Source organism: Mycetomoellerius zeteki, unplaced genomic scaffold, assembly GCF_001594055.1.
Source record: "Mycetomoellerius zeteki isolate Tzet28-1 unplaced genomic scaffold, Tzet1.0 scaffold377, whole genome shotgun sequence".
In the NCBI taxonomy this organism is placed as follows: domain Eukaryota; kingdom Metazoa; phylum Arthropoda; class Insecta; order Hymenoptera; family Formicidae; genus Mycetomoellerius; species Mycetomoellerius zeteki.
Window position 1 is genome coordinate 6,583 of NW_017257368.1, and position 72,089 is coordinate 78,671.

Below are 72,089 nucleotides of genomic sequence, written 5' to 3' on the forward strand. Positions count from 1 at the left end.
CAGACGAGACTGCGACAATCAGTGGATTATGTGCGTCAACCTTGACTGTCCAGCTATTATAAAGCAATAATCATTCGTACCATACGTTCACAAATACGTAATTAAAACGACAAGTTGGCGCTAATTATGTTTTATTAAACAGTTTACGCGATTCATACTGCATGACAACGAATAGGAGCGTATAGTTTTTTCCTCGTTTACATTCTTGTTCATTTCTATTTTTCCGTGTTTTTCTGTATATCCTTCAGACATAATTACATTTTAAACGTGTGCTCGTTGAGACTATTACCTACATAATTCATATTTTTACTTTACAATTGATATTAACTACATTTGTAAGAATTATTTTTTCTTATTTTAAATTCGTGATATTCATGTTATTTTATTTATATAATGTATAATTATTAATTTATATAAAATTTTAAAATTAAATAAAATATAATATATACATATAAATAGTAAATTTTAATCTTTCTAAGAATTTAAAATTATGTAGGTAATATTAATGCATTTATAACAAGAATTATATTTATAATTGAATATAAATTGTACGTCTTTTAACTTTTATCTTTTAACTTATCACTATAATTAAAATAACTATTAAAATTCTAATTCTCTCTCTCTCTCTCTCTCAGAATTATCAACGTCAAAAAATTGTCTGTTACATTTCAGCACATACCGTATCGCAATTTTCTTCTTTAGCAAACTTTATGCTCAATATGTCATGACGCCTACCATATATTTTATACTCGCCGATTTTCGTTGCACCGCTTCAATCGACTTCCGGGTGGGCGCAATACAGAGCCCGGTTCTGACCCGAATCGTCGATTGTTGTTCGGCCGCGAGCAATAAATTCGCGAGTGTGTAGAGGCGAAACGGGGACTGTCTCCTCGACCTAGTTCGAAGCAGAGCCGATTACACGCACGGGTTTTATAAGCGTTTTGCGTCCGAAGGCGCACTTTTCCGAACGCGTACTTTTTTTTTTTTACGATGCGAACGAGGAGACGACACGTCGACTTATGCCGAATTAGCAACGTTATCTTTTTTTAAGCCACTGTCGCTTAACAGTTTCGCTTAGGTAGAGGAACGTGAGGCACGCAATTGGATATGTAAGAACAATTAGAACTTCCTATTTACATGATAAAAATTACAAAATAACCAGAAAATTATCACCATTTTAAACATTATTGCAGTTCACCTTGGAGATGTTTATATTATTCTACACTTCTTTTAAGACATTTTTGCTACGTTTAATGTACAATACTATTATGATTACGTATATAGAATTATTAAACATTAAAATTAAGAACGTGAACAGCTTTGAAATATACTCTCAAGCGATTAATTGTATTCTAACTGTATTACTTTGCTTTTCTTCGAGCTTTTCCCCTGAGTTATCATTCCGAAGTAATCAACAAATTTTCATCTTTTTAAGCATTAATATAGTTCACCTTGGAGATGCTTGTTTAATTCTACACAGTTCTTTTAAGATATTTTTACTATGTTTAATGTACAATACTATTATAGTTACGAATCATTCAATAGAAAAATTAAGAACGTATGGTATTGAAATACATTCTCAAGCGATTAATTTGTATCCTAATTATGTTGCTTTGCTTTTCTCTTGAATTATCAAGTTCATAATAAGACAACGAATATCCGGACCTATTTTCTGTCGATGTACGTTTGAAATTAAGATTTGCAATATATCTTCTAATTAAAACGATTGCATCTTATTTTTGTTTATATTTATATAATTTTAACTCGATCTACAACGGTCTTTCAAAGATTCGAATAATTAAAGCCTATCTTCACGTTCGTCTCACGCTTATTACATGTAAAACTTTAATGCGATTATGGTTAAATGCTGCGGATTACTTACACGCGTTTGTAGATACCAGATGTTCCAATTGCGTACCATTCAGCTGCTGGTCTGTAAACAGAAAAAATAAATATACTGTTAATTAATTACTTACGGAGAAACATAGCATCTCTAATAAAAGCTACTAACAATCAATGTTGAATTTTAATTCCTGAATACTTTATCTCCTAAAGAAAAAGAAAACTTTTGGATTATTGTTTATCAATATTTCATCAATATATAACATTATTATTCGTTAGTTTTAGAAATTAATGCAAATTAATTATTGAGAGTATAGATATAATTTTTAACGGAAACATTCAATAGCATTCGAGATACGTTAATTTGTAATTATAATGTTCTGCTCTGACAGCTTCCCACACATGTACAAATATATATATTTCATTATTAATTACTGAATATATTATTATTATTATTATTAATGATATAATATCTTATAACTATATTTGTCAATGATGCGATATTACATCAAGTTTCTTTACGCCATGCATTTAGTAAATAACTATTCAACTTTAATCTTTATATTTAGAAATCAATGTGATTCCATTAATTTTCATGCCGGAAGAGAGTCACGATATGATTAATAAATTCAACGCTTCCCTCATCAATGATCTGACGTACCCCAACGTGGGGTATAAAATTCTTTTCAATTCAAGATGAATAAATTTTACCCGATGAGTAAATATAAAGAAAAATATAAAAAAATATCTTTTTTGTCAAATGTTTATTTTCGGATATAATTCAAAATTTTAATAAACTAAGTAATCCCACTGAAATATTTGTATTTGAGCTGCTACTGATGTCGAGTTTTATTTCCTCTTCCTAAATTAATTGTAAGTTTTTTTCACTTACGTCTATTTTTATTAAATTTAAGATAATACGACTAACATTTAAGTTAGTACGTTATCAATTTAACTCACTTCGCTAAAAATATTGTGTCTTCTTATATATCTTTCTATATCCCCTGATAAAAGACTAACACGAGAATCTGTGAAATATATATCGAGTCGATGACAACTTTCGGCTCGCCTTGACACTTCTCAAGAAAACATGAAACGGATGCAACTTTATTTTGACATTTTTCTTGTAACTCAGACGTTAAACTCAAATAAAAACATGTATGTTGATATTTTCGCGTCTTGCAAATTTAATTTGATAAATTATTTCCATATATGTATTCCGTGTATTTTTCCAAGAGAAATAATTTTGGCATCCTTTCGTAAAATCATATTTTATATTTATATTTACATTACTCTAAAAAAGAATGTATATATATATATATATAAGCTATTATTTCTAATAAATATATAAGAATTATTCATTCAATATATAATTCATCTAATTTGATTTATTTTAAGATGGATTTGTGTATTTAATAATACACATATAAGTTTCCTAACAAAACTTCTTGATGTCAAATTCTATTTCTCCTCTCTTTTTCTCTTTTTCAGAAACCTCAAAAAAATCATGCATTAACGCGTAAACCCGATTGTAAACACGGTTTACACTCGGCGGGTCGAAGAAGGTGAAGTTGAAATTGGATTATTCCGGCATCGGCAATGCCAATATTTATTTTTGCCATAGAACTCTGTAGGCAGAAATAGAGGATATGTAGCAGAATAGATTAGAGGATATTGGATGAGAGCAATGATTAAATGATACACAATAATGCACATGCAACACGATAAATATTTAGTTTGCGAATCACGTCGATATTCTGTTGTTGAAAACGTCTTTATTAATCGTATGATACAATAACTGCCGTTAATCGAATGACACAACAAAAATAATTTTTTCGCACAGTAACTATTATTATTCTTTTTATATGCATATAATAAGTTTAAAAAAAAATGTTTAATTGAAACATAAAAAGAAAAGAGTGAGATTTGAAATTCTTTTTACCAAGTTTTTCCAAGTTTACCGTCGAAAGACGAAGCGATAAGACCGCTTATTGCAATCCTGCCGCGTTTCTCGGAGCAGATGAAATCAGAGACGCGATGCAAATCCTTTCAACGCGCTTAATCCGCGAACAAGCTGCATCGCTCCGCAATGAAATCGAGCGTTTGATCCCACGAATTGGTTACATGCACCGACGCTTCTTGATGAACATAAAATGTCACGTGTAAAGTACAGCGTAAACAACGTGGGCAAACAACATCAGTCCTGTAATCTTGACAATCAAAGGGACCGGACGAATGATGTCCAGGATGGCTGCATCTTGCGGATGATCCTCACGAACGAAGGAACCTCCCGCTTCTTTCTCATAAATGAAGCGCCTTGTAATCTCGCTCACATCAAGGCCGAGGACTCACATATCGCACATGTGAGGGGATGCACAGGCATTGAAATTATTTTTTTAGAAAATATTATTCCTACCGAGCGCAAAATGCATCTACTGAAGCGAAAATATGTTCGAACGAGAACGATTTCTCGGAAAGCACTACTTCGCGAACAAAGTATCTTTAAAAATAATAGAAACTTATAAACTCTTAAACGTGTGTCGCATGCTCGGTCATACATTTTGCTGTATGTATCAATTGTAAATGTAGTTTCTCAAACGTTTTTTATAATCTGAAAGATTTTTAAATCTTGTAACAATATGTGTATTGTTATATACATTGAGAGAAAAGTATTTGGTATTCGTGATACTGCAATTGCATGGTAAAATAATTATGATGTTTTATCTTTTATAGTTATTAACATTTTATAGTTAATAATAACGTTAACACTATAAAATATTAAAAAATATTAAAAATAATTATATTTATAATTCTATATACAAAAAATATGTATAATTGTTGTAAAACCGAAAATGACTATAATTATTATAATAACTATATTATTCTTTATACTAACATTATAGTAGTAACAATTATAAAAATGAAGCTCCTAACTAAATAAGCTCCTACCGTAATTATTTTACCATGCAATTATAATCATAAATACTAAACAGTTTTTCCTCAATATAAGTATATTTATGCAAGTTTTCCTCGCTGTCTGATATAATATATTTCAACTATAATAAATTACATTTTATATCTTTCTTGCTGTTATGTTTAATGTAAGAGAGAAGAGAAGATAAGCCGTTAAATATATCTGTTTGTTCACCTAAATAGCGTATAAATATAAAATGCTTTAATATACATTTGTTTGTTAACAAATACATGCTCTCCCCGCCTATAGCCTGTTAAAGCGACATAATATAGCCAAGGGATGTGCGTTCTCTCAGAGCGGACGGATATAGACGACCATAATCGTGTCCGGTAAATGCAAGAGAGTGACAGAGCCGCCTACGATTAAAATATTTAATGTCAAAAGGCACTTACGTGTCGTTTCGCGGAATGATATCACGTGCGAGGACAGCGAAGAGGACAAAGTATTAAAGTCCAGCTTAAAAGCAAGCCGGTGGTGAATACGCGTGCGTTGCATAATACATTTCTATCGGAGATAGAGTTTAAGGTGGGGTTCACAGGGTTTCATCGACCGATCCCGAGCCACGGGGTGGAGCTTAAACCAGACGACAACGTCAGCACCTTCTTTTCGCGAAGGCCTTTGCTCCTCTTATCTATGTCCCATTTAAAAATGTTTCAATTATCGCTTATTCAATGCTTACTAGAAGTACGTCTCATATATTAGCCACCGAAGGCAAATTTTTCGATAAGAATCTGTCTTTTTTTTAAGAAAATTCCATTCGCGAGTCTTTCTTTCTTTTATTTTCAATAACCACGGGATATCTAATCTAAACTGAAATCGTACCAAGTTAAATGTAATCTACATGCAGAATATAACCGAGGTACGTAGAAAAATGTTATTTGCACCGAAGTGACCAAAGTTATTGATTTTTTATCCTGTGTACATATTATACAATTATGCTTTGACCTTCTTTATAAAAAATTTGCATTCTAGAAAAAAAAAGTGCACGGAATGATTTTCACCATAAATGAGAGACCACCCTGTATATAATGGCTAGCTTTTTCAAGGCCTTTGTTGATTGGAATCAGCGATACCAGAGCACTCTGCGCCCGATAAATCGCCGACACCGTATCGATTGTCGGAAGTCCGGAAAACCAGGACTGTTTCGAGTTTCGAATCAGCAAATTTTGACCTCCGAGAAACCCTAATATTACCGTTGTTCACTTCCGACATTTTATAATATTTTAATTAGTAATTACGTAAGTTGTCAATATCTTTTCGTTCGAAAAGCACACTGAGAAAAATGTCTTGTTGAATTAATTAAAATTCTGATTAAAAATGAATAAATCAGATTTTTCTAAATCCACTAGATTTTTAGTGATAATCGAAATTCTTATAATCAAAATTTTCTGGTTAGTCCATTTTCGATCAGACATTTTTCTTAGTGCAGGATATTAAAAAAGAAGTCAAATTATTGTTAGTAATTATTAGTCTCCATCCAAATAGCGTGATCTAGAATACGGTAAAATCATAATTAAAATGAAGAATATTAAGATTTCTGAGATAAAAAAAATCTACTAAAATAATAATAAATTCTCCTTTTAAAAAATTTAATAAATAGAAAATTGATCAAAAGATTAGACTCTTAGAATTCCTCGAACATCTCTGCATAAAAAAATTTTCTTAGCGATTTAATTTCGAAATTTTATACAACGATAAACTGCGATTGCATAAGACGCATGTCTCACGTCAATAAGGCTGACATCTTCCGCGTTTAAATGCACACAAAGACGCACACAGAGAGAAAGATGAAAGAGAGGCGGACAGACATACACGCGTGCAACTCCCAAGTCTAATGATTATTTTATTATTGGACCAATTACAGCGTTATTGTTTCCACACGCGCGACGACGAACCGGTTAAAGCTCTCATGTCGCTTTATAACTTCCCGACTACCAGTCATGTTTTCAGAATGATTCAATCGCTGGCTGGATTTTTTTATCTCCAATTCCGCCCGCCTGATATGCCAGATTACGGCGCTTTAACCCTTTAATCCCGACTGAATTCCTCATTGTCAGTCAGCCCTACTGTAATTGTTGAAAATTGGAATGTTACTCTAAGGATAGAAATTTTTATTTTTTACGTATTGATACGCTTGAATAGAGCTCCATAATACAAGAAGTAAAATTTCTATTTATTTCTTGTATACTTACATGTATTAATAGTCTTACGGTCAATTATCAATTAAGTTATAATGATAAGTTTCTTTTTAGTTCTATTTCTTCGTTCGTTTTTAACATCTATATCAATTTTGAAATTTGTTTAAATTAAAATATTCAAAAAAAGTTGTAACTATATGTGTACTCTAAAAAATATGGATGTGGATTTTTAATACCATGGTTAATATTAACATCAACATAGTGTATTTGCAACTAATAATGTTAAATCCACACCATATTAATATTAACACCAGTATAGTGAGAATTATAGACATTGCATGATGTTAAAATCCATATTAAACGCTTTCGAGGCTTCCACGGGTACTTTCTATACAGAACTATGTTCTGTATAGACTCTACACTTTCTATACAGAAGCTATGCGTTTCGGGAGTTATCTTCGTGTCCAAATCCATTATTAGAGTGCCAACTTTTCGTGAACACTGCAGTTCACTTCATCAAAGCGAGGAGGGATCTGATACCACACCCATACTAATCGACAAAGAATCGAGACAACGAGTTATAAATCCCCAGTTTCATTTAATTGCCGCATAACAATGGATGCACAGTCGTTAATTAAGCTTTCACGAAGTTCGTGGCACGAACTTGATGCCAAAACTCGTGCCGCGTTTAATGTGTTAACATTGTATTTTTAGAATACCGCAGAATAAATGCTGTTGATTTCTATCTCTTTTCTTCTCTCTTTCACCAGCCTCGCCTATTGTGCATTGTGATGGGAATTCATGACGTATCACCCGGAATAAATGTCAATTGACACGCGGGTTCTCGTTCTCTCTCACAGCCACTGCCGCAGCGCGGCATTCTTTGCGTCGAAATGCGCCTCGCATTCCATCAAAACGAGAAGACCCGTCTCATGAATGAAAGACCACCGCTTTTCGTGGGACGGGGATATGTCGCGGAATTGGCTGTGAGATCAAACCGGTATGATCCGCTTAAAGCTGTTCCGCGCGTTACGTAAAAGTCGCGCGTTACAATCGATGGCGAGATGAGCCTTCCTGCGCGATCCAATATTCGGATTTTGAGATCATTCTCACGTCTGAATCGCGGAAGGAAATATCGACATTCAATAAGGATAACATAGAAATTCTATGCGGAAAATATCCGGAATGCAGATTAGAGCTCTCGTATTCATGCGCCTGTTTTGCGGATGCTAGGGTTCCATTTGTGTTTTTCTCACACATGAGCGAACATGTCGCTTCCGTTGACGGAGGGAGCGAGTGTTTAGCATAATTTCGGTGAGTGTTTAGCAACGTCCCCCTCCTGGCAATGCGCCAAAATGGCGAAATGCCGGTATACACATAATATCGAGTTTCATCGGTGACATATCGTTTCCTATGTGGAAATACACGTCTTTTGTGGCACAAACCATCCTGACATTCTCGGTCTTACATTTCACGGTCTTATATTTCACGAAATAACGCTACTTGCAGAAAATATGACTATTTTCCGAACGCGTTGGTCGCATCTAGTTACTTTTTGGAGTTACTGTCGTCTTCTAGCAAAAAAATATTTTTGCTGCAACCAGTTTGTTATACTTGATTAGGTATATTGAGTTGCTAATTGAAATACCAGTTCAATTTTTACTTCCTTTAAAGCAACTGAAGAAGGACTTAATGCAATAATGAGCTAACCTATATTTTGTAAAAATAAAGAATAAATGTATTTTTCCAACTTTAATTGTAGAGTTTATTTTCTCCGTTTTTACAAAATGTGAGTTAGGTCGCTGTTGCAGTAAATCCTTCGATTTAATTAGCAAAAGGTAAATTTATTATACAGAGCGGCGTACGAAATATCATACCATTTAGTTTGTATAATACATTTATCTTTAACCAAATTGTGTGTGATGTAGAAATAATTTAAAATTAATTACTAAAGTGTGAAAATTAGATAATTAAATAACACTTCGCGCGACACTAATTATCAAAAAGAAAATTAGTAGATATTATTTCAACTCATACCATTTATAAAATATATTCTATATATATATATAGTTTTATTACTTCTTTACGGAAAAAAATCTATAAAATTTATTTCAAAAAAAATTAATAAAGGTTCTACAATTGGAACCCCGAAATTTATAGGATCGTATACACAATTGTACTACAATTAATTATAATATCAGTGCACTATTCTATTCTGCTGAGTACTAGCCATCTTCTACTGTCAACCTGGTTTTTTTTAAATAAAAACTCAAGAGTCACACGAGAATATACATGAATATATGTCATATTTATTGCTAACTAATTGTCAACAGTTTGCATTACTAAGAAAAAATAATTGAAAAAATAATATTTTCAGAAAAAGATAGAATTTAAAAATACAATTCCAAAAATTTCTCATCTCGATAAAATTATATAAAAATCTTTGATTTTCAAGAATAAAAAGAAATTTCCTAAAAATTCCATTTTTTCCAGGTAGTGAAAAATCCTGGAAACACCCTCCTGTTTTATAATATTTTCCACGTAAAAATCATCCCTTGGGTGAATGAGTAGGTAAGAAAGTTTCTAACTAGCAGTTGCATCCTCTAGCTATCATTGCTCGAGGGCGCCACGTACTTTGCATGACATCCACGTTGCAATTTTCCTTAGGTTTAGTTTTCTGTTCCTGCACGAGAATTGCACTAGAACTGACTGAATTGAACTAGTGCAAGCCAGAACTAACGAGTATAAACGTGCAGACAAGGAAAAAACGTTCTAATGCAAGATAAAAATGGCATCTCATATTGCTTGCGTATATATAGACGTGTACACGTGTGCACTGAAACTAACATATATGCACGTATTTTCATTTTACGCTAAATATGGCCAGCTGATTCAGAGTTTCATTAGCCTAGTATGAAGATCGATTTCAATGCCAACACGAGACGAGACGAGATCGGTCGTATTTAATGCCAAACAGAAAACTTCGGAACATTAAAAAATGTTGTAAGCAGAACTTTAAGCTTTCACGTTAGAAAGTACAAAATTTTTGCAAACTTTTTTGGTCATCTGACAAAGCCATAAAGTGAGAAGAAAATTTCCCATTTTGTCCAACTGTAGTTTTTTACATATATCTTGATCAAAAAGTTCCCGGAATTACCACCAAGTGATGCTCTGAGTCAGCTGATTTGAGTTCTGTTTTTTTGGTTAGGTTGCCACATCTATCATTGACATTTCCACCAAATTTTATCACCATAGCTTGACATTTGTAAAAGTTACACCAAACTCACAGAAACTAAAAAAAACATAACCTTTCAAAACTAAAAATTTTTTAATTTCTTTTTCTGAATTTAAATTTCATTCATTTTTAAGGCTGCAGCTGCTTGAATTTTGAATAATAAATTGGACACGAATTTTTGCACCAACTTCTAATATAATTTTTAGAGTCCGACTGAAACTTTTACCAAACTGAACCGAAAAACTCGTCTACATGTCAATTTCAACCGAAACCGAAACCAAAATTAAAAAATAGGAATCCTATAAAGGCCATACATATAGACACATCCATATATCATATGCTTTTTCTTCATAAATATCGTAATTTATTGAAACAATAAAATTTCGACCGAAATTGAAAACCGAAATTTTGGTTGTGTCAATTTTGGCCAAAGAATGTAAGTACTTCTTCTTCATAAATCATAATTTCATTTATTGAAACAATAATTACACATACTAAAATTAATATTTATTCTTGAAGAAGAACTATATGGTTTCAGTCCAAACTGACACGTAATGTGTGTTCGTTTTCAGTTTCAGTAAAAGTTTCGGTCGGACTCTAATAACTTTACCTTTTTTATTTCAAATATAAAGCAACGTTACTTTGTTTAATTAATTTTTCTTTATATATTTACGTATTCAAACAAACCTTGCAATTCCACGAACGATTTAACAAACTCGCGTTTAGTTTCGCAAAAATGAGCATTTCAAGGCCTGTCCTTTTTAGCTGATCTTCTTGCACGATTCATTCTTTTCTCTCCACGTTGGAGAAAAAAAGAGAAAAAATCAACCTAGCAAGCAGTTCAGCTAAAGGAACAGGTATCCAATAGAAGGAAAGAAACGAAAGCAAATAAAGACAGATAGAGAAAGGAGGATTACAAGAGCGACGACACGTGCAGGGTGGAGCCGCGCAATTATCGATCACTATCATTTCTGCTTTTGTAACGGAATAGAAATGCAGCTGCAAATTCTCCCCTTCGAGCCAACCCTGTCACACCCTGCCAGGACGAGGTTTTTCGTCGAAGTCCGGCCTTTCTGGCTTTTCGCAAGCGTTTCTCACGCGAAGGTTACGAGCCAAAGGTCAAACTTTTTTTTTAACGAATTCGTAACTTAATCGGTCGGATTAAATTCGTGAAATCAATTGAAGTTCGTCGCTATATGTATAGTACACATATACTTATTCAAGAAGACGCGCCACTGCGGCTGCAGCTGCAGTCACGGAATGTCGAACGACTCGCGGCGGCCTTCTTCCCGCAAATGTTTATCGCGTATCAAATTAAATGATCTTTACGGAGAATCAGCCGACTGACGCGCAGCGTAGGCGAAATGCAGATCACGTATTCTAATCCTGGATCATCGCGTTTCGACCTTCTGCATGAAGCTTCCATGGATTGGATGATTCACCCACTCATTTTTCGGCAATTTAATTTACAGATGTGTGCGAAATGTGTTAAAGAAACATATATATTTTAAAAAATCCAAAAATATCTCTTTTATATAGAATAATTGATAGAACAATTGAATTTATAAAACAATAAAGTAAAATCGTTTTATTAATTGTCTCAAAAATTTTTCAAAGTTTTCAATTTTCATAATTTTTATTAAGGAAATTGGAAAACTTGAAAAGATTATTATTATTATACTATTATTATTATTATTATCATCATACAACAACTATATAATTATAAATATTTTAAAGTTTCACATGAATCATCGTCGCTAGCAAACAGTGACAGCACACTAAATACTGATATCCGTCCCAACTGTGATCGTGTGTTAAATGATAAGATTTGCGCCAATCGCATGAGTGGAACACGTAAATTTAGATACGTCTTAACACACCCAAGTATGTTTCTAACATACGTAAATGTCTCATTGAATTATATATTTTTCACTAAAATACATATTTTTCTCTTACATATATTAAATAATAGAAAATAATAAAACGAGGAAGAAATAGATATTTCAATTATTCTTCTAAAATATTTTTAAGTTGTTATTAAATTATTTTTACTAAATTGTTGCATTATTTGGATATATGTATATGCAAAATTTCTTTAATATAAAATTGAATGAAACTTTCCATTCAAATATTGTCACCATATAATATTAAAGTCGATATAACATTGAAGGTAATATTGAGGGAATATTCAAAATTTTTATTGATTCTCCAAATGAAAGTTTGAATTATATGTCTTCGGACACTACAGCATGTAATAATCCTGGTTATTGTCGCGGCGATAATTACCGTCTGACATGCTGGTACATTAATTCGCGTTAAATGATTTCGCTCGCAACATGACATGGCGAGCGTTTATCTCATTGCAGTTCGCTGCGCTTCGCCACGTTGATTAATCTGCAAGAACGAGCGCAGTTTTCTCGATACAAATGATGTAACCGATACACCGATACCTCCTTTTGCGACTGTCGTGGTAGGAAAGACAATGTTTACATAATAAGAAAAACGTTTAGTATTTGTTGTATAATATTTGTAACATAAATATAATATATGTCATAAATATCAAATATCATCTTGAGCCTCCCATAATTAATGCAGCAATAGCTTACAGAATATCTTGTGTCGATCTAAATGGCAAAGTCATTTTCGAGATAATATCGCGGGATAAATGTAAATGATAATCAGATGCAATCAAAGGCAAGATCTCATAACGATTTCAATATCAAATGATGGAATCTGTCTCTTTGGTTAATTTAACTTTTAATTATTCATTGTCTCATATGTAACTGATATACCTACTGTTAAATTCATAATGTCAAATTATACTCAATTTAAATTATTTTTAATCATCTCTATAGGTCGCCACTGTTCCTACCCAATATATCGTTAATTTAACTAAACAATGGAGTTAAATAATTTAACTCAAGAAAATGCATTAAACGTGATTCAAATTTTTTATCAAATTTTTTATAAAGAGCTAAATTTATATTGAAAGTAAACACAAATTAAGCTGTGTCACTGCACACTTGATAAAAATAAATTTCGAGCCAACTTTCTCAGTTCATCGAGGAATATGTCTTCAAAGTCTGACGTGCAGGAACTGCTTATGAAGCATTCCGTATTGATCGCAGTTACTTCGAGCTTTTAACACGATCGGTCTTAATCTCCGTTGTGACAGTAATCGATCGATCGGCCTTGCAACACAAACCTCTCCCGTTAAGACATTACCCTTTAAGCACAGTTTATGTTATTTCGGCGAGAAAATAAATTAGGCTAATTCCGTTGGATGTATAATGTGCATGATGTATCACTTTATTTTTGTTTAACACTGTGAACAAGGATAAAATGATACCTCGTGCACATTATGCATGCAACGAAACGCAGCATTAGACACGAGTTCTCCTTAAAATGTGAGTCTCGATGAAAAATGCATACATGCATACGATAAATTGTCAAATGCATACGATAAACTATCGACTGGCGATAGAACACGTTACTTATTGCTCTACAGACAACACGCGTGTTTAAAAATTGTCTCAAAGGTATCGTTTTTGAGACTTTATTGGAAGAAGCTTTTTAATGTAGATACTCAAGACTTTCTGAGAAAATACATTCGAAAATTATCTTTTATAAAACATTCTTTGGAGCACGTCTAGCTACTTGTATTATCAACTGCAACATTTATTGATTGGATACATATGACGTGGTTAATCTGTATGCAAGATATGTCCACAACATGCATATCTAAAAGTCATTATAAAGACATTATAAAGACATCTTTCTAGATATTGCATATTATCTGAAATGGATCATAAAAATATTTACCATTTATTAAAAAAAAAAAAAGATCTCCAATGATTTTTATAATTTTTTTATTCTAAACTGTGTGTAGCATTGTGATAATTAAGGTAAAATTTTTCAGAAACGTGTTAACAAAGAAAGCGAAGGTAATCTAGAATTGCTTGGGAAATTGATACAGCATGATTCAAGACTTACATAAATTCTCTCAAAAAATGATCTATATATTATACAGGGTGTTTCAGAAATAGTTGGCCAAACTTTAAGAGCATATTACATTCATTGTAAGGATGAAAAAAAGTCATATAAACATAAGTACGGAAACGCTTCCTTTCCAAGTTATAAACATTTTTTATTTACTTATATCTATATTTTCATTACAGAAATTGCTGGAAATGATCGTCTTTGAGGAAAGATTTGTTGATAGAGACGTTGAGCTTCTTTGCAGTTTCCATTAGCCCATATGTAGTGGATATCTGCCAATTCGATGATATAGAATGAGCTGCTATGATGATGAATACTATCTTCACTCTTAAATGCTTAAATAAAAATTGATTCCAATTCCATACAGACCTATCTAATAATATTTTGTTTACTTTAGAAGGTGAATAGAAATACAATTCGTGAAGCGTCGAAGCGAGGCATGTCGTTCAACATAAATACGTACAATGTAAATAAGAAATGTTTATAACTTGGAAAGAAAGCGTTTCCGAACTTATGTTTATATGACTTTTTTCATCCTTACAATAAATGGAATATGCTCTTAGACTTTGGCCAACTATTTTTGAAACACCTTGGATATATAAAAAAGATAGATCATTTAACAAAGTTCTGCGAATACTAGATCGTTGATATGTTAATTTAAACAATATTCTAATTCCTCTTTCGTGTTTTTCCTTAACAGTTTTTGCATAATTGTGCTACAACATATCTAAAAATAAGACTCTCTTATTATACATGTATAAGACTTCGTAAAAACATCTTAAAACAGAATCTAAAAGCATCATGTAAATCAAAATGTAATAAAACACAATTATAAAACAAAATATAATAAACAAAATTATAAAATCCTAAATTTTATTTAAAATAAAAATAATGTTGTAACTCCATACCCAAATTTTAAAACGTCCTAAATTCTCTGAATTCTTATCGCGGAGAGACGTCTCGTATACATCACTCTCAGCGGTACGGAGTGAAAATAATTGAGCGTAATTGGCTGCGTTCAGCAGAGAAAACAGCTTTGCAACTGTTGTAAAATTCTTCAATATGATTGGTTTATACGTTTAGATCCGTAAGGAACCAAAAGCAAGAACCAATCGTATTGCAAAATTTTACAACAGTTGCAAAGCTGCTTTCTCTGCTGAACGCAGCCATTGTTTATGCAAATGAGTGTGAGTGATGTGGCAAGGTTAATGTTATTCATATCGCGAACGTTTGTGCGAGCATCCTTTATCAACTTGCGCTTGATCGGCTTCGCTATTATATCTATTGTCTAGCCAAGTGTTTCGTTCTGCAACAACGTGAAACGATTCTTCTCTACTTTGATTTTCTATGATTAATTCCCGCCGTCACGATGTATTTTTAACATTTCTCGGTAACGATATCTCCTTAACGCGACGATCGTCAACGACTATTAAAATCACTCGTTCATCGATTCGTTCTATTTCGCAAGAAATTACTCGTTATCTGAACATCGATACTCAAGTGGAATAAGAAGTCGTCATTAAAATGGCGTCAAAATGGTTTCAAAATGATTATCATTAACCATCTGGAGTAGACAGTAGGTCTATTAGGTCTACTACGCAATGATTGTTTGGAGTAAAGATTCTAAATAATAATAGATAAGAATAAGAATAATACAGCTTCTTTTGTGAATTAACGTTAAGATAAAAAATAAAAATTATTATATTTATGTGAATTTACTGTTAGTTTTGAATTCTATCTGTTACTGTAGTAACTACTATTTTATACAAATGTCAAACAATTTAATTTCCTTATATTGTATCTGCTTGGATTATTAAAGGAACTTGTATTTATTCTTTTTTTATATGAATTATGTCACTTTAGTTCTTTGAAATTAATTTAATCAACATGTATATTAAACGAGTCTCACAGATCCAATGCGACTCAAGTCTGCAATTGTGTTATGGATTTTGGAGCTCTAGCGTCAGCTCCTAATAGAGTTACCATACTGAATCATAAGAAAAGAATATACATATGTATATATACTTTACCACACAAGGAAAATCCCTCGGTGGAACAGTTCAGTATCAGGCTGCTTTTCGCCCTAATAAAAGTGTTCGAACTGGAGTTATCGAAATGTTGACATTCCAAAAATGAACATAAACACGGAAATAATCCACGAAACACAGCTTCTATATATGTATATTTTTTAAAGAAAGACGATGGACGGAGATTTTTTTACGTACGTATTAAATTTAGATATTTAATAAAATAAAATTTCTAATTTTTATTGATATTTATTATTAATATAATTTTAATTAAAAATTTTAATGACCAGAAGAGAGTTTTACGATCATATAAAGAGAATATATACTCTTGAAAGAGTATAGCGGGTAATTCTAGCTCCGGGGGATTAAAAGTAGGGCTGTTACTTTTGACAACTTCCAAGATTCAAAGCTTCAAAGCATTTTAAACTTCAAATATTCAATTAACTTTGAATATTCAACTCCTTTCAAAGCTTCGAATTGTTAAAATTGTCAAAAGTAACAGCTCTAATTAAAAGTCACTTTTTGATCGCGTGATCATTACTTTGATATTATCGCGACCTTATTCTGCTTGAATAATCTGATTCCAAAGTTCTTAAAAAAATATCCGATTATTGCCCGACAAACAGCTGTTCGTTTCGATCCTCGAAGGCTGTCTCTACAAAAATGTACGCCTATTTTCCATTCCAATCGTTCAGGGCACCTTCTATTATGGAACAAAATGGAAATGGATTCCGATCTGAATTATTCAATTATTCCCTAAATTTCTATTGTGTTTTTTGGGGAAAACGGAATAATTCCGATCGCGCGGAATTCATTTCGACATGTTCCATGATAAGTACCCTGAGCTTTTTCTAGGCTCACAAAGAGATCACGTGGCGCTAGGGTTTCGACTCGCGACAAACATGCGCCGACCGTGTCGTCGTCCGTCGACGCTCCGTGAAAACGACGCGAAGCTAGCTGCGAACGACGGTCGCGCGCAACATGGTGGGTTGTATTTCGCGTCTTTCTATGCAACGCGGGTGGCGTAAAAACACACATTACGCGCGCGCGCGCGCGCGTGTCTATGCTTCCCGCAGAGAGCACGTGGAGTATCTCTTTCTCTTTCCTTCGCGCACAGAAATGACAAATGCACGACGCCCGTATCCCTATTTATGCGGTACAACGTACGTTCTTTCATACCGGTAGACAAACGGAGCAAACAAACTCACCATAATCGCGTTGTCGACTGTAGCTCGCGGCGTTGCTCGCCGGCGTCACTCGAAACCTCTCCATGCCTCTCCTTCCGCTTGCTGCCCGCTGTCACTGCTCCGCCGCTGTTCTTCTCTTCGCTTCCTGGAGACGAGAGGCGGTGCGGATGGCGGGACGGGAGGCTAAATTCGCTGTTCGATCACTCGTGACGCGCGACACACAGTCAACGATGACACTCGATGCGAATGAATCGGCACATTCGCGCGCGACAACTCGCGTGCGCGCTTCCCATTCGCCAACGTGAAATTACGGAACGCTACTGTGCGCGTCGCCGGCTGAAGTCTGAACGCCGCGACCGGCAGACCGGCTCGGCGTTATCTTCACGCGGAATGGCGCGACGGAGTGGGGGTAAGGGCAGTGACTGGGGAGCAGCAGGAGCGACGCGACAGTTACGCGCGGGAGGGTGGAAGAGAGGGTAACGCGGAGTATCGAAGAGGGAGAATTGGAGTCCATTATCCTGGGAAAAGAATTAATGGACGGTTTTAAGACCGTTTTAAGCAATATCTTAAGATGCTACGGCCCTCTGATTGGCTTATGACATCTTAAGATTGTACTTCATCAAATATAAGAATTGATTACCGGCCAATAGGTCTGTTTTGGTCTGTTTGTTTACTTGCGATCCCTCCAAGAGTTGACATTTCTATCATCTTACAGGATACCTATCATATGGAACATGTCGGAATGAATTCCGATCGGAATTATTCCGTTTTTCCTAGAAAACACAATAGAAATCTAGGGAATAATTGAATAATTCCGATCGGAATTCATTCCAACTTTTTCCATGATAAGTGCCCAGAGCCTCTATCCTTGAAAAGAAATGTATACGAAAGTCTAGAGAAATACCACAGTATACGTTATGTTTCTTTTCAAGAATAGGGGCCCAAATATAAAAATCAAGATAACCAATCTCAAATTAGGAGGGTCTCAAATTTTAATTCTTCGTTCCATTTTATAAAACATTCCAATTTTTGTCCCAAATTAAAGACACGATTATGAATTGTCCCTCTTTTAAATGTGAAAATAATAAATGTGAAAATAATTCCAACACCGATTATTGCGGAAAATTTTCAGAAATGTTTCAATTTTTCACATCTCATATGTAACAATTCTAAAAGGATTCTGCAATATGTCATGTGAAATGTTTTTTAACAGAAATGTTTCTAAAATCTATCATATGCAATAAATTGAAAAACATATTCAAACAGAACAAAAAAATCCAACATGATATCCAAATGGCTCCAAAACGTTTACTAAAAATCATTTTTTTTTTTATCAATTACGATTCAGTTTAATGTCTTTTGGATGTTATTGTGACTTGTTCTGCTTTAATTGCGAAAAACTTTTGTATATGAATAATGATATTATGTGGAAACTGCAAGTGTGATTTTTTAATAGTAATTATGTGCTTATACATATAATGTGATTAATTAATCAAAGTAGTTGGCGATATAATTACTATTTTTTAGAAATACTTTCAGTTTATTTCAATATATGTTTTGTAATCTGTGTAAACAGATAACAATCTCTTGATAAATTTTAAGTACTTCAGAAATGATAAAATATATGTTATATCGACGTAATAAATAAATTTAAATATTATTTAAATATCAATGAAGTATATATTTAAATATCATTTTTGTACTATTAGAAATAGCTGAAACCTTTTTGGTAATATTTTAAAAAGATTGCAGATTTTTCCTGCAATATCTCATCAATCTTTCAACAAGGTTTCATGTGCAAAAATCGCGGACATTTGCTGTTCCAGAGCTGTTTCAGAAATGTTGCAGATATATTTCACAATTTTTATGAAATGTTTCACTTTCCAATTGAAATATTTCTAAGGTATTTTTGAAAACTTTCGGTGCTGTATGGGATAATAAATGTGAAATAAATTTTCAACTAACGTGTGAAGAATTTTATGACTTTTTATTTAAGCACCCAGATTATTCATAAAATACATTCAGTATAGAGAAGTTAAAAAATGAAATTGAATTTTATTTCTGGTTAAATTGAATTGAATTTTTGGCATGCTATAATAATTGCGAAATGAATAAATGGAGAAGTGGAATAAGAAAATCTTACCATAAAAAAGAGACAACGGACGTAAAAAGGACAATAAAGTCAAGAACGAAAACAAAAAGATAAAAAGCGACGAACGTGAAAAGTGCAAGGAGACGATAGGATGGGACTCACAATCAGCAATCAGGGAGTGGACATTAAATTGGCAACAAAGAGAATCGTCCGTGACTCGATATATTCCTACATACTCTTTTTTGCAATCGTTCATCCACGATATAGGGTGTGTCCAGTTCGCCCTCTCGCGGGTTTCACCACCACCCATCGCGGGTGTGGATGCGCAGTGACGTAACTAGCAAGATTCATGATTGCCACGCGTGGACTAAGAATTCGATGATTTCAGATGAAAGACACAATGTTTCTGACAAAACTAACCGACTTTTGTATGTGATTACTTCTAATAAATATTTATATCCATGGGCATATCTAGAATTTTTTCGGAGGATTTATTAATTCTATTATTAGATAAAACAATAATTTTTGCATTAATGAATTACTTTTTTGAATATTTTGAAGCTTGAAGTATCTCCTCTTCATTCGTATGTGAAATATTAGGTTTTTAAAAATCATAACTTTTTTCCCCCTGAAGATAGTATATAGGCAAAATGTAGTAGGATAAAAATTTTGGAAAGAGAAATATAGGGGTTCAATCCAAATCTCCCTTTATGGTTACATCCATGTTTGTACTCACTTATTATAGTGGATGCAAGAGTTTAGTAGAGGAGAGATTTTTTATTAAAAAAGCCTACGTAATATTTATATCGATATTAACAAGAAACAATTATTAGCTTTTACTTTTTTAGGAGTTTGCGTTGTAGCACATCTAAATGCGCAAATTAGACGGTACAATTTGCTATCTTTAAATCATAATTCAAAAATTATTATATAGCCTCGACATTTTGTGATTAGAATTTTCGTCTCAAAATGATTTTAGGAATATCTGCCATTAGCAGATGGTGCGTCTAGTCTGAAACACTCTGTATAATAAAAGATCATTAATCTCGAAACATAGATCTTCTATTCTACACTTTGGATAATAATTGAAGAAAACATGGACGTAACAAATTTTCGCTTTCCAACGAGTAAATAAGTTTACACATCAAATCGGTTAGAACTGTTGAAAGGCAGGTGTCGCTTTTGAAAAAAAAAGCGATAATTTCAGAGTTATGTGACGTGATGCGATATCACCATTACGCAGAATCGACGTGTAATCGTGGAGAAGCCTTCTTTCCCGCTCGTGTTTCTTTTTCAAGGTAGAGACCATGTAATTTATTCTCTAGGACGGAAACGCGAAAAATTTTCTATTATCTTCAATGATAAAAATTTTTACGGTTCTGCCCTAGAATAAAAGTTATATGATTGTTGCCTTGGGTAACGCCATCGTTCAGACGACAAGCCGCATAGATAAGCCGCTATTTTTTTATTTCCACCAGAAAATCATCGTTTTCCGTCTGCATCTCGTCTGAGATATAATGCATAAAACATTATCGATTATGCGCGAATACCATTTCGTTCTCGTCGTTTGTTCGCGAGTTGTTGCACGCAGAGATAAAAATTACAAAAAAAAACTGAAAACTGAATAAAAATTTCAGTAAAAAAAAACATTATTTTAAATTCAGTAGAAAATCGATCCAAATAATTTAATAATAAATGAATAATATAAAAGGACTACGAATCAAGCTGGATGTTTTATGCTAATAATTAAATTTTTATTCTACTCTGAAAGTCTTTTATTCGAATATGTATTTTCTGTAGACACTTGACAGTATATTTTATTGATTTATAACTCACATGGAATTTTTCCATTCTTTCTAAAGCCTTCTGTGTAAAAATAGTGGCAAACCAGAGGTGGTCAACTTTGTCTGGCGTGTCACAATAAAGGTTTAAAATCTTTAGTGTACCACTTTGCTACAGAATTAAGTAAAAAAGACTATAATCTTATACTTTTTTCTTTTGCATTGAGCAAAAGATTTATTCTGTTTAACAGAATGTGTTTCTTTTACTGTGTTTTGTTTTACATTCGTTTTAAAATAAATAATTTAACATAAAAACGAACAAAACAAATGCAATCAGAAAGCGCAAATGTAAAAAATAAATTTGGAGGTTGTTATTTTACTGTATCATTTTGGATGTTCTAAATTTTTCTCTGACAGCTGTGACAACTTCTTTAGAAACGTCACTGATAATGAGAATGCTTTGCGTGCTGTGAGTTGGTCACCCCTGCTGTAAACAATGAAATTGTAGTGCAATGACTCACAATAAGTGACGATGGCTATACTTATTCAGCTCCAGTTTCGAAAAGGCGTTATCAACCCATTAAACTTTGCAACAACGCAAAACGTTTCCTCGATATTTATGAAGTTATATAAAGATAAAAATAGCGAAATATTAAAAAATACCGAAATAATGTACATATTAAACATTTTTAACGATAAGTATGGAAAAGAATAATTTATATTATATATTTTCTTTATTACACTTTAAAAAAATATTTTTTTGTGTGGATTTAACATTGTGGAATTAATCATACGGTGTTTGTGTAATTCTTACACAGTGTTGATATTAATATTAACATGATGTAAATTTAACACCATAATGATGCTGTGATATTTAATTACGGGTTTCAAATTCACACCATAATGGTGTTGATATTAAACTATGGAATTTAACCCACACTATGATGGTATTAATACAACAATGGGTTTCAAATCTACACTATAATAGTGTTGATATAACACCAATATGGTGAGAATTATTTATCTAAATACCGTATGATGTTAAACCAATATTTTTAGAGTGTAGGATTTTGCTAAAAAATAGTTCTTTTTAACTGTAAAACCTCGATTTTCCACTCGGATTTCATTCCGAAGTAAAAAAAACCTGTTTTTCTCATCTCCAATTACGCGTGGACATCGACATGACTCTCTTTACTTTGTCTCTAAGAAACCGGTGAGTGACTTCGCGGAAGCGTTCGATATCAAATCCAGTGTCGTTTTACTTTACTCCATGATGCTGCGCGACACCCATCCGCGGAGATAATCTAAAATCACGCCGCGCCGAAGGTAGAGATCGGGGGGGAGGGCGAAATTTTATTTTTACCGACCCGTATCATCCCGCCTGGCGCGATCTGTTATCGTATATCCGTCTTTTATCATCTCGCGTTCCACGGACGGTGATTTCACGGAAGGGCGCGAGGCGCAATTGCGCGAGTTCAGTCGGGAACGGCGCGGGAGTGCGCGAGGTATTCCTCTCCTTTTGCGTTACTCTTTCCTTCTTTCCATTTTTTTTCTTGCCAGTCGCGACTCGCAACCCGCAGGAACGCGCGAGCGGCGTTTCCCCGTCTCTCTCATTTTCTCTCTCTCTCTCCCTTCCTCTCGCACCGTCTGGCGTTTCGAGCGCGAAACAGCTGATAGAGCCGTCCCTTTAATCGCGTCGCCGAGTCGTCGCTCGTCGCGCGAGGTGAGTCGCTGGCCGACCACCGGGAGGATCTTGTCGTCTACGTGCCGCACGATCAGCGCAGGTGAGTATCTTGTCGCGGCGTCCGATAGCGTCGATCGCCGGCAAGCGAGCCGCCTTTTGTAGGTTAGGGAAGATTTTCCGCTCGCCCGTCGAGCGTACGGCGTACGGACGGACGAACGCTCGTAAACTCCCAATGGTCGCCATCTTCGAAACGCAAAGTCCACTTTCGCGTGAGTAACTTAGCCGGGTGTACTTTTCTGACGCTTCCTCGGTCTCGACATCGAGAGTACGAGGCGACCTCGTCGCCGAGGCCGAGAGCGAAAATATCTCGTCGGAGTGAGGATTCCAGATGAAACGTACACATCGAGATCCTTTCTCTCCATCTTCCTTTGTCTGTTATTCTCTCTCGCTCTCTTCGCGATGGAACGTTCAAGTCGCCGGGAATCTCATCGACGTGAAGTATCCTTGGTAAAAAGCTGTAAATAATTTCTCATGTTTTTAAGAATGTGTATATTTTAGGTTTACGAAGATTTCTTAAAAAGTGTCTTAAACTTTTTCAGAGTTTGTAAGTTTTCTTTGGAAATTTATATAGAATGAGAATTCTTAGAATATTTTGGAATTTATATTGTATGAGAAAAGATCTTTAGACTCTCAGTGTTACAATTTATATAAAAAAATCAGCATTTTTTAAAAATTCTGAAAAATTATATGAAGAAAGAATTGTAAGAAAAATTTTTACCACCTTGAAAAAAAAAATTTATATTTCATGAGATATTTTCAAAATTATCATATTTTAGATTTATGAAGATTTCTAAACGAATACCTTCAACTTTTTCAGTTTACAAGTTTTTTTCAGAAATTACAGAATGAGAAAACTTAGAAACGTTAAAATATTTCAAAATTCATATATATGGAGAATTCTAGAAAAAAATTTAGAGAATAAACTTTTTCAACAATTCTGAAAAGTTTATTTCGTATACAAAATCTGAGAAGTTTTTAAAGTTATAAAATTGTACAAAAATTCTAAAAAAACTTCTGAAAGTTACGTAAAAATACTGAAACATATGAAGAGTTTTTATCAAGGATATACTTTTTCATCGTTCGTTTTGCCGAAATTAAATCGATTCACGCTTTTCATCCCGAATTTTCAGTCAATACGATCTTTATCGGTTTGTGAAATGATAAATTTAAATGCGATGTCTCCAGCGTGTGTGATGTCGAGATTCCCGATAAAGAAATCAGACATAGAACGTAGAACGTTATTCGAAATATTCAAATGACGCGCACGACGCGCCGCCATGACGGCGAGTCGGAGTCGGAACGAGAGGAACGGCGGAAGCGGAACGGCGAACGTGACATCATCAATGGCTGCCGCCGCGCGTGTTGTCTGTGTACGTAACGGAGCGCGGCACTCTCGCAGGCCGTTGCAATAACTCACACAAGGGACGCCGACACCTGATTTCGGAATACGGAGCTGCGGTTGAACGTGTTTGAGAAATGGGCTCGAAGAAGCACAAAAAGCACAAGCGCGAGAGGCACGAAGGTGAGAAACGGATGGTAACGACGTGCCGCGACTTTCTCCAGTTGATCGAGATTCCCGGTTGTACCTCGCGTCCTCGACGGTTTTCTTCTAGTTTCAAACTTCGAACTTCAAAACTTTCTTCTTTTTTATCCGTTTGATCCGTCAATTGTCGTCCGACAAAAAACTGTCGCCGGCCGTTCGCCTCGTCTCTACAAATAAACAGCCTGCAACACCAACGCAATGTCAAAATCTGTGTCAAATGGTTTATGCTTGTTTCTAGAGATTGTATATCAGAAACTGGCCACGAGCGATTTTGTCAGAATCTTACGAGAGGTATATATTGTATAATTTCTTCTTGCATCTAGTACATGTGATCTTACTCCATAATCTTAATTAAAGTTGTAGAGTGAAATACAGTATAAGTTAGAATGAGACATTGATTGCGTGAGAAAACAGCTTTACAACTGTTGTAAAAATCTTCAATATGATTGGTTTGTACATTTAGATCTATAAGGAACCAAAAGCAAGAACCAATCGTATTGACGAATTTTACAACAGTTGCAAAGCTGCTTTTTTTACTAAACGCAGCCATTGGCTACGTTCAGCAGAAAAAGCAGCTTTGTAACTGTTATAACATTCTTGAATATAGTTGGTTTTAACATTTAGATCCAGTGAGGAACTAAGAACAAGACCAATCATATTAAAGAATTTTACAACAGTTGCAAAGCTGCTTTTTCTGCTGAACGCAGCCATTGTATATACAGGGAGAGATTATATACTTTTTTCTCGTAGGATTTTGACAAAATCGTTCGTGGCCAGACTCTGTTATAAGGTCTCTAGTTTCCAATGTAGATTAACTTTCAGTTCGACTTACTCTTCATCTTTCTTTCTAATTCTTATATTTATTTCTAGCAATGTACAATCTGGAAAGTAAAAGATATCAGTGTGGATTTAACAGCATGTGGTGTTCATACAATTCTCACTATATTAGTGTTAAAATTGATACCGATGAATCTCAGTTTAATTTACTTTTTATCTTTAGTGCTTTCCTTTTAAGAAATATGATGACCCAAGTTCTATCTTTATTATTCATTGAAGGCAAAGATGAACGACATTTGTTTTGACTGTATCTCCTAAAAGGAAAATAGTTTATCTCTAGGCCTAAGGGTGAAATCACACGGTGCAGATAAAGACTGCAGAATAGAGAATGCGTCATTGAAGCAACCAATCAGTTATTCCGAATAACTCTATTCTGCAGTCTCTATTCTCTATTCTGCAGTCTTTTTCCACACTGTGATTTCACCCTAAGAATTAGAAAAAGGTAACAGATTAAAGTTAATCTACATTGGTAGATATGGACATAGAATAAAACGAAGAGTAAATTGAATCGAAATTAAAGTTAATCTATATTGATGGAAACAGGCGTTAGCCTGACGAGGAAACTCGTTTCATAGCGTAGCTTATTCCATGTTAGAAATAGAACGTAATGAATTAGATTTATAAGAATGTATGTTACTGCGGCATCATTACATCGCACCAAGCTGAGCTGTGTACTTTTATGTCAATCATCATTTAAAAAAAGGATTCGAATGAAAAATGAGAATGCCTTGGGGCGGTGGACCATCGGTTTTCGCGACTCAGTTTGTAAAACGGTCCACACTCTTTAATAGTTTAATGATGCACAGGAATGTTGACTTCGTTTTCACCACGGACAAACTGAGAGTGAGGTTGGAGTAGAAGCGAGGTGGATACGAAAGTATAAACCGAGCGTTCCGCAGCAACAGGCGCGACGTGGAAGTAAGTGACGAGTAACAACGGACATGGACTGGTTGCACGACAGAAGCTAGCTGTGCTTCGAAAATTGTCAAATGCCCCAAACCCTTTCTTTTTTTTGTCTGTTGAACCCGTTGAAGTGCAACAAGCATTCTTACGCTAAGAATTCCTCCTTGTGGCAACGGAGTAGTTATATACGTTTAGATTACAGACAGATTACACACACACAGACAAACCTGTTGCACTTCAATCATATAATTCCCTTGGCTGTTATGTATCGTGGCATTGAGAGCCACATATGCTTCGCTTGACCTCCTAGCGAGGTATTTTCAATTTTAATGATTGCTCTCCCTGGTTATTCCCGCCGATTATTCGATTTGATATAACGATGAAGATTATTTTATAGCGTATATTAAGATTTATTTAATTTATAAGTCGAGTTACTTCCATCTCGCTTCCAGTTTGTTGAATGTGAAAACAAGGTCTCGTGTCCTGTTAATAAAATTATTTTTACATCATCGTTGATACAATTCCTATCCTATATGTTCTCCTTAATGACTGTAGATTTTATATGTGTTCACCATTTGCATCTCCTTTCGGTATCTTCATGTCATGTAATATTTCCGATGTCATTTTTTTTGTGTTACTATGTTGTATCTCGTCCTGCATAATCTTTCCGCAAAAGTTCCCGATTGCTGCATGTGGCATATTTTTCAACGGATCATATATTTGGCTTTTAGAGCAATAATTTTAGTACACTGCTTAAAAAGACATCATTTTAAATACTCAAAACGATGTGGCTAACTATATCTTTTTCTTTTTTTTCTTCTTCGACAGAAGGTCAGTACACAACGACGGATAAGCCGCCTAGTCTGAAATTAATCTTGAAGGTAGGAGGTAGTACTGGAACACCCGAGCACGGCAGTGAGTCGCCAAGTCAAACCACAATGCTTTCGCAACATTATCAACAACAATTGGGTCTTAATTATTCCGTTAGCCAAGGAGACGCAGAATATGACAGATATGTTGGTCACAAAAAGCTCAAGAAGAAGAAGAAAAAGAAAGATAAACGACACAAGCATCATCACAAAGACAAGAAAAGACGGAGAGAGGAATCGAGTCAAGAATCAGTTGGTGACGCTGATGAGAATCTGGTCGAGCCTGTACCTAAGAAGGCTTGTACCAATCACAATCAGTTGTTGCCACCCAGGCCGCCATCGGGTGGCGAATTGAGGGTCGGTGTTGGTAATGTAAGCTCTCTGTCGCCACATCGCGAGCCCAGAACATGCGTCCTCAGAAAGATAGCAGAGCGTACGCCTCTCCAAAGGTTATTGGAACATTTGTTGAGATCCATGGAAAAGCGGGATCCACAGCAATTTTTCGCCTGGCCAGTCACAGATAGCATCGCGCCTGGTTACTCTCAGATAATTACGAATCCGATGGATTTCAGCACGATAAAGCAAAAGATAGATGACAATAACTATCAGAATTTGCAAGAATTCGTGGATGATTTCAAGCTCATGTGCGACAACGCCATGACGTATAATCATCCCGATACCATCTACTACAAGGCGGCGAAGAAATTACTGCACGTTGGTTTGAAGATGGTCACTCCAGAAAAATTACGGCAACTCAGGCCAGTCCTGATGTACATGAACGATATTACGAAGGAGGAGCTTGGATTTGAATTGGGCAACGAGGATCTTAATAATCCGAATGCTCCTGTGACAGAGGAACAGATAGAGCAGGAACGCGAACAGGAGGAACGTAATGAGGAGGCAGAAGAGCTTAGGAAAGAAAATCAAAGAAAAATGAGACTGGCTAGTTTAGGTAAGTTTGAGGCGATACCGGACGATTTGACGCCAGAAGAAATACTGAAACAGGCTAGAGGTGCAGCCAAAGCTGCGGCGGAGAAACTCAGTTTGAAGAGGGTCAACTCGAAGATGGGTTTCCTGCGGCAGAAGAAGGACGGTACCACCAGTCTGCAGATTATTGTACCCGGAGACGGGATTATTCCTGGGACCAATCAAAGACCTGTGTCACTAGGACAGTTGATAGGCAAATTGAATCACGGTACTGGAGCATTAGCCGGATTCCGGGAGGATCGAAGGAACATGTCAAAGCCAGTAAAACCTCTCTACTATGGTGCGTTCGGTTCATACGCACCTAGCTACGACTCGACGTTTGCGAATCTTACCAAGGAGGAAACCGACCTGGTCTATCAAACGTATGGTGACGAGACTGCCGTGCAATACGCTGAATCTATCCTAGATTTTGCCAAGGACTGTGATTACACGTTGACCATGGTCGACGACCTGCTGGACATTCTCACGGGTGGTGATCATCGGAAAACGAAGAAATTCATCGAGGAAAAGCGAAGACTGAAGGAGGAGGAGGAAAAGATCAAGCATTTATTGGAAAAACCCATGCAGGACGTGAATCGTAACATTCCGTTGCTGGATAAGGTCAAGGTTGATGTCGAACAACTGAAGACACTATCGGATCTCGGTATCGACATAAACTTCTTAGATAATTTAGGTAATTATAGTAGTAACGATAAAAATGAATGATCTAGCATTATTTTAAGTAATATCTGAAAATATCGTTTCCTTATTCTTATCTCAAGATGTATCGAAAAAATATTTTGTTTCATAACGTTATCGATTATAATTCAATAATTTCGAGATTAAAATTACTTCTCTTCCGTTATATAATTATTGTGTTATATAATTACACGTTTTTTTCTATTTACAGAAGAAGATTTTAAATATAGCGAGGAACGTGCCGCCCTACAAAATCGTCTTGACGACACATCGCAGATGCTGGGTCGGCTGAAGCAGGTTCAACACGAGCGTTTGTCGGCACCGCCACCGGCCCATCTCTCCAATGTTCCTAAGGCAGCGGACACGGAGGTAATGCTTGCCGAGAAGATCACAGACAATCTCACCGATATAGCGAAGAAACTGCCACCATCAGGGATCGCACCGGTCGACGGATTACGTAGAGCTATGGGCATAGCACCCTTAAGTGGACCAGAGCCCATGGAGGTCGAGCCGATCACGCACAATCCCACTATAGTCACTGACGGTTCGTTACTGCCGAATCCGAGCAATGGCAGCAATCAGGTGCTGTCGAATCTGTTGCCGGCCCCCTCGCCAATTCAAAACGCGAATCTATTGAGTCCGACCGGCCAGCAAAATCAAAATATCAGTATTGTGAGCGCGAATCAGCCGCCGCCGTCAATTCAGATGCAGATCGGTATGACGCACAGCAGTCAAACACCGCCGTCTTTACTGAGCGCGTCAGAACCATCTGGCGTGGTGGCTGATCTCGAGTCTGAACTGCGCGAATTCCTTGAGAGCGATCCTACGTTAGGACACTCGCCTCTCCATGATGATAAAACTCTGGAAGACATTCTGTCCGAGTCTTAGTGCGAGCGCAAAATTCGAATGTTCCGCAACTCCCCATAATTTATAAATAGGTAATAATTATAAATTTATAAATAGATATAAATTATAAATATATTCTGAATCAGAATTCTGTAAATTTTATTATTGATACGCTACTTTCGCATGTACGATTAATAAATCGGATTATATAGTCCTGTGTCTGATTTTAATCACTTTACTTCATTTCAAACCTATTCCACATTTTCTTCAGTAAAAAATGCGAAAGAAACGTTTAAAGTTAAGACACAAATGATGTTAAAGAGGACTTTAAAGTAAATGAAGTATTTAATGAATATATTAGTGATAATATCGCTCATTTGCTACAACAACTCAAAAACAAAGTTTTCCAGAAAATAAGTTTGAACGTTTTGAATTATAAAAATGTATAATATTAATTTTAGTATGATAATTGATTGCAGAGGAATTTTCATTACGTTTCCATTCTTTTTTTGTAAGCAAATAAAAAGTAACAATTTTTTAATTATGTTATAGTAAAGAGATATACTTTTGATATGAAAAATATAAGAATTCAAAAAAATACTTAACGAAAAATATGTATAGATAATTTTTGATAACACTATATCATTCTGTAAAGTATAAAATAATATAAAGTTTCATTTATCTTCATATAGAGGTATATCTATTATTCCGTGCACAGTAGGTTGCATTTGTTACGCGATGCTCGTAACGTTGGAATGTAATTTACATATATCGATACTCGATACGGCGTACCACATTATCAGAGCACAATGCCGGTCTCGTATACAGTATATACCGAAAGGCACATAAAGAAAATGCACAATGATGCTATCGATTACTGATATAACCACTATCGCATATTCTATGTTCCAAAGCGTAATGGGAAGACGAGCGGCTATCGCAATGAGTTTTACTCATGATCGAAAATAAAATCATTCACGGAGTGTTCGACGAAGCGGATAATGCTATGAAACATCTCTACGTTATATACCGTGCAATAATGTACACATGACTACTCATATTCTGCGAACGTTCGAAGTTTCAAAGAGATTAATGCGTAATCCAATTCGCCCGTCTCGAATTTCAAACTTAGGAATTACAACCAGAAATAGAGAAATATAGAAACTCTGAGTACTTTCGTGAGGATCGAAGAGATTATAAGTTAAAATCATAACAGAGAATTTTCGCCCACGGGCTTCGTTTACTTCTATAAAAAAATATTTATTAAAAAAGTACGCGACTTTGCATTTTCTTTAGTTTTAAACCCAGATATCAATTTTAACCTTCCAGAACTGACACCAAAATTTGCAGCATAATTACTGACGATTTGTAAAATCCATTCAATTTATGTTAATTAAACGGCATTAATTAATTTCAAACAATCAAATTTAAATGACATAACTCACATGAAAAATAATATAAGTAAATATTATTTTAAAAAGTATTTCAAATTTACAGGTGACAAAATATGTATGTATAACAAAAAAATTGAATTGTTTGATATTTTTAACGAGAGATTTGCTTGAACAGATTCAATAGATCCCACTATCATTAACGATCTGTTCCGAAGAATTAATAAAAAAGCGTGACTTTGCATTTTTTTAGTTTTAAATGTGCATAAATACTACGTGATTGTATATAATTTTCTCTATTTTAATTCGTTTTAAAGTAAAAAAAGATGTTTTATTTCAACTACTTTAGAGAATAATCAAAAGCACACAAGACGAAGTAACAATAAAACTATATTTATGATAGCAATTGCAGTAATCCGTTTATATCAGACAATATCGTTTCAGCTGTTGTAGCTGACAATGCAATCACGTGCGTTTACGTTTACGTTTACGTTTACGAGAAATACGTAATTCCTTTCCCATAATCGTATTTCTGTACCGCGTGCTCGGTGAGCTGATCCCGACAGCAGGATTACGCAAATGCTAGAGTTTATTTTCGGAAATCAGGCAGAGCCCTTTGCGCCACGTGCTCTTTAAACTGAGTTTAATGACAAAAATAACTCGCTGTGAAAGAGGCGTAATCACACTGACATCGAGTATACCGCTATCAAAAATAAATTGCAATGAATATTAATTAACCGTAAAACATTTCATACCACGTTCGCTGCATAAAGTGCAAATTTATATTTATCCTTTTCATATGGAAAGTAAGGAAGAGGAAGTGTCCATCCTCTATTTGAAAATAATCGTCAAATTTTATTTTATACGTACCTTTTCTTAAACGCACAAATTCGAAAAGAAAATATAATTACCGATTTAAGGATCAAAGTCACAAATGCTTCGAAGCATTTGATTTACTAATTAAAAGAAAATATTTTGCTAATTGCTTCAAAGTATTTGTAGCATCCAGGAGTCGATAGAATACTGATACAACTTATTTAAAATAAAAAATAGATTCCAGAAACTTATTTCAAATATACATAAAATAAAAGATGTGTATTCCACTTAATTTTTCGATAAGTTAAATCAGTAAAATTATTCTTTTCATGTAGATAAATAACGCTGACGGGACCGCGAAATGAAACGCAAAATGTGCGACCGATATTTCTGAAATTCTGTAATACTGAAAGAAAAACGAATTACATTCAGCTTGTTTAATTAGAATACGTTGGATATTACGTAGCTGACATACGTACTTATTTTCGTACGATGTCTCAGCGCTTTATTGTAAATACGTCGCGCGTGCGATCGGCGCGACCTTGTTTGAAAATTGAGCCGGCGGGCAACGGTCGAGGGGATCGAGCCGCGTGAAGTGCGTCGCATATCATTATCTTTCGAGACGCGGCCGCAGCGAGACGCGTAGATACGACGCTCCACGAGCAATTAGCAAATATTGGCTAGCAGGGCTAGCATGATCGATTCTTAATCATAATGGCGTTGTCTACGATGTGCGAAGTAAGCCTTCAGAGTAAGAGTAAGAAATTGATCGAATGTGAGGAAAATGATCGTCTCGTAACTCTCGTAAAAGCCACATTCCGCCATTTCGAGACGACACGGCGACTGGTCGTCGAAGTAGATAATATCTTGCACGTTTTAAGACAAGAATGCGTTATAGACAAAATGTCGGCCAATCGCTGTGCCGTTTACGGAAAACGATTAAAATTGTGTCGTACTTGCTCATGTTATGTCGTGCGATTACATGCCTTGGTCAAAAATATTAGGCACCTTTTAATCGTTATATAGCGTTTTAGTTCAAAAATCGACTCGTGGCGCATTTGCTGTGAAATATTCTTTGTTTTATTGTAAAAATCTTTTAAACTATTATATATATAATGTCGGCGACTATATATATATATGTATAATGGGGGAATAATACGCAGGTAAAAGAATTTCAGATAAGTGAAAATAATACAGGTGCCTAATATTTTTGGCCAAAACTGTATATGTATTACCAACTTTCATACACGACACATAATAGTCGGCCGACATTTTATCTATCGTGTGCTTTCCGTTGCCTTCATGCGGAACAAAAGTCTAAACTGCAAAGGATGGGTACTGTTAACCAGGGTTGATAAAAAACATGTTTTAAATGTGTTTTAAATATGTTTTTTTTTATAATACTGTTTAAAGCATATTTGAAGCATTAAAAACATATTTAAGAAGAAACACAATATGTTTTATTCTTAAAAAAACATTAGTCTTTACCAACCTTGCTGTTAATCCTCCGTAGCTGATGGTAAAATATGTAACAGAGTTACTGACGCTATACGTCTGTAAGCAGCATTTAATTTGTTATAATTAAAGACATTAATTAATTTCAAGGAATCAAAAAATGACATAACTCGTACAAAAAGGAGTAAATACTTAGTTTCTTTTATAATAAGAACAATCCATTTGCAGATGTAACGTAAAGAAAATTGAATTGTTTGACATTTTTGACAAAGACATTTATATAATTGAGTGGATTCATTAAATCCCCCCTCTCCCTCTCCCCACCGTCAGTTCCGGAGGATTAAATATTGTTCTACGTTTACGGACGGTAATTGCTCAAATACGCTTGAATTTAAATGTAAGTATTGCGCTTTGAATTTTCCAGTACCAATTAATATACTTTGACGAATCATTTAGTTTTTTCGGAATAATGCATGAGTCACCGAACTATAACAAAACTCGGAAACTCGTGATATATCAACGGTTCATTAACGACATGTACCTTTAATGAGCTTTCGTATTCGAAGTATATATTACGTTGTGTTGTATAATATATGTAAACCGAGCTTTGAGACATACACATTTTCGTGCAAAATTTCGCGCCTTCATCAGTCGTTGAATTTACTCACGTCTTATCGCACCGCGTCGTAATAAAGTTGTTGCAATCGAATTTTTCAATTCTAACGTACCGTCGCGAATACGGAGTGGGTCGATTGCGAGTCGAGCGACGTCGTGACGCTAAGTACAATCGTAATCAGTGTTGTATCGCGATAATTAACGATCGCATAGCGTGCGTATCGTTGACACGAACGTGTACTTTGTTAAGTCCATCACATTAAGAGCCGGTTGTTCCATCTTCAGATAAACTGTGTGATAATTTACCTACTAGATAAACAAAAGAGTAAAAGAGTAAGACGGTGAGCTGAAGTTTACCAAAAGGTGGAACAATCCAGTCTAAGGATTGTAAATTGGAGATTAGAATTCGACCAATCAGGTAATTTTAATGTCAATCCGTTTCGTTCTGACTGACTGAATTCTAATCTCCAGTTCGCAATCCTCCTCAATCTCCAATGTATCCTGTAACATGGGCTTAAGATTTATGCTCGAAATCCACCGGGAAACAATCGCAAGGCGACGATCATAATCTCGAGCACATTTCGCGGATTTTATCCACTATCTCAGCTCGAGTATTGTTATAATACGCGATAGTAACCGTCTTAGAATGGAACGTAAACCGTTTGTTATTTCAGGCGTGAGAAGTACAAAAAGATATATGTAACGTGCAATGGCGGGTGGATGAAGAACGACGACGATGAAGTCTCAGAAGAGGAGAAACGAGAGGAGGAGGAGGCCCGGGGTGGCATCAGGCGTCGGCGGAGCAACCGAGGGTAATTTATTATTTATAAAATGTTTACCACTTGTAAAATTAGTTATTTAGCCCCGTGACAGTCACTCACATTTCATACGGTATTTTACATTATTATGTAACACAATTCATATAATGTATTTTAAATTATTTTGAGATATTATATTTAAGAAATATTTAACGTTTCTAATATTTTTATGGGGAGACATAAAATACTCCACACGTTCAATATTTATGATTATTTAAATTATTTATAAGAGAATTAAATTTTGTTATTTAATTTTATAGAAGTTTATACTTAAATAATAATTAAGAGAAATCTTATTATCGGTTAAAAAGGATCTTAGATATTTCGATGTGAATTACAATGAAAAATATTACCTATGTATATTAAAATTGTTTGATTTCTGAACACATTTGATTTAGGTACTTTTGCTCGTATTCATAGTCAGACCTTGTACTTAAGGCTTCCTTAAATTTATCTTTAGATGCTCAGTAACCAATGAAATAATTCGTAGAGTATCTGAAGATAAATTTAAGGAAGCCTTAAATGTAAGGCCTACGAATACGGGCATTTGACTGATAATTTTGTTAGATTTATTCACATCGGTCAATTAAGAATTATAATTGTTTATACTTACAATTAGAATGAAATTTTTTTACAAATTGTAATTTTTTGTTTGAATATTTATTTAAAAAACAAAAAATTTCATGCACATTATAAATATTTTTTACAATTTTAATTATTTTAGATATAAGTTTAATTTGGATAAATTTGTATTTTACAGATTAACGTCGTATATACTACAACTCCGCTGCTGCGCATCAGACCGGTGAGTTTTAATAATTTTTATTTTAATAATGAATTTATGAGAATTTTATGTGAGATGATAATTACTTTTCCAAAAAATTATTAATATTTTAAAATTCGAATTTTCAATGAAAAATAGCAATGAAATATGCTATATTATTTAAAACGTTTGATATCTGAACGCATAACTTATTTTTATGGACATGTTTTATCTAAGAGTACATTTAATAATTAAAAATTCATATCAGGGGAATATAAGAGAATATTATAAATAAAATGGATAAGATAATATCTCATAAATGCATTGCACACGTAGATATACTTCGAAATGGATGAGCTAGAATAAATTAATATTATTATTTAATAGCATTACGTTATTTATAATCATCAATCAATTTTCAATTTTTTTCTACAAGAATATACGATATATATTCACACAGTATACTTATAAAGTAGAATTTAATATGATTAGTATTAACTGATTAGATCGTTTACTTACGGCCTTCCATTAGTTCTACATATATCACTAATTTAATACAAAGGTAGTTGACAATTAATATATTATTAATAATAATTAACTAATTTGATCATTTATTAATGTTCATTAATTCTATATTATTAAATAGAAAGACGAGTTGGCAATTATTTTAATTGTATTTATACATATTTGCAATACGTTAATTTTTTATATAACTCATCCATCTACGTTTACTAATTACTTGAATATGTTTCGAAAGCTCTTAATTATAAGAGTAATTTAACATTTAAATAATTAACGAGAGTTTTAAAATGTTTGAAATGTATCTGTACATGAGCATACTGGATTAATAACTCGTGAAACGCATAACTTATATACACATTGTCATGTCGGATTTCAAAAGTGTCTGAAGTCTGCATGGACCGTAGACACTGCGCGCTCGCTGACAGGTTAATTAAGCCACATTCCACCGTTATTTCGAAAATGCGGTGGACGTTTAAATGACATGATGCAAGCGTAGTTTTCGCGCTGCCGTGCTGCCGTAGGTTGTCGTTTCATACTTTCGAGATAGAGTTATTTTAGTTCGCTTATGTTGATCCACATTCTTCGGAATTATCGATATCGATAATTAAAAAATATCAGTGCTATCAGTTTTTTATATTATTTTGAATCAAATTCGATCACAATCGATTAATGTTATTGCTATCCGATTAAAGAATTGTATATCGTAAAATGGGGCAACTTGGCTCACAAGAATCCTGTCACAACTATCCGATTCGATTCTTCTTGAAATATGTTGTTAAATACAATACAATAATCCAAGAGACATATATATTTTTTATATCGTCCCAATCTTAGGTTTAAGGGATGAAACAATATTCCTTAAAGCTAACGCTTATATATTTGATTCGTGTTCTTAAATTTTTGTTTTTAAGAACATTTCAAGGAGAATTGAATTGATTTAGGACAGTTGTGACAAGCTCTTTGTCAGGATAATCAGGATAATTTGGCCCAAATTGAAAAAAATGCAGACAACATACATGTCTAAAATTATTACACAAGATGTTTTAAAATGTCTTTTCAATCTTCAAGACATTTTTAAGATAGCTTATGTTGCATTTGGGCATTATTATTTAGATCAAAGTTATCCCTAGTATTTTTCGGTACTGAAATTCTATGACCTTTTAAAGACTTACTTAAGAAAGGATAAATTTAATTTAATTTTTTAATTAAATTTCAACTTGCACAATATATTTCGGAATTTTATTCTCATAATGCGAAGTGTTAATTTGATAATAATCGAATTTGTATTCCTTTCGAAATTGTTCTTCCAGTTGTCGAATTCCATGCTAGAATGACCCTGTTAAGATAAATAGATTATTAATTTATCGCTTTCGTTCATATCAGAGTGCAAACGAAGGGCGCTATCGTTAGCGAGGCTTCATGATAGTTTAATCACAGAGGATCATTCTGATTTGCGGTCGACATTGTAGGTATATATTTGCTGACGCAGATACGCACGGAAATGCGTTCAATAGACGCGTACATGCAAATACGCGGCCCGTCAGAAATGAAGTCGCGGTCCGATTTGCATACGCATGTTGATTATCGTAGTTGTGAAGTGCACCGAGATATTTTTGCGTTGACGCCGACACACCCATGGGAGAGATTGTCGTTTTATCCACATCGTTGAGGAAAAGCGCGCCGCTACCTGCCACAGGTCATAATTTTACATCACGTTTGTATTTTATTTTGCGGGGCACCACACTTTATTTTGCTCGCGAGAAACCGTGAGGTGACCGAGAAGCCGATAACTCGAGTGAATAAATTTTACTTCTCAGTTTACGCGTATAATATATGGACGTTTTTTTCAAGGATTATAAAAATTCCGAGAAACAACCGTGAAAATAATTTGCCGTATGAAATAGATTTTCTTCGAGCGCAACATTATAGAAATATATAGTCGCATATTGATAATCTCGAATACATGATATGTTTGAACTTGAAGGAATAATTGGATGAATTTCTAATTCAGTGAACAAATTGGTAGATTGAATTAACGATTGAAATCTTCGCTACGATAGTTTTTTAAGGAGCTTCATTTTATTAATTTATCGACGCGTTAGTTTAAAAGACCTTAAATCGCTTGATCTCATTATACTGAACGTGCTCAAGTCCAGTTGTGATTCATTAAGAAAGAATTATGATTAAGAGTATGTTGGAGAGACTCCCCTCGCGCCTTCCTCGTTTATACTGGTAAAATTAGTTATACATTACCGCGTACAGACTGCCCCGAGTAATCTCATTAGAGGATTGAGAGTAATGAATTAGTTACACGTACAGAGAAGCCTCTACTGCCATTACACAGTTAAACATGAATAATTTAACATATTCGCTACATTTCGTCATGCAAACAGTAAATTCTATCTCTCTATTATAAGCCACTCGAACGTGAAAAGAATTATTGTTATTTTAACATTTATCGAATTATTTCATTTTGCAAAATACATTGAGGATAATTAAGGATTTATTTTGTAACGTTGAAGCTTTATTTTTTATATAATATCAAAAAATGATAATTTTTAACAAATTAAAAATTTAATTTAATTTATAATTTTTTAAAATTAATTAAAATATACTTAGTACATGAGTTTATACTTAGTTTACTCAGCACTTCTTTATAATTTTATTAGACTATAAAACAAACATACTTTAAAATAATAAGAAAATATAGTTATGTATATGCACGCATATATAGTATGGACTCAGAGAATGAAACAAGACACAAGATATGTATTTTCCCAAGATTTATGCGAATCGTAAAAGCGCCGGCATAAATTCAATATATAATTAATACTCCGAGAAACAATAGCGTCACTCAAAGCAACGATTTAAATCGGGCGATTAGGTGCGTTAATTACGGCATATCGCCGGTCTCTCCGTGACGCTTTATTTCTTGTTTAAATTGCTCCGCCCTGGAATCAATTAAAACTTGACAGAAATCGGATACAGCTTCGCGCAGGACGTTGTACGACGTTCGGACTCCAACTTTCACAGTTATGCTTATTAAATGGATAAATTATACAGCCTTTTATGCGAAATTTAAATTGTATATACAGGATGTCCCAAAATTTTTTGTCAAGCGCTCTTGTATAGATAGAGCGGACTAAACTCAGTCGAAAAGTCCTCTACCATTTTGCAATTTTCGCAATAGTTAACAAGATATCAATTATTAAAAATCGCTGAATATTGCAGCTTTCAATAATTTTTTACTCAAATAATGAAGATCAATATTCGGCAATTTTTAGTAATTAATATCTTGTTAACTATTGCAAAAATTGCAAAATGGTACAGGACTTTTCGACTCAGTTTAGTCCGCTCTAACACAAGAGCGCTTGGCAAAAAATTTTGTGACACCCTGTATATAGCCAGGAATAGCTTATTAAAAGTGAATAAAAATTCAAATTAGTTCATTGTTACTTTTCATCTTCTTATAGTAATAGCATTGCTTACCATAGTTTGTTTTTCTGTGTTTTTATCGAGTCAATTAACAGAATCCAAACTGTAGGTTGAGATGTTCGCCATACTGTGTTAATTTTTTAAGTCGTTCTATTTATTTATACATATATATTACTCATACTTTATAATAATTACACAGAAAAAAAGATTTTCTCTGCCGCAGCTAATCTTAGTTTGTTATGATATATTTGCTGCCGTAACTATAAATTTATTAAACTACAGCGAAATGGTTTGCTGTTGCTGCTATAATATAAATATCACAATTAAAACATTAGCTATAATACCTATATTTTAGCTGTCCATATTTTATATCTGCCATTTAGTTATCACATACAGTTACGACAGCTACTCTTTTTTCCCGTGTATTTTATAATAACGATTCCAAATCAGAAAATACAGCTAAAGTCGGCATTGTTTTGGTTAAAATATTTTCGATATAAATGAAAATGGTTTTGTTTGTTGTATAACGAAGATGCCATTTTCCGCATGGCATCGAGAATTCAATTAACTAAAATTGTTTTAATAGTTAGCACAAAATCTCTTTGCGAATATACTAGTTATTTTCTCCGAGCACTTCAGTGTGAGAGAGATAGAAAGAGAAAGAGAGAGAGAAAATTTGTTGTAACTTTGATGTTAAACGAGCAATCATACTCTCATTATAGCGAAGGAAATTGTTTATGGCTTGTTTAAGTGACTTGAGAGTAAGTTTGCCTTATACGTAACATATGTGCGCCACATACTATGTATGTTCTGAAAATTTCAATATGTTCCATTCACCTCCTTTGCGTTAACACTTGACAAAGTAATGCTTTAGTTTAGTAAAGCTGTATATATTTCATCGAGAAAGGCTGTCGACTCAAAAGCAATATGTATATAAAGTGTCAAGTGCAATATATTAACGCTTAAACTGACATTAAATTTATATTACCTTATAACAAAATGAAAAGGCAGTATTTATGGTTATTTTAAACTAATTGTAAGATGATCTCCGCGATAGATAATATATTATATACAATATTATACAGGATGTCCCGTTTTAATTTACCCAGGAAAATATTTCAAAAAATATGGAAGATACGGAAAAATGTTTTAGATGAGAGTGGAACGGTTTCGGAGACGTATTTTGATTATGTTTTTTCACTTCAAATATTTCCACTTTAAATATTTATGTTTAATATTTATATTTGAATATTTATGCTTAATATTTTATGTTTAATATTGCGATAACTTAAACATTTGTTTTAATTCATACGAAAGAATGTAAATGCTTAGTAAGTTTTCTATAGAAATCATGTTCTATTGCACTAAACAAAAGGTTGTTGTTCCTGAAATTTTATGAGCAATGTATAGAAAATCTACAATCGTGATTTTTCAAAGAGAAAATATATTGAGAGAAGAAATCTTTCGTTTGGTATGTTATTTTTGTGGTGAACAGCTTGGTGAATTCAAATGCTTAAGCGTTTAACTTTTCATTATTGTACGTATTCCATTTCTTTATGTGAAATATATTGAGTGTCTAACTCTATCGAAAAATATATAATCCATGTTTGTGTTAGATAATATATCGTACGTTAAAAATATGAAATTTTTAGGAGATGGTTAACACTAATTACGTTAAATACGTAAAATAAATATTTTCCCGTGGCAAAAAAATATAATGAACACACATTGATCGGAAAAGAATACCTTAGAAATTTACGGATAAACTTGTGTTTTGATTTCTCCTTTTTCTCGATCAGACAGCTTCAATATAGCCACCGAGAGAGAAGTCATAATTTTTATCCTAATAAAAAAGAAATCAATTCAGCGATATGAAGTAACGAAATGAAGCAAAATATTGATCCTTTCTATGGATATGAAAGAATTCGTTGATAATATTCGGAAAATTATTTTCGCTTTTACTGTCACATGCACATGCATGCTTAGCTTTGTTCCTCTCGATATTCGAATCATTCGTCAATTCATTAATACTTTTTAATGCGATCTAGAATAATGTGAAATTTTTTCACAATTTTTTTATTATTTTGAAATGTCGATTATAAATATTTCATTAATAACGATGATTTGAAATTTGTTGGATTCTAAATCCGATATTATTGAGTCAGTATGAAAGTTTTGTCCCGATTTATTACTCAGAATTCAACTGCAACTTCGTTAAAAATGAACGAAATTTAAATTTAAAAATAGGGTTTTAATGCTTAAAATCTCTACTTTCGAAAGATTATTATGTTTTCTTAGTTTCCTTAAGTTTGGTAATTTTTACATATAGAGAATTATGAGTTGGACAAAATGAGAAATTTTCTTCTCACTCTGTGGCCTGTCAGGTACCCAAAAAAAGTTTGCAAAAATTTTCGACTTTCTAATATAAAAACTTAATGTTTTCTCTACAAAATCGTTTTTTTTTTTAATGTTCCTAAGATTTTTTGTTACTGAGTTATTGCGAATTTTTTGGTACTGACAATAGTTATTAATAAAAAAATACTTTGACTTTGATTGTTCATAACTTCATCTCGCGCGCGCGCACGTATCGCAATTAAAAAAATTTTGCTCTATCAACCACACTGCAAAAACAAGTGTGTTATTTTAACACATTTTATTGTTGTCACTTTTAACACGTCTGTAGGTGTGTAGATTTGCAAGAAACGTATGGAGTGTAACACACTTTTCGTGTGTAATACTCATTGCACATGAAAAGTGTGTTATATCTTACACGTTTCTTGCAAACCTACACACCAACAGACGTGTTAAAAGTGACAACAATAAAATGTGTTAAAATAACACACTTGTGTTTACAGTGTAAATACGAGAAGCGCCAATTACGGTCAAAATTAGATGTTAGATTAACACACACACACACTTTTTTTAAAATAAATTTTTATCTCAGAAATATTGTTGCGCTCTGATTACTTTCGAACTTTCAACACAATCAATCTGAAATATTATCTAATAATCAATATTTGCTTTATCAAACAGTATAATTATTATACCAATTTGAGTAAAATATTGCGTTCTGAGTAAAATATAATGTTATAAATACAACTTTCACATGTATATATATAATTTGTTTAAAGTATAAAGATTAATAATACATATATGCAATATCGATCATACACCTCTTTAAAGATAAAAGATTTTCTCATTATTGTTATTAAAGAAAGCATTTTGTAGCTATCTCTATAGAAATGATTTATCTTATTTGAACGACAGTTTTATTTAAACTTTTTCCTATGATAACAATAAAAGATAGTAATGGCGTTGTTTGCTTAAGAAAGGAAACGGTGGAAAAAAAGAGGTGGAAGCCCGTGAAGTATGGATTATCTCTCTATTTGCTTCGTTATAACATATGCATGAATAGTTTTCTTCCCGCGATGATGGCTCTTTTGTTTCGCTAAGAGGAACAGCGATAGCGATCCGTTTGCTCTTAAAACAGATTTCTTCGGATGAATATACATACGTTACTTATTTTGCATGCACGTACGTTATGTAATTCATCAATAATGCAGCACGCATCAACCAGATGAAAATGCTCGACGTAAAAGACAGAAAACTCATTTTATAAATAAAATTTGAATTAATATTAAATTCCGCAATTATATATATATGTATGCATTTTTAATTAAAATCTAAATTAAATTTTCACTGACGAGGCATCCTTTTTTATTAATATTACATTAAGTATTGTTACACAGCAGAAAACATTTTGTATTAAAACGGTTTTTGTTAAAATTTTTAACATATCTGACTATTAATTTAACACAAAAGTGATTATGTTCAATATTTTATATTAAATTGAGATATTTAACCTTTTTAGTCCTAAAATAATACAAATTATGATAATGTAATTTTAAATTATAAAGTCTAAGTAAATGAATAAAAGATGAATGTAACATGTTAATTTATTATAACATAAATGCTAATTTTACTGAAGAAATATGTTTCTATAATTTGTGTTCCAAATTGTCAGTGTTACATTTTTTGACTTAATTTTTACATAATATTTGTATTACTTTCTAACATTTATTTTATTTAGTTAACATTTAAGTTAACACATTTGGATGAACCATTTGGAACATGTAAAATGAGTTAAATTTAGCACAAATTTTCCAACTTTGCATATATTATATAATGACTATGACGTCTGTCGAATAGTATTATTTTATATTAACGATATTGTTGAACACTGACGTACTTCTATGATTACATGAATGCAGCAAGTATCTGAAATTCCCTTGGTTGAGGATCGTCGTACAATCTCTCGTATCAGAGAGTTAACTAGTACTTCAAAGTTTAACGGAAACCATAAACTCCGTTCCATTTTCAGCGAATAATGAGACATAACCAATGTAAGGCTTTGATTTCGCCTCGATGGGAATGAAGTTTCATTCGTTTGCGCTTCGTAGTTATCGCGAGTAACATCTTCTACAGATTTTCGCGTAATTAAGAATTATTTACAACATCTTCCACCTCGTGCTTCGAAATATTGCGCTGCTGGAAAAATTGACATTTTACTCAACATTTCGTTCGTTATAACATTAATAATTTTGAAACTTTAAAGTGAAATTCTATTTAAATTTAAATTATTTATTATAGCCCAGTGTGCTTCTTGTTTCATATTATTTTGCTTTATCAGCTTATCTTTCCACTTGTTATATATTTTGAATGCATTTTTCTTCTGGATTTACGTCCAAAACAGGATAATATATCCTGCCAGCGTGAAATCACTTGTTCGTAAAATAAGAGAGTAAGCGACTTTTTGGCGGTAAACTTTGTACACAAGCCAAAAACATACAGTACTACACGCTCGTTGTTGCAGCAATAAATTTGCTGAGACAGCAAGTGTATAAACCTGTCTGGAATTGACGGATCCGCACCGGTCGTGCGTTGCCAAGAGAAAAATATGATGAATTCCTAACTGAGCTCCATTTCGATTCTGTACTTTTAGTTATATTAACTTATTTAATAAGAAAAAAAATTTGAATTTTCGAATATTATTCTGAAATACAATAATATATTTTTATTAAAGTTTATATTTATGAAACTTTCATAAAGCACGAAATAATAATTGAAAATAATTACACGTTGATATTTTTTTATCGAACGGGATGTTATACCTATAATAAATTTTATGAATTTAAATTGATATTACTTCTTCTATAGAATCTTTATTTGAGAACGAGAGCTTTTTAGTAAAGAAACCTGAAACTTAAAGAAAATCTGGTTTTCGGAGTCGCCGAATTCAATTCTGGCCTTAGAGTTATAAAATTTAAATTTAAAAAAATTATCTAGTTTTATTGTAAAACTCAGTTTTAGGAGGTTCCTTGTATTATTGAGTTTGTATGTCTAATATCCAATGTAAAATATCGAATTTCACAAGGGCAGTAATCTTCAATGGAGGAGGATCTGATGTCACAGGGCTCATAATCAGTTTGAAAATTAGTTTGAAAATCGGTACTAACAGTTTGCGTAGCACTGAGGAGCTTTAAATAAAGCGAAATGAACGCTTAATGTATATTTTGCAATTAAAAATTCCCTAAAACGAAATTATAATTAGATTATTTATTAAAAATTTTATCCGTTATATTGAAGCCACTGTCTCGAATTTTCTTATTTCAGAATTGAATAAAACATCATCAAATTATCTCATAGGCCGGTATTCATAATCGGTTTTTACTTCAAGGAGTCTTAAATAATATTTAAGTCTTAAATAATATTTAAAGCTCGTTTACAAAGTAACTCAACTTTTTAATATTAAACTTACTTTGATTTATATGTTTCATCTTGGTTAATGTTACTACATTACAAAGCAACGTTAAGTGTTCAAATTGTAAATCAGGTTGTTGTTTCATCACTCGACATTGTGTAGACAAGAATAGGGATGATAGATGATTAGTTTGTTCTTGTTCTTTGATTAAGGGTCATCAATCAACTCAGTCCGCTTAAATCTTAAATGACCGCGGTTGAAAATATCTAATGAAACTTCAGCGACAATAGAAGCAGTCTGCAAGACACATCAGTTTTAAATGTTAAATCCGCGCATTGTGCAACGCTAAACCGGAATCGCGTAATTATGAATGATTCAGATGGCTGTGATTGCAGTGCCGGAAACCATCTCCACTTGACCTTAAAGCGTAAACTTTTTTCGACTTCTCTTTCATAGTTTTATCAACGAATTTTCTTTTATTTTCGAACTATATTCAGGACCCAGCAATGAAAGGAAGTTTACTAGCGTATGGAAATTTAATTACATTCTGAAAAGAACGTTAAATTTTAATTGCTCGTAATACAATATTCTAGTTGTACGTCATAGTAACGGACGATTATTTATTTAACGCAGAGTCAACATTTTGGCGGTCAATATTGCATTATATATTGCGTTATATATTATTGTTGAAAATTTCAAATCAAGTCGATATTAAATTTGATGAAGTGTATATGTTGTGTTTAATACTAGTATAAAGTAAACATTTTCTTTGGACTTTCTCTATAAAGTTATTTGCAGGCTTTAAATGTTTGTATTCTTTTTCTACTTCTTTTTTTTAATACGTCCCGATATTTTTATTAAATATTTTTTTATCGTTATTTTTTATCCTTATTTTGTTATAATAACAATTTGTGAAAAAGAAACAGTAAAAATAACGGCGTTACTGATAAATAAATATTGTTATCTTTTCACGCGAGAGTAAATAACGTGAAGTGCCAATTTCCGCAAAAATCTGACAGCTTATAAAACGGTTGTGTGTCTCCATTCCATTTAAGAATGTAATGCGCTATAAGAAAGGAGAAAGTTGATAGTTCACTTATTAAATGTTAAAAGTAAGACGAAATAAGCGAGTAGGCGTAACGGCTTATAAACGTGGCTTGTGAATGGCAGCAATTATGCCGAGGATTCTACGACATCGAGCGCGCCGATGACATTAGCATGCTAGCATCTGGCATCTTATCCTGAACTTTTAATGGCGCATTTAAATTTTTCAAGCACAATGTAATACTCGTCGCGCTGCATTTTGTAAGTTAAATGTCCGATGTATAACTATCTCTTCTAAAAGTTATAACTTTTGCCGAAACTTATCAGGGGAGCGATGGACGATTGTTCTGAAAATTATTTGAACCTTATTAATTTCAGTCAGCTCTACTTGAAAACATAAATTTTACAGAAATTTACAGTACTACATGTTTATTATTTATGTATACTCAAATGAAAAATTTCTTTCAACTTTATTAACTTTTTATTTGATTATGTTTTATAAAAAGTCTCGCTGCGTTTCGCGGATCGAATAATCTTGTTATAGTAATCGCGGATAAAATTTAGATTTTCGCGTTAGTTTCTATTATTGCTCGCTGCACCGCGAAAAAATTCAATTACTCGCCTGAAGGTCCATCGTCTTTATACGTGCGACTTCTCGCAGTCTTGTAAGTCTATCTCTTAAATAATACTTTTCTTTCGTCAGCCTTAAAGACAAAATTGCAATTTGCCGGGACGAACATTCTTGCAAAGATCCTGGAAGCTTACAGAAGGGCGCGGCTTCTCTGATGCGACTTTGCATTTTAAAACCAGTGATCTTACTTTCAATCAATTTTTTTTCTTGCGCTCGCGACTGCTTTACATTAAAAAAGTGCACCCGTCGCCCTTTTCTTACACCACCGCGCGGAAAGATCGCGCGCATAATTTTGAGAGATTGCATTCGTGTGGATCTATTTTATCGTTTTTACATCAATAACGGAATTTTATACAGCAGATGAAAGGGATTGAAAATAGAACTCGTAGGACTCAATGATTGGAATATTCATCGCGGTATTTTTACTTCGATCGATTGCATGAAACGTTCCGATGAGATAATCATTTTGTAAGCTTTCGTATGTTTTTATACTCCTACATCAATTTGATTTGCATTACGTGAATTAGAAAGGAAAAAAGAAAATAGTATATTTTCGCAAAAGTACGGGAACATTCATTTTGGGACCATACTTTTTACAAGTTACGTAGTCACGATCGTCTGACTCCGAAAGAATTTTAATCCGTTTGTTACGAAGTTTAAGTATTGGAACGTTCGACATTATTGAAGAAATTTTTCGATTTTCTTTTCTTGTTAAGAAAGAATTGTTTCAATAAAACTGAGAAGAATCTTATTAAATAGAAATATAAAAGTAGACGTTGCAATATTCAAATTTATGTGAAGAAAAGAAATCTAAAGACTGGAGAAACACTCTAAAAAATAGCGGTGTGAAATTTCACCACATCTATGTGGTTAAATAATTTGATGTGAATTTTAACACCAAGATATGGTGAATCTTTCACACGACAAACGCGGTGTCAAATTTTAATGCGGCATTGTTTGTTTTCGCACCGTGCAGAGTGTGACTGCGCCACACATGACTTCAAAGAACCAATCGCTATAGCGTTTGAGGTTATATTAGTTCGTGTCTTTTGTCTGACGTTCGCGCCAAACCGCCCAGCATCTTTAACATCGAGAGAATACGGAAAACGCTAGGAAAGTGTGTGAATTTCCATCATTCTCGGCATTTTCGTGTCAAGTTAACAACAGTATTCTTGATAATCAGTGTGTTTGCAGTGCAATGTCGAAAAAGTTTGACATAATCGTAATAATACTTATTAAGGTTAAATACCTGAAACGTGAAAAAATTTGTTTTCTGTGTGCAAATTCACCGCCTTACGAATTATCACTGCCATATGAATTATTCACACTGAACAAACGGTGTTGATTTTACATCAACATGGTGAGAATTATATAGACACTCCTATTGGTGTCAAATTCCACATCATCGGTGTTAAAATAACACCGACATTTTTTAGAGTATAGAGATTAGGTCATTTCCCACAAATAGCAACAATTTTGCAGGCAACATAGGAGATTGCTTCCTGAAGCCATTTTTTATATAGTGACCTAACTATGAGCGATACACGTGATAGTAATGTTAAGTGGTGCTAAAAACTGTTAATAGCAGTGTTAAAGGTGAATGGGAAATGGCAGATCTCTGCACTCAAGTGGTACGCGATGAAGATTACACTCATAAACGTAAATAGGTTCGAAGGTCGGCCTCGCGAGAGCGTGATGGAGATTTGCAGAAAGTAATAAAATCGCGAGCAAACAACAAGACCTTTCCGCGAAATGCCATAATAAATAAAACGTCTATTATAATCGTTCCTCTCATTTTTCTTCGATCAACCTCCGGTACGCCATAAACGTTAGATAGGGACGTGAGCGCGAGGGCAGCTTTACGAGGTCGAAGTTTATGTCTTCGAAGAGCGGAAAATCGAAAATGTCTCTTAAGATACTCGTGATCTGAATAAATTCACGACGTTTTACATTTATTGTACTTTCTCGTTTGAAAGTTCAGAACGAGAAACGAAAAAATATTCGATGATTAAATGAAGTTCCAATTAATTACAGATTTAAAAATTTCACAGTTTTACGGAAGAGTTTATTCTTTCATTAACCTCTTGTGTTTTCGAAAAAAGTTGAAATAGTCTTTCATGAGATAACATTTTATGAGGCAGAATATTAAGTAAAATAATGATTCAGTACAAATTAAGTCGGTTTCGATCAACCGACAGGGGAAAAGAAAAAGAGATAATTTTTAACGGCGAAAGAAATTGATCGTTTTTCCGGAATCGAAGACATAAAACATACGTCGAAGGACGACATAATGATACAATGGCCTTTCTTCGATATCGAAGGACAGGGGGAATATTAACGATCGGGGCTACATGCGACGGCATTCTTTGAAATAGATTGGGAGAAAATCAGTGACTGTTCGGTAGCCAATATACGAAGGACTGACGGCAGGAATTGCGTAATGGGAAATAGGGAACTTTTATATTTGTGAAAATTTATCGACATGCACGGTCGAAGGATTTCGTCTGCAATAAAATTACGCGTTCACATAAAATTCACGCTAACATGGCATTTTAATACATTTGTTTCAATGATAAATTTGTTCTATCATTATATAAGCTGAAATAATCGAGCTCAAATAATTAATTGTTTTCTGTAATTACTAAAATTATTAAATGCATTTTTCATCTGTTTGGCAAATAGACTTTAATAATCTTATTAATAATGTAAATAAACCTGTCTATCAATAATTTTATTGATAGCATAATCTTGTTAATAATGCAAATAAACCTTTCTGTTATATTAATCTTATTAATAGCATAATCTTGTCAATAATGTAAACATTGTAATTAAACCTTTCTATTGTTCGGCTACTCATATTACAACCAAACTGAAAATTCGTCGAAACTCGATCTAAACTCAAAATTAGTTCTAACAAAGCCCTTTCATCAATACTTGTTTTAGCTAGTTAAACCTAAATTTTAGTACACAGTTAATTCTGGATTTAACTAGTTAAAATCAGTAACGAACTTTGTTATCAGAAATTCAAATTTATTTAAATTAATTTTTAAGTCTGTTTCATTTTGAACGAATTTAAATATACTGTAAAAGAGCAGTTTAAAATCATCAAAGATCAGTTTTTAAAAAAATATTGACATCTCGTTTTGTGTATAATACAAAACAGTAATGTAATTAATTACGATCTTTTTTATGGTAACTTGATACAAAGAACGTATTGTTGTAATTATCGAATTCTCTGAAATCGTTGAAGCGTGCATTTATGCGCATGTATGATATTTGCGTAGTGAAATGAAATGGAGATAGAATATTTCATGCCGTATTTATCATGATAAACAAGTTTATAGTGGCGTGACGTGTTACGTTAAACGAATTTAAAAGAGCGAAATGTCATCGAGAATAGTACGCATTTTTATTTTTTAATTTTTCATTATAAAAATAATTATTTTCTTTCTCTCTGTCTCTCTCTCTGTCTCTCTCTCTCTCTCTCTCTCTCTTGCACACATTAATTCGTGACTGCTTAAGTTTTGACTCGTTGGAAAAGTTAACGTGAAAATATATAAATTATGTTATACATATGATTTTTATGAGATGATGTATAGTAGAAAAATGGATCTTTATGTTGCTCCTTCAAAAGTGATACAACTAAAAAAATGTGATTTTTGAATTACTATGAATGAGTTAAGTAAACATCCTATTAATCATTCAAAATGGCCTAATTAATTTAATTTTATAAAAAACCATCATAATTTGAAAACGGTAATCTTAAGGATTGTGAAATGAAAATGACGAAAACGACATTCAATTATAAGGATATATTTTTTTCAATATTATTTGAATATCAGTAATTTCTTGTTAAATTAAATTTTTTTTCTTTTTTGAGAAATTTAATTTTTTAAATTGTATCGTTTTTGAAGTAAGAGAACGATATATACACTATAATTTATCTTAATTATGATACTATCAGTGAATAGTAAGTTAGGCTGCGTTCGGAAACATCACCCGAGTGCCCTCGTGTATCATCTTATCTTTATTTAACATTGGGTGAACAACAAAGATAAAACAATACATGGCTGCACTCAGGTGACGTTTCCGAACGCAGCCTTAGGAAATGAGAATGTATGAGAGTGTAACGTTTCGGGATGGATTCCCAAATAAATTCCGCATTATACATAGCTATGATTTACAAGGTGTGAGTACTCCAAAGAGGCTATTTAAGGATAAACGTGACAGCACGAACAGTATAGCGTGACATAGATGGCTCTAAGGAGATAAAGTCTAATATCTTCTATGCACGATGTTATCTTCATCGTAGGATTTGCTAACATTGTGAAAATGGATGCAGCTGTGGATTTGAGTTTTGTCTGTCTCTTTTTTTTTATTTATCTCTGATTCTGTAGTACGACTTTGAAAGGCAAGCTATTCCGTATAAAATGAACATTCGTTACAGAAACACTCAGTAACGGTGACTAGCTGCAGGAAATAAATTCATGCTACTCTCTTATGCGTGTAATCTTTTGTGAATTAAATGAACGACTATTCTTCTGTTTCTTTTAAAGCACTCTCGAAGTCAATAAAGTATCTCCATCGATCGTAGGTTACCCTAACGTTTGCCATCGGGACGTCGTTGATATATTGATTCGATTATTTATTTCTCAAGTTTTCAAATAAATTTATGAGCTCGCCTATTTTATATTCGACATATGTATTTAATAATACAAGATTATACCATCACATTTCTTTAATAAATATTGACTCCACAAGAAGGCACAAATGAATCGATGAGTGCAGAAAGGAGATGATTCATATTTTTCAAATTTTTCGGTATTAAAAAAGCTATTTAATTTTAGTTCCAGTGAAAAAACTAACAAAGTTACTTTTGGGCATTTAATATACACAATATTGGATCATATTTTTGAACATTCTTGGTTCCTGAAATGCTTGTTTATTAAATGAAAAATTTAAATTTCAATTTTGAACTCGATCTTTTTGCGCTCAATGTTGGTAAAAAACAAAAAAATTTTATAGTACGCCACTGTACACTATAAAAAGTGCAGTGTTTAAAATGTTTCCATTTAAAATATCTTTGCAAAACAAAAGTTTAATAATAGAAGGTACTTCAATTTTAAATGTTTTAGTGTTTCAAATTCAAACACATAGTGTTTTGTTTATTGTGAAGAGTTTAAAACTAAAACATCTTTAAGCGTTTGAAAATCGGAGACAAGAATAAAACATTTTTATATCTTAAAATTAAACACTTCTTTTACAAACTTTATTTATTTATTTTAAATTATATTAAACAAATTATTTCTCTTTATATTAAATAATATGAGACAATTTATACACAAATCACTGGAATTAAAACATTGACTATTTGAAGAAACTGGAGAATACTACATTCCGTCAAAATATTAAAGAATTTTAATAAAATTTTCAGATGGCCAACGACTGAGTTAAAGTGCAACCAGAAAAGAAATTAAAATACTAAAAGCTCAGTCGTTGGCCATTCGAAAATTTCATTAAAAAAACTTCGTTTTGACGAGATGTAACATTACATTTTTTTTTAATCTTAGATGGAGATGAATTCTGGATTAGTGCTTTTTCTGCACTTATTGCTCATTTTTAATGATATTAACATTTTTTTTTAGAAAGCTATTCTTAGAAGCTTGGTAGAAGTGTTTTATTTACAATGAAAACGTGTCTACCCATATCAAAATTAATAAAAAAAGAAAACTTATTTTTGAACAAAATTGGATTCGTCCCTTTTCTACACTCACCAATATCAAGTATTCTTTAAATTTTAAATGGTAAACTTTTTCATGGTTGATTATAGATGAAAACAATACAAATTATCCTGTCACCGAGTGTGCCAAAAATTTTCGCAAATCTGCGCGATATTTTTTTGTATCTGTATTAGGTGGAATCATTCCAAAAGTTTTCTCTGGCGCAACTCCATTCAAATTCATTTCGTAAAGTAACGCAAATATTTTACGTTAATGGGAATTTTCTTCAGAGCGCGACGGGTAATATCGTTATAAGATTCATGCTGTATTTAAGTTGGAAAGCAGTTGCAAACACAATCTTTCCTTTCGTCATAAGTAGGACGGCTTTGATTGTACTAATAGACTTTATCAAATGGGCGAAATGAGATAATCGGTTGATACCGACTGTATCAATCATGGACAAAAGTTACAACCCTTGCGGCAAATCCACTCCACAACTTTCCGCCTCTCTCTCTCTCTCCTCCCCTCCCTCCCCTCCCCTCTCCCTGTCTTGCCCTCTCCCTCCCTCCCTTCCCTCCCCTCCCCTCCCCTTCCCTCTCGCTCTACAACAACATTTGCGGGAATCCTGCCGACCCCGAAAGGATACTCGGGCGAACGACGTGTCCGGGAAATCCACTTTAACCGTACAAATCCAAGCGAACCGCGCGTGGCAAAAGGCCGTCTTTATCTACTTTACCTTGGACTACCTAACACGATTTCGTACAGCGGAATTTCATTAGTACTAGCGAATAATACGAACGAGTAATTGATCAAAATTATCTCTTATTCGAGATATTTTACGATTGTCGAATAACTCTCTAACGAGTACTTCATTATAGTAAAAGCGTCGCACAGTCTAATAGTTATACTCGCATGAAAATATACCACTAGTTACTCAAATAATTATTCGAATATGTGATAACGTTATTATTAAACTAATGTTTTATTAACTTATCTCCGTAACATATAATTGGAAGATTTAGCGCAACAGTTTACGACGAAATTCGATTTAAGCTGCTTTTACAAAATAATTATAAAATTAATTTCATATTAATTTAAAATAATTTTTCTATATATTTCTAATAATTAATTTTGGACAAATTAATTAAAAAAATATATAATAATTCATTCGAACTCAGTTCTGAATGAAAATCATCAAGAATGAAATACGATAATAAAAGAAAAGATCAAACGTAAATAGAAAGGGATGATGAAAGAAAAAAAAGCAAACAAACGGAAAGGGACGAAGGCAATAATTCAACATCCACAAACACGAACCATTCTCTGACAGTTCCGGCTCTATCGTAACAATTTCGCTTCGTGTCACCTTCCACAGTGGATTTTGACGATGAAATTGGAAGGGCGGAAATCGTGCTGTTTCATGCTCCCACGCGACGTACGTCAACAGGAGTGCGTGGGGTGAGACATACAGGGTGCATAACCCACGCAGGAATGGGTAAAAGTGCCATTCATACATATAAATCTCAATGTCCGACATGTGCGTCCTTCGCGCGCATGGCAGTCGTCGGCTGAAAGTCTATTTATATTTCTACAAAAGGTTTCTCTGCGTGGAAGATAAATCGAGGCGTTGTAGTGCGATACCGGATTTTCTCCCTTGCATCGGATTATTTTTAGAGCTTCTCCAGTGAATAGGTGTTTACCTCGAAAACAATGTAGGTTTTAACAAATAAGGAGCTTTAATCGCTCTCGTGGATTTAGTTTGGCTAAATTAGCGGATCTTAACTATTATGTCTTAATTACTTGTGGCTTTTTTCATCATTATGCACTGTTCAAGTTAAAATTTAGATTTATTATTTATACAAGGTGTCCCGTTTTAAATAATGCATTAAGATTTCTCGAAAACTATGATAGATACGGAAAAATGTTTCAAACAAAAGTTGTATGGTTCGGAAAGAGACATAAGAAGGTACCATTGATTTGACCTTGGGTGGCGTCGTTAAGGTCAGATCAAAGTCACATTGATTTTTTTAAATGGAACACCATATTTTTTATTCCAGAATCTAATAGCTAATAGCAAGAGCTTTTCAAAACACTATAATGAAGTTCATTTTCATTAAGTACTTTTCGAGTTATGTACTCGAAAGTTACAGTTTTCAGCATTAGCACCGGAACCCTAAATTTGTTAACGTGAGTCCCCTTGCCTCTTGCAATTCGAGGAGCTTGATTAACGAATAAAAGGAATTGATTGAGAATCTCCTTTGCTTCTCAGCGTACGTAATGACGATCGGCAGACGACAGTAAACAAAGACAGACAATAAACAAAGATCCGACAAGGTACAAAACCAGAGATGTAGCTCCAACGATCGTGATCGGAATGTTTAACTCGCGTTTTTACCGATGAGACAAAGGCAAGGCACTATTCTTGTAATGCTCGGGTATTACACACGTTCTAGAACACGAGAGTGCGAGAAAAAAAGAAGGAACAAGATCGCACGCTCGTTCTCGTGGAATCCGTTGACAGAAAGTAATCGGCATGAATAATTTGCCAAAGAGATCGGAATTAACAATCCGGAAATAGCACCGGTAATAAATTTAAAGTTCCGATGATAATGCTGAAGACTGTAACTTTCGAGTCTCATAAATCGGTAAGTACTTAATGAAAATGAACTTCATTATAGTTTTGAAAAGCTTTTGCTATCAGCTATTAGATTCTGGAATAAAAAATATGATGTTCCATTTAAAAAAAATCGATGTGACCTTGACCTGACCTTAACGACACCCAAGGTCAAATCAATGGTACCTTCTCATGTCCCCCTCCAAACCATCCAACTTTTGTTTGAAACATTTTTTCGTATCTATCATAGTTTTCGAGAAATCTTAATGCATTATTTAAAATGGGATACCCTGTATATATATATATATGTATATATAAAGATGAATAATAAATCTAAATTCTAACTTGAACAGTTCATAATGGTGAATATAACTCTTTTGTTAATTGCGATTGATAGAAACTTTCAGTAAAGTCGAAACTTGTTCCACCTTTAATATATAATTATCAATAAATTTTACTTCATATTAATATCTCATACATCTCGGTTTTGGCATATTATTAAATTGTATTTGTTAAGCATTAATATAACGAGCTGCTATTTTTTATTTCACAATAAATATGCACGGAAAGAATTTTTTCTTTGAATTTACTCTGAAAATATGACAGTTGTGGGATAATACTGATGTATTTTGAAGAATTTTAATGTAAATCTCTCTCATTCATTAATAAAACTACAATAAATTATAAAATAAGTTTGATCAATTTTACTGAAGTGCATGGTAAAAATCTTTAAAATATTGTACAACTATCATATTTTCAGGGTAAATTTTAAAAGAAAATTCTCTCCGTGTGGGTATAATTTATGATATATTATTACAATATGTACATATATTAAATATTTACATATATTAAATATTATATGATGATGTATCATAAATATTAAAATAAAAATTATTTTAACGTAAGGAATAATTCACCTTTTAATATACCTAATTTTAGTTTAGGGTTAAATTATGACGAGTTATATAAAACAAATAATAGGAAAGTAATTGATGACTTTGCTTTTCATTTTCTATCCAGACAGAATGTTATAAACAGAATATTTAGATAGAAAATTAAGTGCAGAATTATCAATTTTTCAATTTTTTGTTTTGTAGAATAGAATCTTTATTTTTCTCAACATTGCAAATTAACCAAGAAAGAGGCTTTTCTTTTGTATAATTCATTGTAATTAAACTCTAAATTAAAATTATATTAAAGTAAACTTTTCCTTGTATTAAATATGTAAATTATTAAATACTTGTACGTAAATTATTAAATACTTGAAAATTATAGTTTTATCTTTAATGCGTTGAAGTTTCTTCACGAAGAACATTGGTTTTTTTTCCAATCGTTTACACCTCAATTTCTCGCGAAGGAAAACTTCACTTTAATTTGGCCACAGAATCTGTCATAAAAACATCTGGTGATGGTGATCTTAGGATATTCGATCTTAGGATGTATAATACAATTCCTTTTACTAAAAATGGATAGAATATTGTATCAATTCCAATTTATCGAATTATGATCTTGTAAACATTAAATATATCTTGTTCGAAATAATCCTTATAGAGTCAAATGGTGTCATCATCCATCTCTCTCTCTCGCAGCACGAAATTCAAACTTTGCGACGAATGAGGTGAATGATATCGTGGGATTGGGGACGATCCATCTGACCCAGCGGCGGGCTACCTACCCTACGACATCCGAGGTCGTGGCACCTACGTAAACGGTACCTGCCTTGCTCGCAAGGTGCGTGAAGGTGTCCGTGAGGAAGCGCGCGCTCTCCCTCACCTGCATCATACCACGCAGCCGCACCACGCAGCCGGGGGTGGTGGTGACGGGTACCAGGAGAGAGGGTGCGAGGTAGCCTGCTACGGCCGGGTCGACGCCGACAATCGTCAGAGCGGCGTCGCGACGCGAGCCTTCTGCGTCCGTCGATTACGTTGCCCCCGCGTCCAATTCGTTCGTCATCCGGTTCAGGTGTGATTCGCTCGGCGCGACACCGGAGGGACCAGGAGGACCCTTACTTGTTACGTTACTCGGCAGGATATACCACGACGTACGGCCGTCACCGCCAGAAAAGTTTACCGCGACACCGAAAGCGCCACGACGGCGTAACAGGTACGCGTTATCAACCATCTTTCTCCCGCGGTACCCTCGCGAATCTCCTGAGGATTCAACGGGCGCCTAGAAGAACCTGGAACGACCAACTATCGCGATTCGTATTTCGTTCGAGCGATTCACAAAGTGAATGTTGCATTTTCCCGCGACGGAAAACTGCATTCCGCATCGGGTATCCTGTTGCGTCCCACTACTGCGATGACCTGCGCTTTATCGCGCAACATTATTATAATCAGCCGGATAAATGATTGTGATCGAATGTAATCGATCGATTCAATTGATCGCCGCGACGATCAATATGAATTTGTATCTTTGGCTCATTAAATTGTTCAACAAAGTTTTCAGTGACTTATTCTACAGCATAAAAGTCGTTTTATGTTTATGAATGGTCGGAAATTATCGTTATATATAATAAAAATTGTAATAATTTTAGTAATTTTCATTTTTTCAACTATCGAAAATGACGACCTATATTTAAATTGCTTGAAACAATAAATTGTTATTTTTTTGTCTTAAAAATTTCTGAATTTAGATTGTTATAAAGATTTTGAAAATACGAATGATTTTATAATTATGAAATCATTAAAGAGTACGGTTATATTAATTCTAATATTTAAAAACACTTCGACTGGCTTAAAAATATGATCATGTCTCAAAAGCAAAGGTCTCACATATTAATTTTTACCCACTACCAAGTTAATGCACTGAAAAAAATGATGTTATATTATAACAACAGCATTGTTTTAACTGAAAATAATTTTTTAATTCAATAACACTATTAATGAGATAAATACCTCATGCTCTTGTTTTGAAATTTTAGTTGTTTCATTCATACAATTGAATCAACAAAATTATTTTCAATTAATGCTGTTGATAATATTATCTTTTTTCAGTGTGGAATTATTAATTATTTCGTGACGTAAGTTCGCAATGAAATTATCCTGCTTTAAGAAAAAACAAATGTAATGTAAAAATGTGTGAAAACACGTAATTCTCATAAAATTATTTGTGCACGAGATAATCGAACACAGGTACGCTATATTTAACTTCGTACTACTGGAAAGTAAATAACTCATCGATTCGTTAAATCAATTCTGTCTTTGAACGAATCGGGAATAAGTTTTCTCAAATATCACTTAAGTACTGTTTCCGACAATATTTATTGAAATTCAACTTCGTGATGAGCTTGCCATTTCAAGTAATTCGCAGGCATCAAACGCGGAGCCTCTTCAAAGGAAATATAATAAATTTTATGAATATTTTTAATTTAATACTCGTATCATGGCTCCATAATATTTGCAAAATACGGTTTATATTGGAAATATTATCACTTTGCGACTCGACGATCTATTCGCCAATAGGGAAATTATCAGTGGAACGCAATCCATAATCATATAACATCACAGAAAAATGTGATAAAGTTGCAATAAAATATTAATATTTTACATAAGTGGAATAATAATATTGAAATATCGATGAACAGTGACATTTTCTTTGAAAATCATACGCTTTCAAAGGAAATTGAGTTGAATTTTTCGTCACGAATATTTGGCAGCATGCCGATATTGCTACATATATTGCCTATAGGTGCTGAGGTTAATCTGCATGACAGATTTCTAAAAAAAATTTAAACCGATTTTTTCTTGAAGAAAAATCTGATATTGTACTTGTAAGTTTTGAATATTTTAATAACAAAGCCTCGAATTTCTTTTTCATATATTTCAAGAAAACTAAGAACTTGCGTGGTTTGCGAAAGGAATATTAATTTTTAACACAAACAAGAAATGAAGAAGGCTGTATTCAGAAGTGGGTCTTGATGCCTAATAATATTTTTGCGTGAATTTTACAATTGCCAGTTTCAAGCAAACAATACGCTAATCAATTATTTGTCGGTTTTTAAATACAGTTCTAAACTAAGGCTGGAGTAATAATTGACAAATAATCGGCGCGTAATTTGCTTGAACTGGAAATTATGTGAAATTCACGCAAAAGTATTATTAGGCATCAAGACCCTCTTTAACCGAATATGGCCATCTTCGCTTATTTATGTTAAACATTTCTCAATCAATTTTTGTGTTTACTATTAATAATTTTTAATATAATTAATTTAATTAGTTTTAATATATTAAATATTGTTATATTAAATTTATTATACTAATAAATATAATTATAGTTATTATATTTAAATATTGTTAATATTTAAATATAATTACTATAATAATTCAGTGCTCGACACTTTAATGAAAAAAACTTCCAAATGATCAATGAATTTGTTAAGAATTATCATCGGTTTTCCAGGCTACTCGGTACACATTGTTCATGTGCAGTCAACTAACTGATATAATGCGCGATAATAATTTATGCATTGCGGTCGATATAACAAGAAATAGGAAAAAATACTTTATATTTTTTCCTCCTTTCTGTCTTTCTGTTATAATCTTCAGAGAAATATTAACTATACTCGTGAGGAGCGCATAATTGTAACTCTAATCTCTAATAAAGGCCTACGATGGCTCTCTGAAAAACATTTCCACGAATATCAGTCTTCAAATGAATATACCTCGAGCCTTTTAAGAGATCTTTCCATGAGGAACTTTAAAATGCGAGCACTCGCGCTTTTCTCTCTTGGCGATCATTCGACAGCATGGATAAGCGTTGCATTCGATGTGAGAGCACTCACGTAATAATAGTTACTCGAGTGGCGATAATTCTTACTGGAACAGGAGCTAATATCGATCGCCTCGAGAAAAGAACATTCACGTATTACAATCTCATGACAGAGGAATGCAATAGTCGCAGTTTGCTAATTGATGTCAGCGAATAATTGAATGTATAACTATATTTTATATAACTATATGTATAACATAATTTATGCACAACTATATTTTTGTACGATAGCAATTTTTCTATTGATGAATGGAAATAAGTTGTCTCTCGCGTAACTTTTTAATAGTTTTAAGTACAGCTTTGGTCTTAAGTATAAAGCTCTGCGTTTATTACATTTTCTTGAAAAAGGCGTGAATAAAAACAAAAAAGTAATAAAATATTGAAATTGTTAAAGAAATAAATATTATTTTTTAATAAAACTTTTTAAATTTATTTTTCATTAGATATAGAACGTTTGTAACAATTTATTGTGATACTTATGCCCAAGGCTGTATATACAGAGAGAGATACCAAGGCTTTTCTATTTGAAAGGGAAATATATTTGCTCTGTTAATGAATTTCAGTCTGGGGTTTCATGGTTCAACGAAATCACGTAAATATTTTAACACGCAATAATAAAAGCTTATCTCTGGTGTACGATCGCTGCGAGACAGTATATTAGAATTTATACTTTTGTCATGGCGATAAGAATTTTATTTAAAATCTTCTTAGCTTCATTTTTCATATTGGACATCACTCTGCATTTAACATCCGAAAGAAAATATTACGGAAACACTTTACTACTATCGTATAAAAGATTATTCCAAGACAGATTATTTTGTAGTAAAGAATGATGTCACCTCGCAAGTACTTCACTCAAGGGAGATTATTGCCGATCAGGAACGGCAGTTATTCAGGAAAAACTTTTCTGGGGATAAAAAGTCTTATTTTGCACTGAAACATGCAGCTTCATTCATCATCGTTATCTGTCACGGATAAAACTTGGCCTCGTCTGCGTTATTCGTATTCGTTGCAAACTTCAGTTAAAATTCGGAAGACGGGATTTCCCGGCAAAGCCGTTAGCTGTTTCGCATGAAAAACACGCTACGGCTTCTCGTTCCTGCGAATTAGGCCGCGAGATTGTCGATGAAACAAATAAAAAAGTTATGCCTCGTTTCCAAAACGCACTCGATCATAAATCGATTATGCGGTAGAACAATATTAAAAAGCTATTCATGAAGTTTCACCGCAAGCCATACCAATATTTTCGTTCTCAAAGTCGTGCACTCGTATGAATATTGATATTATTGCGCTAGCATAAGCAAGTACGCCAATGCAGTAGCGGTTAACTAAAAAAAAGTAAACGCTTGTATTTTTCAATATTTATGGTAATCGCAATCGCGAGCTCTCTATTCGACGAGTAAAATCCTCCACGACTACGTCGAACCACGAGAACATTGGCTAAACCTTACGGGCTAAATGGGCCGCAGCCCTGGAGGCGCCGCGTCACTATTTCATATATACGTTTCCATTAATATGAGCCCAAAAGGCGAGTCATAGTGGTCAAGTAATTTTCCTCATTTTGCGAAACAAAGGGAAAGCTTATGAAAGCATTTCGCATAAGATTTAATCGCCTAATCATAGCAGCTTTTAAATGAATTTATAAAACTTCATCTTGCCTTAAAATTCTTATTACGCATGAATACTGATATAAACTTTTTATATCGTCACTGATTTGTATTGTCTATAAAAGTTTATATATAAGAGGCGTTTGAAAAATTAATTCTATTATATAAATACTTTTTCTTGTAGTAAAGATTTAAATTATATTTTTAAATTTTTTATTAACTACTTTAAGTGGAAGTATCTAATTTTAATTTTTTAAAACACTTTATACAGGGTGTTAAAAAAAATCATCAGTATTTATGTTGTAGATAATACATACCATACCTATACTGAATAAAAAACTTACAATTAGTAAATATGGGTTAAAAATCTATCTATCATATAAATGCTAAATGGTTTTTTTTACAACACTCTGTATATAAATTATTATAACGATATATCAGTGAAGATATAAAAAGTTCAGTTAAAATTCATATCTAATAAAAATTTTAAAAGAAGATGACATAAAATTTTATAAATATTGTAAAAGCTGTTACGATTAGGCGATTAAATCTTATGCGGAAGTTAGTATAAAAATTTAAAGTGTAATCCTTTGCTAGTCACAAGGCTTTTACGATTTTAAAAGTTTTAGTAGAACAAGCCAACATGCTGTGAGACCAAAATGTATTCCATTAAACCTACTCTACGTATTTGACCTATCTTTCTCGTGCTTCTGAGATGCAAGATTTCTTCGATTCAATCTCGAATTCATTGCTTTTATTGCATCGTGATCCGTATCTCTATCCCCCATCCCTTCGTGTAAAACGTCAATTTTTGCTAGCTTAAAATGCTCAAATGTCTGAAAGTGACTCCACATGGCATATCGTCGTCAAACAAGTTGTTTGAGGTCCACGAGTCTAGCGCGTGACAGTTGCGTATCGAATTTCTGTTTCGAGTATTCAACAAGTACTCCTACGATACGATCAGATGAATTGACGCTCGATGCATCTTGAAAATTCCAAGTGGGGCGTTAGGTCAAGTCTTTAGCACGCGCGTGCCAAACATTCCGCTATTTAATTGGTCTCGTAGCTCTCTCTCTTGATTGTTCAACAAAGGTCGCCGATACCTAAAGCGAGAAATAAATCTTATAAATTCGATATTCAAGCATACGATGCAATCAAATAAAAAGTGCTAAGAATCAATTTTCTCTATATTTAAATACGCGTTAAAAACGGAAATTAATAAAATTTATATTTTACAAATTATAGCTTCAAGAATAAATCAAAAAAAAAATCAACATAAACCGACGCAATTATTAAAGCGTAGAAATAATATATTATAAGATTAACAATGTAAATATAAAATATGCAACATATGTTGAAAACACTTCTACTCTTGATGTAAGCTCTTTAATGTGTTACAAACAGAAATGTAAAAAAACGGTATTTTTTACTTCAGAGAAAAGTATCAAGTAAAAAACAAGTTTTAAAAAACGGAATTTTTGATCAAATTACATAAAATTCATGAAAAAACATTTAGAATTCGTATTAAATATGTAGAAGAAATAGAATTCATTTTTTTTTGTTATTTCGATGCTATTTAATACTTTTGTCTTTATAATTTTATTGTCTCACTAATTTAAATTTAGAATAATTACTAATTTAAATGTATAATTACAATCACAGTATACAACATAAACAGTCAATTAGTCTAGTAAAGTATTATTTGTATTAATGACAGTATGGACCACTTACTTAACTTTTAAAATTGAAGTACAGTATAAAATATCATTCAAATAATAGTGAAAGGTAAGGTATATTTATAACCACCGGCATTATATATATTAATTATTATATATTATACAGTATTTTAACTTTTATAGTTATTTTTATACAGAAATCTAACGGATAAGTGCAAAAACTAAATTCTGGAGCAATAGTACAGCGTCGAAATCGTGGAATGCTAAAAAAAAATATCCGAGTAAAAAAACTGTCAAAGCCAAAGGAAAAAAACCATTATTTTCCGAGTTTTTTACCCTAAAGTTCTAGTTTTTTTCCATCGCTTACATCTCTAGTTACAAATAAATATTTGCAATAATGAAAGAGAAATAAAAAGTACGAATTAATTTTTTATTACTTAGTGATATATTATTTTATTCTTTTAATTCATTTTTGTTGTACGAAATGTTATGTTTCTGTGATACCCTATATTATCGTGAACTATAATACATACACGCGCCATCTTTAATACATATTTGATGATTATAAAGGTAGATAATGTATGAAGTCATCTTATTACGGTATTCATCGTAAGAGGAAATGTGATATCAAGTATGAAAAATAAATTCATAATGAGATCTTGTCCTAGAGAAGAGTTCAGTCCAATTCAATTTAAACGAAATAAGTATATGACCTATGATGTCACCTACATTTTAAACGACGCGTCGCGACGCGTGCCTTAACGTCCAGAAGGAACCGGTGCCAGGACGTGAGCGGGATACTTTATGCACATAACTGGACTGAGATTTCATAATTTTGTCGTCAACGTCGGACACTGCACGTTGCACGTAGTAGAAAATCGAAAAATCCACTTGATGAAGACATTTAGCATTAATATATTTTTCGCGTACATTTTTAATAGTTAAAAGAATGTAAAAAGTTATTTAAAGCTTATAACGGTCGAAGCTGGATCTTAGATGCTTAAATAATTTCTATGTGAATTTATGTACTAAATATGTAGTCGTTTGAACTGCGCGCCGAATTGGTTTTTTCAAACTTATAAATGCAATTAAACTATTTTAGTAATAAATTTATTTACAGTTTTTCAGCATATTAATATCTTTCTAATAGGATGCCTGATTGAGCATCAAATTGCTTGTAAATTTAATTTATGATATTACTATAGTAGTTTAATTGCGTTTATAAGTCCGAAAAACCAATTCGGCGCGCAGTTCAAATGACGATATATTTCGGGGTAACCATTTAATGTAATCGTGGGACAAAGTCCTCGAAACCATTATAAAATTCATATGAAATCTCTATGTATAATCCAATAATTATATATACAGCCACGAGAAATCATTGTATAATATTAAATAAAATCGTGTATTTTACCAAATGATTTTATATATAGTGAAAAAAATTATTTGTAATTAGGTGAAATTAAATGAGATCATATAATTTGTGGGACAATATTTCAGCTAGTAGTTATCCCCTCGATATATTTAGTATATAAATTCACATAGAAATTATTTAAGCATCTAAGATCCAGCTTCGACGTTATAGGCTTTAAACTCTTACTTGTTGTGTATTCACATATATGATCTTAAGAAATCGTTTATTATTATATATAAAAAGTTATATTCTTTGATCATATATTACATTTATAAGAAGATGTAGTTTTTATTCCTAACTTTTTTATTTTTCTCTTTAAGGTCCGTTTTCACAATATATTTATGGTTACCTAAAGAAATTAAAGATATCACCAAGAAATTCATCAATGAAATTCATTCATTTTCTTGATAATCTTAAATCTTTAAGAAATCATATATTGTGAAAACGTGCCTAATAATAATAGTAGAATAAAAACATGCTTATTTAAAAGATTAAACTTTTGAAATTTATAATTAACATTTACGTTTTTATTCGTAACTTTTTTATTTCTCTTCCTAATAAGCTTCTTTAAAAGACTGCATTTTTAGAATTCATAATTAACATTTAAGTTTCTTTTTGTGAAAGCAAATGTGCGCTTCGACCAGTTTTTTAGACTTAAATGCGAGTAATCCAACTGAAGAATTAATTATGGGTCATTATTGTCATAGCAATTCAATGTCGCATTTTATCAAAAGACGTACCATCGGCATAGTTGATGCCGAAGATAATTTTTCCAGACTTGTGAAAATATCTTCTGCCGTCAATTGGAGAGTACCATTTGCGGTAAACGCGCAAGGCTCATCCTAGACTATTTCTCGGAAAAATGCCGTGACCAATTAATGTCAGCCTCATCCTAAGAGGAAAGATACATCCGAGAGTAGAAAAATGGACAGGAAAAGAGAGTATAGATTCGATTTAATAGCAATGATAAATTTTCTGGCGAACAAAGTGAAAAAACGTGTCTGTTATAAAAATTAAATAAATTAAAATGAATTAAATGAGATTTTTGTAAATCATTTTTCATTTTTATGAGGTATCGCGTAGCGATTTTAGAAAAAAAGAAACTTATTTTATTCTTTTATATTATCAATAATAAATAAATTAAATAAACGAAAATATATGGACGCCTTTTAATTAAATAATAATAATAAAGTTGAATGTATAAAAACAGGGCATTCGGAGTCGGCGCTAGAACTAATTCGCAAATATTATAAATGTCGAAGATTTAAAATCTGAACGTTTTGGCTTACATTTGAGCCATCATCAGTAGATCGATGGTTACAAATATTCTAAGCTAATAGTATTTTGTCGATGTTACAGCAATTGCAAACTATCGCAAATCCTTTACGTTGCGAGAATCTTCCTCAACATTATTGGAAGTTGACCAGAGCAGTTACAATGCTGAATGGTGATAGAAAGTCTCAAACTCACAACGAAAGTCAACGAGTAAGAAACTTGTGAATGTTCATAGTAAAATGATGCATCGTCAAAGTTAAAGTTACAATAAGTTACACGAACTGGACGGATATAATTATGTCAGTGTTACTTTCTTAATTTAATCGGATAATGAGACGTTATAGACCACGCAGAAACAAAGCGAGAATATTTCGGTCAATGTATCTTTTATATTATATTTTAAATATTATATAATTATATGCAAACAAGAGACGGAAATTAAGAATATTGCGCATCATTAAGGCGCCGTATTTGAAAGTTCAGTGTTTTTTAGCTTACGATAGCTTACGAAAGTGCGAAATGCTGTTCGCCAGTGTCCTAAGAGGAATGCACAATCTTAAGAACGTAAACTTCTACGCGAAAGAATGTCCTAGCGATCGCAAAGATCTCTGTCTTCCCGATTCAAGAGAAAGACGAGGAAAGAGAAAGACACACAGAGAGAGAGAGAGAGAGAGAGAGAGAGAGAGAGAGAGAGAGAGAGAGAGAGAGAGACTGCTGCACGTTGCTCAATTAATCCCCTCGCTGTAATTACAACCCGCTCTCGTTATATCCGTGAAATTAAATTCCTCGTCTCCTTGGCGCACATCGGCCTCCTTCCTAGACATTAAGTCCGGTGAGTCGATTGCTCGCATTTTGAGACGGCTCGTTAATCACGCCGCAACCAAGTTAAGACGCGGACAAAAGTTCCGTCGCGGCGCTTGCTTTAGCGAGGATGCAACGCGAACACAACTCGATGACAACGATGCCGAACACGGTAAAGTTATATTAATCCCCTTTTGTCGTATGGCGCCTTTTAAAGGAAATTAATGCTGCAGAGAAAGTGTTTTCTCTTGACTTGATAACATTTCCCTTTCAGAACAATTTTTTGTAAAATTTATTCTCTAGATTACTTCACATAATTTTTTTAAATTTAAGTAGAAGAGAGTGAAGAAATCACGAATATCCAAGGGACAAGCCGATACATATTTTATCGGAGAAATGTTCTAAAGATATCCAATAAATTATTTTAATCTATATCTATATATATATATATAGTGAAATAATTTTCATATATATTGAGAGAACTCACAGAAATATCACAGGTAAATCTTAAACTACTAATTCTAAAACTTGACTTATTTAAGAAAAAAATTGTTAAATCGCGTTTAAACCTTGTTACAAAATGTTACTTTTTTTGCATTATTTTTTATAAAAAGGAGAAGATCGACTATGAGAAAAACCGCTCATAGTAGATGGAATTAGCACTCTACTGGCGAACGCGCTCGTTGATTAATGAAACTCGCTTTATCTAGCACATTTTTTTTTTATGAAGCACTTGAGTTTTCTAAATAATGTTTCTCCTACGCTCTTTTTCTATTCCGTCTTTCAGATAAGCTCCAAAATTACGTGGAACTAATGCATTCCGGTAACGAGGATTTTGCAGATGGCACGTACCTCTCTAACGATGCCATCTTATGGATATACATGTAAAGCGTGCGTGTTAATTCGGTTTAGTAAACCGATACTTGCACCGCTAACGACAGTGTTCCCTTTAATTATTCCTTGCCCATTATCAGCCTGTGAGTCCTCATTATTGAATCAATTTCCACAGTTTACTTAAATATCAATTATTAACATTTATGTAAGAAGTAAGAACACGGAAAAAACAGTATGGTTGGTCTACACAGAAATCTGGTGATGCCAACCAGATTAAATAGTAAAATATGGAACAACTATTTATGTGGTTACTTGAACCATAGTACAATGGTTAGCTTATTTACATATTACATATGCATATTACAATGGTTATGTTGCAGCAATGCATTTCACATATACATATTTTTAATTGTAAGCGTGGTCGCTTTTACTTTTTGAAATATTAACTTAATTTATAGCATGATGTAACAAGAAATTAATTCTTATTAATAATTTAATTCTTATTACATCATGCTTTATAATGTCACGATTGACGCAACTATATACGGATATATAACTTATTCATAATAAATAATCCCCCAATCAAGTTTTGGTTATCACAACCAGATCGCGCCTAATTACATTGATATAGTTGACATATTAAAGTAAATAAATCGTATCAACTACACACATTCTTATCATATAAAGATAACTAGGATTCTATATTGCTCACAACTAAATATTTTTAGTGTTGTGTGAACTATATCTTTTTTTTCCGTGAATATATAAGTTTACGTTTAAATACTTTAACGGTGATAATAGTAAAACTCCGACGTTATACTGCTTGACGTATATAGTTTATGGATCCTTACTTATTAACTGTAAAGGGGAATAAATTTTTCTTCTATTTAATTTTTTAGTTTTTTAATTATTTAATTATTAAATTGTAATAATTTTTAATTATTAAATTGTAATTTTAATTATTAAATTTAATATTTACGTAGGAAAACATTTACGTTTAAATATTTTAACGATAATAATAGTAAAGTTTCGACGTTACTGTTTGATGTTCCTAATGTATAAATATTTACTTGTTAGTTATTAACTGTAAATGCGGGCACATCGAAAAAAAATATAGTCAATTTTAACAAATATTCAATATTGCCAACTAAATATTTATTAAATGTAAAGATATATTTATTTGATACAAGAAACATTAATTTGATTTAACAATCATTCTTTTTGCTGAACAAATATTTATTTACTGTAAGTAAATGTTTAGTTGGAAGTATTGAACTAAATATTTATTAAAATTGGCTATATTTTTTTCAGTGCAATAAATTATTCTTTTATTTTTTAGTTCTTTGATTATTTTAAATTGTTTTTATAATTTCTTCTGATAATTCTACATTTCTAGAATATACAAAATTTTGATTTTTAATTATGTTATATTTTTTTGTTAGGTATAGATAGGAATATTTTATTTTACCGCTATATTACATCTCATAATTAAAAGGTCAAGATTCTATAGGTTATTGTTTGTTATGTCTAATATTGTGTACATTCCTGTGCATTTATATATGTCAGAGGTGAATATGATATTGCAGACGCCCACACAAATTCCATAGATCGCAAGGGTAATCTAAAGGCTAGAGAGAAAATAAAACATAGCCTTCGCTTGATGACTTTTGTCGTTCAGTCCATATGTGTGACGGTATAGCAACAGGTTCCTTTAGATGTGTGTTGCATTAGCATTCGTGCATCCTCAGAAAATTTTATCGAAATGTTTTCATCTCATATGTGCTAACACAGAAAAGTTCAAGCTCGCAAACAATACATATAAGATTTCTAAAAACTGTTCCTGTTATCTACTGACTTAAGAGAGAGAGAGAGGGAGAGAGAGAGAGAGAGAAGCAACTTATATAAATATTTTAAACTTAATAAGGATTTAATATTTAAAAGATTAAAGGAAATAGAAGAGATTTATAAGTACTTAATTATTGAACCAGATGAACATGCAACGTTTTAAAACATTTACCATTAGTCTATCATAATTGTGTGTGAAGATTTATAATAATTTAAAGAAAAAGTGTCACACAACTAATCCCGCTCTATCCTACTTAAATTTTACACAGATACTCAGGCGAAATAATACGCGAAATTCTTACATTTTTGATAATGTTTCGAGATGTAAAATACATATTTTTAATGGATAAAGATCCAAGTAGTGCGAAGAAGATCGAAAATTTTCTGAATACCGCATATCTGATTATTACATTTTGTCTTGTATATTTGTGCACCGTAACGTATTCGTAGTGGCATTCGACGCGAAACTTCGAGCGCGAGAATTCGTAACGAACTTACTGCGCGAGTCGGAAACATTACGGTTGCATTCTCGTGGTTGCAATTGCTGCTATAGCGCGCGGACAGCCGCGAGGGAAGGATGCGGGAAGGATGCAACGTTAACGTTCGTTCCGACGTGTAAAGAAATGTCAGAATGGATCCTGTCTTCGCTATCTACATCACCGTCTATCCTCTTTGTGCTTCGTCGGGCGCGTAAGTTGTTCCCGGCGTCCGTCTCTCGCTTGCGAGGAAACATTGAACTATAGTTTCTCCTAATGAATCGACATTCTATGCTTATAAGTAAATGGTCTTCGACAAAGGACGCGATCGTCGCCCTCAATTGCTTCAGGAACTCGTTCGATACGAGCACTGGATTTTACTTGCATTCGTGTTTCCTCTTATCTTCACGCGCAACTCAGATTCCACAGCAGTTTTAATTGTTAAATTGCAATAATTTTAGATTATAGTAAGAGTCTTAGCTCTTCCCGGAGCTGACGATGTGTCTATTGGATCCACTCGATTATAAATCTCTTTGTCAAAAATGTCAAACGATTCGACTTTTTTTTAGGCTAGACCGAGACGAATTCGATCAATTTCTCTTTATTGGTAAAAAAGTAATAAAAAATTTCATTATTAACCTTTATTTAAATTCTTAATTTTTGGCTTAACTTTTATATAATAAAATAATATTGTACATACACATATTTTTTATTGTACAACAAAAAAATAAAAAAGAAAGAATTATTCGATTTACTTCAAAATTGAGGGGTAAAGCGGTTTATCAATTTACTAGACTGATTTAATAATCTAAACACTGTAAAAATATAATGTGCATAAGAGAGTTTCAACATATCTTTTTTTTACAAAAGTCACAAAATTCGTGATTTTTTTTTGGGAATCGTAAGTTTTTATGAAAGACAATATTTTTTCGTGCATTCATCGTTTTTGCGCTTTGTCGTTTATTAATATTGAATCACACGCAATACCGAACTGTTGTCTTGTTTCCAGTAGAAGCGTGCGAAAGTATAAATTACACGATAAAACAGCTAATAAGATGAAAGGCAACTGTTGACTTACGATCTCAAAGCTTATATTGATTTGATTCGCTCTATATGAACCGATTCGTCTCGGTTTACCATTTACATCCGCAAATTTAGATTGCACTAGTTTACAGCAAAAATTATTTTGATGGATTAGGTGTTTCTTACAGATTTTTGAAAACGATGCGGCAAGCCAAAAAATTCAAGCGCGAGAAATAGGTTTTACTGCAATCTCAAGAAATTAACGGCTACAAGAAATTAAAGTAATTATATAGCAGCTGTTTCCTTCCGTAGAGAACGTTTTAATTTTCTTTCCTACATATTTTCGTTATAGTGTAATAAATAGGATAGGCCAAAAATCTAGATACAGTTGAATATTTCATAAACAAAGCATTAAAAAAAAATGTTTCATACAAAAGTATTTCGACATATTCTGTGCATATTTTTACACATTATGGGTTGTTTATACATTAAATAACAATATCCAATTTATCCGGCTTTATATATTAATCATAGATAGCAGCCGCTTTTGTCCTGGACGAGCGAATAAAAGCTTTTTATCTACCCGCCGGCAGGTCTCTTATTTTTTTTTCTTTTTCTCTTTTACTGCCGTTATTTGCCGTTTCCGCTTAGTTTTACGTATCATATACCCCTTGTCTCATTTAGGACGGGAAACAGATGCGTACAAAAGAGGCAGAAAATTGTTAAAAAAGGAATCAACCTTTCAGATGAAGTGAGACGTAGGACTTTATCGTGTCTTCAATGAGACGTGAGGGAAAGTTAACGTAATAACAGATTTACTCCGCCTTCTTATCATTATACACTTCGACCATGAGGTATGATCCCTTCAAAGTCGCATACTAGAGATGGCCAATACGTCCACGTCTACGATGCGTGATCGATTTTGATGAATAGGTAGAGACTAGAGATAGCACAAGCCTCGAGGTATCGACTTTGATACTACGATCGCAGCGACTGTGCGACCTGAAATCATAAGTTTCGCTTGTTGTTTGCACACGATGATTGTTTGCAATTGAAAGTATCGATAACGTATATCGTAATCTCATTTATTTGTTTCCGCCG

The 72,089-nt window shown here is 33.2% G+C and overlaps 1 protein-coding gene across 5 annotated transcripts; it reads left to right on the forward strand.

Annotated features, from left to right (window-relative positions):
• The first annotated feature begins 22,798 nt into the window (after nucleotides 1-22,798).
• On the forward strand, nucleotides 22,799-29,755 carry Brd7-9 (Bromodomain containing 7/9). Of its 5 annotated transcripts, none has more exons than XM_018453334.1 (3): nucleotides 22,799-23,059; nucleotides 27,131-28,831; nucleotides 29,048-29,755. In XM_018453334.1, the coding sequence occupies exons 2-3, from the start codon at nucleotides 27,241-27,243 to the stop codon at nucleotides 29,722-29,724; spliced, it is 2,268 nt and encodes a 755-aa protein (XP_018308836.1). In that variant the 5' UTR covers nucleotides 22,799-23,059; nucleotides 27,131-27,240; the 3' UTR covers nucleotides 29,725-29,755. The 5 variants fall into 5 exon arrangements, with proteins under 5 accessions (XP_018308836.1, XP_018308838.1, XP_018308835.1 ...); XM_018453336.1 differs by having other exon boundaries at nucleotides 27,134-28,831; XM_018453333.1 differs by lacking the exon at nucleotides 22,799-23,059 and adding an exon at nucleotides 24,304-24,541 and having other exon boundaries at nucleotides 27,134-28,831.
• Nucleotides 29,756-72,089: the final 42,334 nt, after the last annotated feature.

Bases quoted from the DNA above. Each gene is read 5' to 3' on its own strand.
- Brd7-9 (XM_018453332.1), top strand. From the start codon at position 24,496: ATGGGCTCGAAGAAGCACAAAAAGCACAAGCGCGAGAGGCACGAAG. The intron at 24,542-27,130 runs GTGAGAAACGGA...CTTCTTCGACAG, and splicing joins CAAGCGCGAGAGGCACGAAG to AAGGTCAGTACACAACGACG. The intron at 28,832-29,047 runs GTAATTATAGTA...TTCTATTTACAG, and splicing joins AAACTTCTTAGATAATTTAG to AAGAAGATTTTAAATATAGC.